This window comes from Pseudophryne corroboree, chromosome 6, assembly GCF_028390025.1.
Source record: "Pseudophryne corroboree isolate aPseCor3 chromosome 6, aPseCor3.hap2, whole genome shotgun sequence".
Classification (NCBI taxonomy): Eukaryota; Metazoa; Chordata; class Amphibia; order Anura; family Myobatrachidae; genus Pseudophryne; species Pseudophryne corroboree.
Window position 1 is genome coordinate 277,325,340 of NC_086449.1, and position 72,089 is coordinate 277,397,428.

Below are 72,089 nucleotides of genomic sequence, written 5' to 3' on the forward strand. Positions count from 1 at the left end.
CACTAGCCATGAACATAGGCCAGGGCCTCAGCCGTTCCTTGCCACTCCGTGTGGTAAATGGCATATTGGCAAGTTTACGCTTCTCCTCCGACAATTTTATTTTAGGTTTTGGAGTCCTTTTTTTACTGATATTTGGTGTTTTGGATTTGACATGCTCTGTACTATGACATTGGGCATCGGCCTTGGCAGACGACGTTGCTGGCATTTCATCGTCTCGGCCATGACTAGTGGCAGCAGCTTCAGCACGAGGTGGAAGTGGATCTTGATCTTTCCCTAATTTTGGAACCACAACATCTTTGTTCTCCATATTTTAATAGGCACAACTAAAAGGCACCTCAGGTAAACAATGGAGATGGATGGATACTAGTATACAATTATGGATGGACTGCCGAGTGCCGACACAGAGGTAGCTACAGCCGTGGACTATTGTACTGTACTGTGTCTGCTGCTAATATAGACTGGATGATAATGAGATGTAGTATGTATGTATAAAGAAGAAAGAAAAAAAAACCACGGGTAGGTGGTATACAATTATGGATGGACTGCCGAGTGCCGACACAGAGGTAGCTACAGCCGTGGACTACCGTACTGTGTCTGCTGCTAATATAGACTGGTTGATAATGAGATGTAGTATGTATAAAGAAGAAAGAAAAAAAAAACCACGGGTAGGTGGTATACAATTATGGACGGACTGCCGAGTGCCGACACAGAGGTAGCTACAGCCGTGGACTACCGTACTGTGTCTGCTGCTAATATAGACTGGTTGATAATGAGATGTAGTATGTATAAAGAAGAAAGAAAAAAAAAACCACGGGTAGGTGGTATACAATTATGGACGGACTGCCGAGTGCCGACACAGAGGTAGCTACAGCCGTGGACTACCGTACTGTACTGTGTCTGCTGCTAATATAGACTGGATGATAATGAGATGTAGTATGTATAAAGAAGAAAGAAAAAAAAAACCACGGGTAGGTGGTATACAATTATGGACGGACTGCCGAGTGCCGACACAGAGGTAGCTACAGCCGTGGACTACCGTACTGTACTGTGTCTGCTGCTAATATAGACTGGTTGATAAAGAGATGTAGTATGTATGTATAAAGAAGAAAGAAAAAAAAACCACGGGTAGGTGGTATACAATTTTGGATGGACTGCCGAGTGCCGACACAGAGGTAGCTACAGCCGTGGACTACTGTACTGTGTCTGCTGCTAATGTAGACTGGTTGATAAAGAGATGTAGTATGTATGTATAAAGAAGAAAGAAAAAAAAAACACGGGTAGGTGGTATACAATTATGGACGGACTGCCGAGTGCCGACACAGAGGTAGCTACAGCCGTGGACTACCGTACTGTACTGTGTCTGCTGCTAATATAGACTGGTTGATAAAGAGATGTAGTATGTATGTATAAAGAAGAAAGAAAAAAAAACCACGGGTAGGTGGTATACAATTATGGATGGACTGCCGAGTGCCGACACAGAGGTAGCTACAGCCGTGAACTACCGTACTGTGTCTGCTGCGACTGGATGATAAATAATGATATAAAAAATATATATATATCACTACTGCAGCCGGACAGGTATATATTATATAATGACGGACCTGCTGGACACTGTCTGTCAGCAGAATGAGTTTTTTATAGAATAAAAAAAAAAACACCACACAAGTCACACGACGAGTCTTTAACTTTTTCAGGCAATCACAATATAGTATACTACTAACTATACTGGTGGTCAGTGTGGTCAGGTCACTGGTCAGTCACACTGGCAGTGGCACTCCTGCAGCAAAAGTGTGCACTGTTTAATTTTAATAATATGTACTCCTGGCTCCTGCTATAACCTATAACTGGCACTGCTCCCCAGTCTCCCCCACAATTATAAGCTGTGTGAGCACAGTCAGATATATACATAGATGATGCAGCACACTGGGCTGAGCAGTGCACACAGATATGGTATGTGACTGAGTCACTGTGTATCGTTTTTTTCAGGCAGAGAACGGATTATATTAAATAAAACTGCACTGTCTGGTGGTCACTGTGGTCAGTCACTACTAAACTCTGCACTCTCTACAGTACTCCTAAGCTCCAGTAAATCAAGTGTCTCTGTCTCAAATCAATCTCACTCTCTCTCTTCTAATCTAAATGGAGAGGACGCCAGCCACGTCCTCTCCCTATCAATCTCAATGCACGTGTGAAAATGGCGGCGACGCGCGGCTCCTTATATAGAATCCGAGTCTCGCGAGAATCCGACAGCGTCATGATGACGTTCGGGCGCGCTCGGGTTAACCGAGCAAGGCGGGAAGATCCGAGTCGCTCGGACCCGTGAAAAAAAACATGAAGTTCGGGCGGGTTCGGATTCCGAGGAACTGAACCCGCTCATCTCTAATGTAAACACGACTGAAAAAAGCAGGTCTATTTTTTTGCCGCTTTTTTTTACGAATCACAAAAAAATACGACCGCATTTGAGCCCTCAGAGACTAACACCCAAATACGAATGAATAGAGAATTCCCGTATTCTATGAAATAACAGCCGCGTTTGACCGATGGTCTATTCATTCGTATTTTGGGACGTTGTCATTCAAACCATTACGAATAGACCAGACACTGCCAAGATTGGTGCTTAGTGAATTGCCGGATTGGGACTTAGAAAAAAAAACACAAATCGACCAAACTCGGATTTTTAGTAAATACTGGCCCAATTCGCTTCTGTTATTTAAAGGCTAGAGAAATGTCAGTTAGAAGCTGATTGATTGGTACTTTCTCTCTCTCTCTCTCTACTTTCTCCAATTTATCATAACTCTCCCCTATTTGAGGTGTAATCCTCATCAAGAAAGGTTGTATAACTGAAATGAAGTGTAAAACCTCAAAAATTGATCATGTACCCAAACATGGGCAATTCATTCTGATGTTTTCCAGGTAGGAATATCAGTGTATTTTGGAACGTTTTCCATGTGCATATGCTGCAAACTGCTTTCATTATGTTTGCCTGCTTTGTAGACTTTGTTTGTTTTTAAACCCACTAAGCTAATTATTTATGATATAATTTCTCAGTATAATTACATATAATTAGCATGTTTTGAAAATAAAGTGAAAAGTTATACATTTGCTTTAAGTATAGCAATAATTAATGGAAGGCTTAATTTCGATATGGTTGGTATTGCATAACCGCATGGAATCATAAATATTCTAATGCTGCAGGAGGCCCGAAAAAGAATCCTCCTGCCAGCATCTGCGATCCGAATCACCATCTCAATCGGTCACGATGGTCTCAGCCCTCGGCCAGTATGTGTAAGCTGAAGCAATCAGGCAGTGCATCAGATTTGTACGTAAACCATCGGGTTGGCTTACACATCTGAATTGCTTAAAAATATGAAGTGTGGTGTCTGCAAATATAGTAATGGTTTATAAAGATGTCTTATCTTTCGCCCTTGGTTTTTGGACCTTGAATATTGGTAAATATGGCATTCCAGCACTTTGATTGGCTGTTACTAAAGTTTATCTCAGTGGTATACTAATCCAAGGTTTACCATCCATGGAAAGGAGTACAAGAAGGACCTCTTTCAGCAATGACAGGCAAAGGTAAGTGTTGTTTGTCAAAATGCTGACAATGAGGTTACGGTCCGGTTAGGAAAGTAGGGTTGATACAGTGCATCCCAAACAGCAGTGCACCACTTATTTCCTTTATTGCTGCATATATCTCTTTTACCCCGCTGATTTATCTGCAAGGTGGCAAATCTGCATATATCATATAATGAAATCCCAGATCTAGTACATATATATTTTGTATCTTCTTTATTAGTATCTGTGTATAATAATATCCTCAGTAGTGTTTGTGGTATTTCATCTTGATAAAAAGCTTTATGGATGTCAGGGCTACCAAAGCAGGCACAGGTGATGTAAGCAGCACAGTGTAACATGTTTAGTTTTCTAAGCATAGGGATGCACATGCCACACAGATGAACATTACACAAAATATGTAAGATCACATTAGGTGTACGGTATATTAAGTCGACAGTGACCATGTCAACAATCGTAAGACTGACATGAGAATGTCGACTTGGTGCATATGTCAACAAGGTCACAATGTCAACAATGTATTCTTCAAGTAGGTCTAACCGTAAAGCTAACTGTAAATTCGACATTTTCACTATGTCGACAAGTCATATGACATCATTTTGTCCATCTCAACATAATAAAGACATGAACATGTCACATGCCAACTATTCAACCATGTCACATTATAACATTCTGATGTTGACATTAGCATTATCAACATAGTGGATGTCACACAATAGACATAGTATTTCCTACTTTATGGCAAGCATGTTTTTGTGCCTGCTATTAAATTACTAGGAGATTCATTGCGCCCTACGGGCGCACTTCACACCGTCGTAAGGGGCTACACCCCCTTAACCTTTGCACGCCCTTGTGGCGTGCAATATTTGTATTATATGGAGTATTACCTCCAATCATAATTGTGTGAGTGGTTAAATATTGCATGGACAAAGGGTGTGCAATGGTTAAGGGGTCATAGCCCCTTGCAACGGCATGAACAGTGCATGTTGGGGAAGTGGTGGGTGCGGGGAGACGTGGATGGGGAGGTGGTCCGGGGGTGCCGTGGGTTGGGGAGGGGCGGGTGCGGGGGTGCTATAGGTGCGGGAGGGGGTCCGGAGCCACTGCGGGTGGTGGAAAGGGGTGTGTGTGGGGGTGCCGTGGATGGGGCCCGGATGTACTGCGAGTGGGGGAGGAGTGGGTAATGCTTCTCCTGCTTCTCCTCCAGGAAGCATCTAAGCTGCTGTCCTCCCTTTGGCAGTGGCTCTCCCGGAAACTCACACAGCAGCCAAGCAGCCAGTCACTATTGTTAGCGCCGGTGTCTCAACGCGCCGCATTACAGGGAAGAAGATGCACTCAATAAACTACAGCTCCCAGCAGCTCTTAGCGCCGGAATGCTTCGGCGCTAAGGGATGCAGGGAGCTGTAGTTTATTTAGTGCATCTACTTTCCTGTAATGCGTCGCGTTGTAACACCGGCGCTATCAATAGTGACTGGCTGGCAGAACTGACTGACTCGCTGGATCAATGTAAAAGGTGAGAGTGCTGTGCAGTGTCAGTGACACTGCACACCCACTGCACTGCACAGCACTGCCACCTTTTACATTGATTCAGTGTCCAGACATTACCATCTGCAATATCACCCACTCTATACATTACATTAGCCATCTCGGGGCTTCCGGGCCAGCAGCCCAGGTGCTATGTTGCGGAGACAGGGCCTCTGGGGATCTGGGCGCGGATGTGGCGGGGAGACACTTCTGTGACATCACGCACAGAGGAGGCTCCGGGGCTCAGTGAGTATGCGACGCAGGGAGGGCTATGAAAGCCTTCCGCTGCGCCGCTTTCATACACATCTATGCCGGTGGCCGCAGCAGCTTTTGTTCCACCTGCGCCGCAGCTAGAGAGTGGGGAGTGTTGATGTCGGAGGGGTCAGGCAGACTGGCAGCAGGACATAGGACGCTGCAGTAAAAGGATTTTTTCCCCCTATCTACAGCGCAGAGACTTGCTGCAGATGCAGTGGCATACCCTCCAGCTGTACCTTTTTGGCAGGTATAGTAACTTTTTTTATGGTCTGTACCAATTTTTGGCTCTCCAAACTCATATTGAAAGTATAGGAAAACAGGCGTGGCCATGCCATTTTACCTGTGGTCAATTTGTAGCGATTTTTATGTGTACATTGTTGGAGGGTATGTTGCTGCAGATGCAGTGGACCTATTTTGGGGTGTGGACCTGGAGCTGCAGCTCCATCAGCCCCATTGTTAATCCTGCTCTGGGAACACACAGCAGCCAATGGGCAGAGCCTCCCATTGGATGTAACCTGTGTAGGAGGCGTTTCTCGCCCAATCAGTTGTGGACTGGGTGTGGTAGACCTACTGCTAACCCAATGAGAGCTCCTAGCCATGCCCAGCATTATCCACACAGTCACAGAGTCACAGATCTGGGCTATTATATAGGAGATTATAAAATACACATAGCACTCACAAAATGCATAATAGTAAAGTTAAAGACAGTGGGAAAAAAGGATTCCTGGTAGTAGACTTAAATCATAATATATTGCAAACATTTTGTTTAATTTAACATATAAATTGATTCATGATCCATCATTTAATATAAGTACTCCCCAACAGAGTATTTAATGTTGTGTAATATAATTTATAATTATACTTTGTGATTGATCTCATTTGAATATAAACATGGATTTTCTTGTTTGGTTATTCTTCTTCTTTTGTATTGTTTTGTTTCAATGGACTTGATTGTTATGAAGGAGCCTGTAAGCACACAAGCTTTGGTACATTAAAGTCTACACTCAGGTAAGCATCCTCATATTTGTTATAACTGAAATGCGTTGAGATGGGACTGCCTCTCCCTCTGTCTGTGGCCACCAGCTTCATCTGGCAACTTCACATACTGGTGATTACCATGATGTGCTGATGGTCAGTGTGATGTCTGATCTTGCCTGAAATGCGCTACTGCACATGCATGATTTTGCTGTGCGTCTGCTCTTCTCCATCCTTCATTGCAAAGGACGAATCCCTGAGCATGTCATACAAGGAGACTGTGTATTACAGTTAGAAGTCCTGATTTTGCTACTGTGTCACCACCAAGGTTTATATTATATGGGCCACTCCCACCACTGACCACTGGCTGTACTGTATATACAGATGTGTGCTACACTACACCACCCACCACCTGCATTGATCCCATATGTTCTCAGATGGATCTGTTGTAGTTATTGCATGCCTACATTGTGTACTAACTGTTTTCCTGCATTAACCCTGGGATTCCCTGCATCCTGTTTTCTATGCATTGGGTATGGGATATCGGCTGCTGGGATCCCAGCGGTTAGCATACCGTCGCCGCGCTCCCAGCCGCTAGAATACTGGCAGGGGGGTGAGTGCAACTAAGCCCCTTGCGTGCTCACTGCACTTGCCACACAGTGCTCAACACAGCTTCTATTCCCACTCTATGGGTGTCGTGGACACCCACGAGTGGGAATAGCCCCTGTTAGCTGGGATTCCAGTGACGGCATTGTCAGTGGTCAGGATTTCTGTGTCGGCATCCTGATTGACGGGATACCAACTGCAAAGTAATGTAACTACATCACGTTTTCTACCTGTTAATAAACCTGCAAGCCTTGTTATCTTCTTTAAGGGTGTCTCTCAAAGAATGAAAATATTCAATGTACTCTGATAGGACTAGAGATGTGCACCGGACATTTTTCGGGTTTTGTGTTTTGGTTTTGGATTCGGTTCCGCGGCCGTGTTTTGGATTCGGACGCGTTTTGGCAAAACCTCTCTGAAAATTTTTTGTTGGATTCGGGTGTGTTTTGGATTCGGGTGTTTTTTTTTCAAAAAACCCTCAAAAACAGCTTAAATCATAGAATTTAGGGGTCATTTTGATCCTATAGTATTATTAACCTCAATAACCACAATTTCCACTCATTTCCAGTCTATTCTGAAGACCTCACTCCTCACAATATTTTTAGTCCTAAAATTTGCACCGAGGTCACTGGATGACTAAGCAAAGCGACCCAAGAGGGCGGCACAAACACCTGGCCCATCTAGGAGTGGCACTGCAGTGTCAGACAGGATGGCACTTAAAAAAATTGGCCCCAAACAGCACATGATGCAAAGAAAAGAGAAAAAGAGGTGCACTGTGGTCGCTGGACAGCTAAGCTAAGCGACACAAACACCTCAATATCACAGGAATTATTCGTTCTAATCAATGGTATTATTGGTCCAAATTACTGGAAGAAAATGACAAAATCACTGGAATTATTCGTTCTAATCAATGGTATTATTGGTCCAAATCACTGGAAGAAAATGACAAAATCACTGGAATTATTCGTACTAATCAATGGTATTATTGGTCCAAATCACTGGAAGAAAATGACAAAATCACTGGAATTATTCGTTCTAATCAATGGTATTATTGGTCCAAATCACTGGAAGAAAATGGAATGGATGGATACTTGCAGTGACACAGAGCTGCAAGATACAGCAATGGCCTACTGTACAACGATATACTGTTAGTCACCAAAATGCTGCACTGTAATACTAGAAGCTATAGAAAAGTATATATATTATTGTATATATCAGTACAGAAAGAGCGGTGTAACTGGGACACATGTGTCCTGACAAGCAGTATAGAAGCTATAGAAAATAAGAAAAGTATATATATTATTGTATATATCAGTACAGACAGAGCGGTGTAACTGTGTCACATGTGTCCTGACAAGCAGTATAGAAGCTATAGAAAAGTATATATAATATTACTGTATAACAGTACAGAGTGGTGTAACTGTGACACATGTGTCCTGACAAGCAGTATAGAAGCTATAGAAAAGTCTATATAATATTACTGTATATCAGTACAGAGCGGTGTAACTGTGACCCATGTGTCCTGACAAGCAGTATAGAAGCTATAGAAAAGTATATATAATATTACTGTATATCAGTACAGAGCGGTGTAACTGTGACCCATGTGTCCTGACAAGCAGTATAGAAGCTATAGAAAAGTATATATATTACTGTATATCAGTAGTAGTACAGAGCGGTGTAACTGTGACACATGTGTCCTGACAAGCAGTATAGAAGCTATAGAAAAGTATATATATTACTGTATATCAGTAGTAGTACAGAGCGGTGTAACTGTGACACATGTGTCCTGACAAGCAGTATAGAAGCTATAGAAAAGTATATATAATATTACTGTATATCAGTACAGAGCGGTGTAACTGTGACACATGTGTCTTGACAAGCAGTATAGAAGCTATAGAAAAGTATATATATTACTTTATATCAGTACAGAGCGGTGTAACTGTGACCCATGTGTCCTGACAAGCAGTAACGAAGCTATAGAAAAGTATATATATTACTGTATATATATCAGTACAGAGCAGTGTAACTGTGACACATGTTTCCTGACAAGCAGTATAGAAGCTATAGAAAAGTATATATATTACTGTATATCAGTACAGAGCGGTATAACTGTGACACATGTGTCCTGACAAGCAGTATAGAAGCTATAGAAAAGTATATATATTACTGTATATCAGTACAGAGCGGTGTAACTGTGACACATGTGTGTCCTGACAAGCAGTATAGAAGCTATAGAAAAGTATACATAATATTACTGTATATCAGTACAGAGCAGTGTAACTGTGACCCATGTGTCCTGACAAGCAGTATATAAGCTATAGAAAAGTATATATAATATTACTGTATATCAGTACAGAGTGATGTAACTGTGACCCATGTGTCCTGACAAGCAGTATAGAAGCTATAGAAAAGTATATATAATATTACTGTATATCAGTACAGAGCGGTGTAACTGTGACCCATGTGTCCTGACAAGCAGTATAGAAGCTATAGAAAAGTATATATAATATTACTGTATATCAGTACAGAGCGGTGTAACTGTGACACATGTGTCCTGACAAGCAGTATAGAAGCTATAGAAAAGTATATATAATATTACTGTATATCAGTACAGAGCGGTGTAACTGTGACACATGTGTCCTGACAAGCAGTATAGAAGCTATAGAAAAGTATATATATTACTGTATATCAGTAGTAGTACAGAGCGGTGTAACTGTGACACATGTGTGTCCTGACAAGCAGTATAGAAGCTATAGAAAAGTATATATAATATTACTGTATATCAGTACAGAGCGGTGTAACTGTGACCCATGTGTCCTGACAAGCAGTATAGAAGCTATAGAAAATAAGAAAAGTATATATATTATTGTATATATCAGTACAGAGCGGTGTAACTGTGACACATGCGTCCTGACAAGCAGTATAGAAGCTATAGAACAGTATATATAATATTACTGTATATCAGTACAGAGCGGTGTAACTGTGACACATGTGTCCTGACAAGCAGTATAGAAGCTATAGAAAAGTATATATAATATTACTGTATATCAGTACAGAGCAGTGTAACTGTGACACATGTGTCCTGACAAGCAGTATAGAAGCTATAGAAAAGTATATATAATATTACTGTATATCAGTACAGAGCGGTGTAACTGTGACACATGTGTCCTGACAAGCAGTATAGAAGCTATAGAAAAGTATATATAATTTTACTGTATATCAGTACAGAGCAGTGTAACTGTGACCCATGTGTCCTGACAAGCAGTATAGAAGCTATAGAAAAGTATATATAATATTACTGTATATCAGTACAGAGTGGTGTAACTGTGACCCATGTATCCTGACAAGCAGTATAGAAGCTATAGAAAAGTATATATAATATTACTGTATATCAGTACAGAGCAGTGTAACTGTGACACATGTGTCCTGAAAAGCAGTATAGAAGCTATAGAAAAGTATATATAATATTACAGTATATATCAGTACAGAGCAGTGTAACTGTGACACATGTGTCCTGGCAAGCAGTATAGAAGCTATAGAAAAGTATATATATTATTGTATATATCAGTACAGAGCTGTGTAACTGTGACCCATGTGTGTCCTGACAAGCAGTATAGAAGCTATAGAAAAGTATATATTATATACTGGTGGTCCCCAGTCCCCACAATGCAGCACACTGATTAGATATTTTCAGCACACTGAGCACAGATATGGAGCGTTTTCAGGCACAGATCGTAGATATTTTCAGCACACTGAGCACAGATTATTTGCAGCACACTGAGCACAGATATTTTCAGCACACTGAGCACAGATATGGAGCATTTTCAGGCACAGAACGTAGATATTTTCAGCACACTGAGCACAGATTATTTGCAGCACACAGAGCACAGATATTTGCAGCACACTAAGCACAGATTACGGAGCTTTTCAGGGAGAGTACGCTGCCACGTCCTCTCTGTTCAATCTCCAAAGCAAGAGTGAAAATGGCGGCAATGCGCGGCTCCTTATATAGAATACGAATCTTGCGAGAATCCGACAGCGGGATGATGACGTTCGGGGGCGTTCTGGTTAACCGAGCAAGGCGGGAAGATCCGAGGCTGCCTCGGAACCATGTAAAATGGGTGAAGTTCGGGGGGGTTCGGATCCCGAGGAACCGAACCCGCTCATCTCTAGATAGGACCAGAAGTTCTTGGTTTTTTCAGATGCAATAACACCAAATCTACCACCTGCAGTTTTGTGGCTAACAGGACCAAATGTGTGACATCAACAATAACAAAGAAGGAGTATGCTTTGAAATCCTTCATTAATTGTAGCACCAAATATGTAGTGTACCTTTTGAAATGTACTTGTCAGCTTTATTATGTGGGTTGCACCATACGTCCATTGAAAGTGCGCTTTCTGGAACATCGTAGGAACATCCTAAATAGATGCACCAACCATAGCATACCTCGTCATTTCATGGATCATCACAGCAGCAACCCTGTGGGACCCGAACTGGTGGGACTGGAACATGTCTCAGCCACTAGTTGAGGGGGGGATCGGTTCATAACCCTTTGCAGGCAGGAGACCGCTTGGATTCTGAGACTTCAGTCCCTGAAACCACGTGGCCTATATGAAACCATTGATTTGGAATTCATTTAGGGTGTGCTGTTAGGCCATCTATTATTAATTTCTTTCATTGCGATCTCCATTCATCATTCTCTTTAATCCCCCTCCTCCTACCCTTAATCCCTTCAAAATATCTTTCCTACTCTCCCTATTTTTTGCGCTAACTCTCTGGTTCCTCATTCAACTAATATAGGTTTGACAATTTAATATACCTTATAGGCCCTCATTCCGAGTTGATCGCTCGCTAGTTGCTTTTAGCAGCAGTGCAAACGCTAAGCCGCCGACCTCTGGGAGTGTATCTTAGCTTAGCAGAAGTGTGAACGAAAGATTAGCAGAACTGCACAGGAAAAATGTCATGCCGTTTCTGAGTAGCTCCAGACCTACTCCTATCTTGCGATGACTGCAGTCTGTTTAGTTCCTGGTTTGACGTCACAAACACCCCCTGCGTTCGGCCAGCCACTCCTCCGTTTCTCCAGCCACTCCTGCATTTTTGCCAGGCACGCCTGCGTTTTTTAGCACACTCCCAGAAAACGCCGAGTTGCCACCCAGAAACACCCACTTCCTGTCAATCATACTACGAACACTCGAGCGACTGAAAAACGTTGCTCGAGCCTCTGTAAAATTACAAAGTTTTGTGTGAAAGTACTTAGCGCATGCGCTCTGCGTGCCATGCGCATGCGCATAAATGCCGATTTTTCACCTGATCGCTGCGTTGTGAAAAACGGCAGCGAGCGATCAACTCAGAATAAGGGCCATAGTAAGGTTCATTCTCACTCTGTGAGATTTTTATGTAACATTATCCCATTTGTTGTTCCCTTGTAAACTTTCTTAGATCCCTTATATACCATCAGATTATTTAGGGTTAAATATGTGGTACATATAAAGTAACTAGCTATTAGTGATCAACATAATGTGTTGACTGTCATGGGATGACTGTTAGTTGTGTGGATATATATGTGTATGTATATATGCATACATGTGTGTATATATATATACTGTATATGTGCATATGTGTATGTATATAATAATTTCATCATATGGACAATATGACTGTTTCTTTTATTCTAATTCAAATTGACTGTACTTTTCTGCTTTTACCTTTATATTTATTTTTACTCTTATTTTTATATTTATATTTGTGCTAGCATTTCTTTTTTTCCATTTTTCTGCCAACTCTCTATATATGCAGTTATAGATCTCTTTTATGGATAACATGATTTATGAGATCTCCTTTGTGTAGCTCTTCACATTTTTATATAAATATAAATTCAAATAATATGATTAAGTGATTTATTAACTACTGATACATTTATGTTTTTAAACCTATATGTAACCAATCCAATGCACTGGGGTGTGTGTGGCTCTATTTTGAGAGACTATATACTACTAATTGTTAGCTTTAAATCAAGCTGAAAACACACACACACACCTGTGGTGCATTAAATCTTGTGATTGTAAGGTGATTACACCTGGTATCCAGGCATAAAACCCTGTGGATGCGTGCATTCTGGACACCTTGCTTCCTGAAAAAGCCGCCTTGCAGTGTGTCGAAATGCATTGAAGATAGAAGAGTCTGCTCTATCTCCTCCTGCATCTCACAACTGCTTGTATCTGCACCTACAAATAACCCCTAAACCAGGAACATTCAAGGGAGATCCCGGCACGGGCGAAGTGCGCACACATCAGTTATAGCTACAGTTCCGTCAGCGCTCTCAGGCTGATTCTACCTGTCTTGGTCAACGCCGAGCGGCACTGTGCACACATCGGTGTGGACTTCAACGTTGCTGGCTGACTGGTCACAGACCGGCACACTGCTACTGCTGAAAGCTCTCCCACACCACAGCCGTGTGCTGCTCTGATCGATCCACTGTGACGGGCGGCTCCTGTTCACCTTTGAGCCTTTACCATCTTCACCGGTAAGCCATGGTCTAGCTCTCCACCGTGTGCGGATCCCGGCAGTTTGGACATCCCCATATGCAGCACTGAACACACGGCTGCTTACGCCTTTGCTCACACCCTACAGCTCTCAGCATGCACCGGTAAGCCACCGCCGCAAATTCCTAGCCATGTGCGGATTCCGGTGGTCTGGATATTTCCCCATACAGGAAAATACACCATTGAGCACAAGGTAAGACACGCTCTGGTTGCTTAACACACAGTGTGCCAGAACTCAGCGGGCCATAAACTCACTTACAGTGTGGGGTTCCCTGCTTTGTCATCTACTTACCAAGACTCTCCATCAGTGTCTAGACAGGCTTCACAAACACTGACAGTCTCCGCTGCTTGGTTAAATATCCAGCTGGTAATATAATATTCATTACAAACTATTATTTGGGTCATGCACATGCAATATAATTAGAGATGAGCGGGTTCGGTTCGTCGAGATCCGAACCCCCCCGAACTTCACGTGGTTTACACGGGTCCGAGGCAGCCTCGGTTCTTCCCACCTTACACGCAAAACATGAACGGGGAAAAACGTCATCATCTCGCTGTCGGATTCTCATGAGATTCGGATTCCATAAAAAGAGCCGCGCGTCGCCGCCATTTTCACTCGTGCATTGTCGAGATAGCGAGAGGACGTGGTTAAGTTCTTTGCCTGAATAGCCCAATATCAGCTAAATCTCAGCTCAATATCTGTGCTCAGTATTAGTGCTGCATTGTGGTGACCATTATATATATATATAGTAGTAAAGTACAGTAGTCCATTGCTGTATTTTGCTGCCCAGTGTCAGTTCTATTATCCTGAACAGTGCTCAGTATCTGTGCTCATTATTATCATTGCTGCATTGTGGTGACCACTGACCAGTATATAGTAGTACAGTACAGTAGTCCATTGCTGTATTTTGCTGCCCAGTGTCAGTTCTATTATCCTGAACAGTGCTCAGTATCTGTGCTCATTATTATCATTGCTGCATTGTGGTGACCACTGACCAGTATATAGTAGTACAGTACAGTAGTCCATTGCTGTATTTTGCTGCCCAGTGTCAGTTCTATTATCCTGAACAGTGCTCAGTATCTGTGCTCATTATTATCATTGTTGCATTGTGGTGACCACTGACCAGTATATAGTAGTACAGTACAATAGTCCATTGCTGTATTTTGCTGCCCAGTGTCAGCTCTGTTATCCTGAACAGTGCTCAGTATCTGTGCTCATTTGTATCATTGCTGCATTGTGGTGACCACTGTCAGTATATAGTAGTATAGTACAGTAGTCCAGTGCTGTTCTCGCTGCCCAGTGTCAGTTCTATTATCCTGAACAGTGCTCAATATCTGTGCTCAGTATCAGTGCTGCATTGTGGTGACTAAAAGTCCAGTGTCTTGTGCTGCATCTTGCTGCTGTAGGGTGCTGTGGTAGTGTACTGTCACTGTGCATAGGTCATCATCGTTCCAGTCACAGTGGTATTCTATCTAGTGGTATCTAATTCCAGAAATTACTGCCGTCTAATTCCAGATATATTACTGGCATATAATTCCACACTTTAAAAAATGGAGAACAAAAATGTGGAGGGTAAAATAGGGAAAGATCAAGATCCACTTCCACCTACTGCTGAAGCTGTTGCCACTAGTCATGGCAGAGACGATAAAATGCCATCAACGTCGTCTGCCAAGGCCGATGCCCAATGTCATAGTAGAGAGCATGTAAAATCCAAAAAACAAAAGTTCAGAAAAATGACCCAAAAAATCTAAATTAAAAGCGTCTGAGGAGAAGCGTAAACTTGCCAATATGCCATTTACGACACGGAGTGGCAAGGAACGGCTGAGACCCTGGCCTATGTTCATGGCTAGTGGTTCAGATTCACATGAGGATGGAAGCACTTATCCTCTCGCTAGGAAAATGAAAAGACTTAAGCTGGCAAAAGCACAGCAAAGAACTGTGCGTTCTTCTAAATCACAAATCCCCAATGACAGTCCAATTGTGTCGGTTGAGATGCCTGACCTTCCCAACACTGGACGGGAAGAGGTGGCTCCTTCCACTTGCACGCCCCCTGCAAGTGCTGGAAGGAGCACCCACAGTCCAGTTCCTGATAGTCAAATTGAAGATGTCACTGTTGAAGTACACCAGGATGAGGATATGGGTGTTGCTGGCGCTGAGGAGTAAATTGACAAGGAGGATTCTGATGGAGAGGTGGTTTGTTTAAGTCAGGCACTCGGGGAGACACCTGTTGTCTGTGGGATGAATAAGGCCATTAACATGCCTGGTCAAAATACTAAAAAAATCACCTCTTTGGTGTGGAATTATTTCAACAGAAATGCGGACAACTGGTGTCAAGCTGTGTGTTGCCTTTGTCAAGCTGTAATAAGTAGGGGTAAGGACGTTAACCACCTAGGAACATCCTCCCTTATATGTCACTTGGAGCGCATTCATCAGAAGTCATTGACAAGTTCTAAAACTTTGGGTGACAGCGGAAGCAGTCCACTGACAACTAAATCCCTTCTTACTCTTGTACCCAAGCTCCTGTAAACCACACCACCAACTCCCTCAGTGTCAATTTCCTCCTTACCCAGGAAAGCCAATAGTCCTGCAGGCCATGTCACTGGCAAGTCTGACGAGTCCTCTCCTAACTGGGATTCCTCCGATGGATCCTTGATTGTAACGCCTACTGCTGCTGGCGCTGCTGTTGTTGCTGCTGCTGGGAGTCGATCGTCATCCGAGAGTGAAGTCGGAAGACCACTTTTACTACTTCCAGTAAGCAATTGACTGTCCAACAGTCCTTTGTGAGGAAGATGAGATATCACAGCAGTCATCCTGTTGCAAAGCGGATAACTCAGGCCTTGACAACTATGTTGGTGTTAGACATGCGTCCTGTATCCACCGTTAGTTCACAGGGACTTAGAGAATTGCTTGAGGTAGTGTGTCCCCGGTACCAAATACCATCTAGGTTCCACTTCTCTAGGCAGGCGATAACAAGAATGTACACAGACATCAGAAAAAGAGTCACCAGTGTCCTAAAAAATGCAGTTGTACCCAATGTCCACTTAACTACGAACATGTGGACAAGTAGAGCAGGGCAGACTAAGGACTATATGACTATGACAGCCCATTGGGTAGATGTATTGCCTCCCACAGCAAAAACAGCAGCGGTGGTACCAGTAGCAGCACCTCGCAAATGACAACTCGTTCCTAAGCAGGCTACGCTTTGTATCACCGCTTTCCATAAGAGGCACACAGCTGACAACCTCTTACGGAAACTGAGGAACATCATCGCAGATTGGCTTACCCAAATTGGACTCTCCTGGGGATTTGTGACATCAGACAACGCCACCAGTATTGTGCGTACATTACATGTGGGCAAATTCCAGCACGTCCCATGTTTTGCACATACAATGAATTTGGTGGTGCATATTTTTTTTTAAAATGACAGGGGCGTGCAAGAGATGCTGTCGGTGGCCCGAAGAATTGCAGGCCAATTTCAGCATTCAGCCACCGCGTGCCGAAGACTGGAGCACCAGCAAACACTCCTGAACATGCCCTGCCATCAGCTGTAGCAAGAGGTGGTAACGAGTTGGAATTCAACCCTCTATATGCTTTAGAGGATGGAGGAGCAGCAAAAGGCCATTCAAGCCTATACATCTGCCCACAATATAGGCAAAGGAGGGGGAATGCACCTGACTCAAACGCAGTGGAGAATGATTTCAATGTTGTGCAAGGTTCTGCAACCCTTTGAACTTGCCACACGTGAAGTCAGTTTAGACACTGCCAGCCTGAGTCAGGTCATTCCCCTCATCAGGATTTTGCAGAAGCAGCTGGAGAGATTGAAGGAGGAGCTAAAACAGAGCGATTCCGCATTGCATGTGGGACTTGTGGATGGAGCCCTTCATTCGCTTCACCAGGATTCACGGGTGGTCAATCTGTTGAAATCAGAGCACTACATTTTGGCCACTGTGCTCGATCCTAGGTTTAAAGCCTACGTTATATATCTCTTTATGGCAGACACAAGTCTGCAGATGTTCAAAGACCTGCTGGTGAGACAATTGTCAAGTCAAGCGAAACGTGACCCGCCAACAGCTCCTCCTTCATTTTCTCACGCCACTAGAGCTGCCAGGAAAGGATAAACTTTCCAAAACCACCCGCTGGCGGTGATGCAGGGCAGTCAAGAGCGATAGCTGACATCTGGTCCGGACTGAAGGACCTGCCAACGATTACTGACATGTCGTCTACTGTCACTGCATATGATTCTGTCACCATTGAAAGAATGGTGGAGGATTATATGAGTGACAGCATCCAAGTAGGCATGTCAGACAGTACGTACGTATACTGGCAGGAAAAAGAGGCAATTTGGAGGCCCTTGCACAAACTGGCTTTAATTTACCGAAGTTGCCCCCCCCCCCTCCAGTGTGTACTCCAAAAGAGTGTTTAGTGCAGCCAGTAACCTTGTCAGCGATCGGCGTACAAGGTTACTTCAACAAAATGTGGAGAAGATGATGTTCATCAAAATTAATTATAATCAATTCCTCCGTGGAGACATTTACCAGCAATTGCCTCCAGAAAGTACACAGGGACCTGTGATGGTGGATTCCTGTGGGGACGAATTAATACTTTGTGAGGAAGTGGATGTACACAGTGAAAGGGGTGAGGAATCAGACGATGAGGAGGAGGTGGACATCTTGCCTCTATAGAGCAAGTTTGTGCAAGTAGAGATTGATTGCTTCTTTTTTGGTGGGGGCCCAAACCAACTAGTCATTTCAGCCACAGTCGTGTGGCAGACCCTTTCGCTGAAATTATGGATTTGTTAAAGGGCTATCCTGTCTGACACTGCAGTGCCACTCATAGATGGGCCAGGTGTTTGTGCCGGCCACTTGGGTCGCTTAGCTTAGTCATCCAGCGACCTTGGTGCAAACTTTAGGACTAAAAATAATATTGTGAGGTGTGAGGTGTTCAGAATAGACTGGAAATGAGTGGAAATTATGGCTTTTGGGGTTAATAATACTATAGGATCAAAATTACCCCCAAATTCTATGATTTAAGCTGTTTTTGAGGGGTTTTTGAAAGAAAAAAACCTGAATCCAAAACACACCCGAATCCGACAAAAATTCTTAAGGGAGGTTTTGCCAAAACGCGTCTGAATCCAAAACATGGCCGCGGAACCAAATCCAAAACCAAAACACAAAACCCGAAAAATGTCCGGTGCACATCTCTAAATATAATACAGGTTTCTTGTGAGTATATGAATCAACACCAGTCAAACCTTATATATGATCTACTAAACTTACAGTTTACTGGTGCTCTTTCATATTGGCCCTCATTCCGAGTTGTTCGCTCGCAAGGCGATTTTAGCAGAGTTACACACGCTAAGCCGCCGCCTACTGGGAGTGAATCTTAGCTTCTTAAAATTGCGAACGATGTATTCGCAATATTGCGATTACAAACTACTTAGCAGTTTCTGAGTAGCTTCAACCTTACTCGGCATCTGCGATCAGTTCAGTGCTTGTCGTTCCTGGTTTGACGTCACAAACACACCCAGCGTTCGCCCAGACACTCCTCCGTTTCTCCAGCCACTCCCGCGTTTTTTCCGGAAACGGTAGCGTTTTTATCCACACGCCCATAAAACGCCGTGTTTCCGCCCAGTAACACCCATTTCCTGTCAATCACACTACGATCGCCGGAGCGAAGAAAAAGCCGTGAGTAAAAATACTATCTTCATAGCAAAATTACTTGGCGCAGTCGCAGTGCGAACATTGCGCATGCGTACTAAGCAGAAAAACGCTGCGATGCGAAGAAAAATACCGAGCGAACGACTCGGAATGAGGGCCATTGTGTATAATTTTATACTGAATCCATTGTTGTATTAACTGTATACATAAACCCCCGGGAGGTTGTTTTAATTATTTTATTTGAATAAAATTGTGGTTTTTAATTTACTATTGGTTGCATATATGTATTACTAAGCACCAATTGGGAGTATTTGTTATTTCTATTTTGTTTTAAGAGGCAAATCTTCCCAATCGGCTGCTGATATACACTAATCAAGAGCTATATTCAGTACAGCGCCCTAAAGCTATTTTCTTGTTGCTAGTTATCTATTTTGTCGACTGACAGCTAAACCAACATCTATGGCATAGGTTCTGCCAATAAAATGTTTCTCGCCTCAATTTTTTTTTTGAGAAATAAAAAAAAGTTTGATACATTCTCTATTCTTGAATTGCTGTCTATCAGTGACCTCCAACCCTAGGCAAAGGCCCAGTATGCGTAATGCTAAATTCAGCTCTGACTGCTACTGCTACAAATCTAAAAATGTTTACTGAATATTCCATAGTAAAATGCTAAAGAAGAGTAGTGTTACAGCAGCACTATATGTATCAGTAATTAAGGCTCAAATGATCAGTTTCATATCCTGTAAAATTATCAATTTTATATCCTGTAGAAATAATTCAAATGACATACAATTTTACACAGCTTATTAAAACAAATATACTTTGTTTCCCCCCCCCACCATTTTATACATATATAAATTAGGGGTGCGTTTTTCAGGTTTTGTGTTTTGGTTTTGGATCTGTATCTCCTTCATGTTTTCGATCTGTATTGGTTTTGCCAAAACTGCCCTTGCAGGTTTTGGTTTTGTTTTTGGTAGATATGTGCGGCGGACACTTTTCGAGTTTTGTGTTTTGATTTTGGTTCTAATTCCACTTTCGTGTTTTGGTTTTGGCTTGGTTTTGCCAAAACCACCATTTTGTGTTTTGGTTAAGGATCTGGATGATTTTTTTTAAAAACCCCTACAAACAGCTAAAATTACAGAATTTGGGGGTAATTTTGCTCCTACGGTATTATTAACCTCAATAACAATCATTTCCACTCATTTCCAGTCTATTCTGAACACCTCACACCTCACAATATTGTTTTTAGGCCAAAAGGTTGCACCAAGGTTGCTGGATGACTAAGCTAAGCGACACAAGTGAACAACACAAACACTTCTCCCAACTAGGAGTGGCACTGCAGTGTCAGACAGGAGGGCAGATATAAAAAAAGGCCGCAAACAGCACATCATGCAAAGAAAAAGAACTGCAATGAGGTAGTTGTATGACTAAACCAAGTGACACAAACAATTGGCCCATCTAGGCGTGGCACTGCAGTGGCAGACAGGAGGGCAGATATAAAAAAAAAGACCCCAAACAGCACATCATGCAAAGAAGAAAAAGAATTGCAATGAGGTAGTTGTATGACTAAGCCAAGCGACACAAATAACTGGCCCATCTAAGCGTGGCACTGCAGTGGCAGACAGGAGGGTAGATATCAAAAAAGGCCCCTAACAGCACATGATGCAAAGAAGAAAAAAAGGTGCACCAAGGTTGCTGTAGGACTAAGCTAAGCGAAACACCACCTGGCCCATCTAGTAGTGTCACGCAGTGGGTGAATGTCGAGAGTGGGCCGCAATTGTTCGGTCCACTGACAACATCTCCAGCACGCTCCTGTCACTTTTTTAAAAATTCTGCAATTGGTGGACTTATACGGCAGTACCCCAGGACTAATACAGCAGTACCCCTGGACTCATACGGCATTGTCACACAGGATGGCACTTTTCAAAATCTAGGCCCCAAACAGCACCTCGTGCAAAGATGTCGAAGAGGTGCAATGAGGTAGCTGTATGACTAAGCCAAGCAACACAAACAATAACAACTGGAATTATACGTCCAAATCAATGGAATTAATTGGCAAGATCACTGTAATTAATAATTATAAATCACTGAAATTAATTGGCATAATCACTATAATTATACATCCAAATCACTGGAATTAAATGGCAAAATCTCGCTATCGCCTGCCTAGTGAAGTGGAATCTAGATGGGATTTGGTACCGGGGACACAATACCTGCATCAATTGTCTAAATCCCACTGAACTAATGGCAGATACCGGGCACATGTCTAACAACAACATAAGTGTGAAGACCTCAGTTATAAGGGCTTACATCGTCATGTGAAGCTGAACCACTAGTCATGAACATAGGCCAGGGCATTAGCCGTTCCTTGCCACTCCGTGTCGTAAATGGCATATTGGCAAGTTTATGTTTCTCCTCAGACCATTTAAATTTCTTTTTTTGGGTCTTTTTGCTGAACTTTGGCTTTTTGGATTTTACATGCCCTCTACTATCACATTGGGCATTGGCCTTGGCAGACAACGTTGATGGCATTTCATCGTCTATGTCATGGCTAGTGGCAGCAGCTTCAGCACTAGGAGGAAGTGGTTCTTGATCTTTGCCTATTTTATCCTCCAAATTTTTGTTCTCCATTATTTTTCTGGAGTTATATAACACAATATGCGGCACAGGAATGACTGATGCTGATGGCCAAGACACAACCACTGGTCTGATGCAGAACAACAGAACAACACTGTAAGAGACTTGTGGTTGTTGTCATAATTATTATAATACTGTAGCAGTGGACATATAGTAGCAGCGTATACCACTGTCACTGCCTCGTCACTGGAATGACTGATGAGACAGGACACTACCACTGGTCTGATGCAGCACAACACAACAACACTGTAAGGGACTTGTGGTTGTTGTTATTATTATTATTATACATCAGCAGTGGACATATAGCAGCAGCGTATACCACTGTGACTGCCTCGTCACTGGAATGACTGATGAGACAGGACACTACCACTGGTCTGATGCAGTACAACACAACAACACTGTAAGGTACTTGTGGTAGTTGTATTATTATTATTATTATTATAATTATTATTATATGGCAGCAGTGGACATATAGCAGCAGTGTATACCACTGTGACTGCCTCGTCACTGGAATGACTGATGAGACAGGACACTACCACTGGTCTGATACAGCACAACAGGTTGTTGTTATAATTATTATACTGCAGCAGTGGACATATAGCAGCAGCGTATATCGTCACTGGAATGACTGATGAGACAGGACACTACCACTGGTCAGATGCAGAACAACAGGTTGTTGTTATAATTATTATACTGCAGCAGTGGACATATAGCAGCAGCGTATATCGTCACTGGAATGACTGATGAGACAGGACACTACCACTGGTCTGCACAACACAGCACCACATTATACAGCTACACTGGATATATGGCAGCAGAGAACACCAACACTGTGACTGGCTGGACTGATCCAGCACAATACACTGACTACACTGGACTGGTCTGCTTAACACATCACAAGACTCGCCACCCCACTTTCCCGCCCCCACAGAGACACTGAACACTGAGGACACATCCTCTCAATACACTCTCTGAGACTGGAGGGAAAATGGCCACGACGCGCGGTTCCTTATATGGAATCTAAATCCCACGAGAATCTGACAGCGGGATGAAGATGTTTTGCTGTGTTCAGGTTTCCAAGTCAGACGGGAAAACCCGAGCCTAGCTCGGATCCGGACTTGGAAGGCAAAGTCCGGTAGGGTTCGGTTCTCTGAGAACCGAACCTGCTCATCTCTAGTTTTTGGATCTGTATTTTTTGGGAAAAAATCATAAAAACAGCTAAAACTACAGAATTTGGGGATGTTTTTGTTCCTAAAGTATTATTAATCTCAATATCATTCATTTCCACTCATTTCCAATCAATTTTTAACACCTTTACAGCTCACAATATTGTTTTCATCCAGTTTAGGCCAAAAGGTTGCACCGAGGTAGTTGGATGACATGACTAAGCTAAGCGACAGAAGTGGACGGCACAAACATGTGGTTCATCTAGGAGTGGCACTGAAGTGACAGACAGGATATCAGTTTTACAAACTATGCCCAAAAAATGCCCCAAAGAGCACATAATGCAAAGAAAAGAGGTGGAAGATGGACTTATCCTTGGGCCCTCCCACCCACCCTTATGTTGTATATATATTAAACAAGACATGCACAGTTTAACAACAAGTCATTGCAGCATCAAGGACTGTCACTTGTGGATGTAATGATTGGTTTGTTTGGGCCTGTACAAAAGTTTTTTTAGAAGGACTTCCTCCATTAAGAAATTACTCTGAGGATGTTGATGATGAGGTGTTAATTAATTTATAATCTTGTACAATAAATTTCATTTTTTTGCCGCAAATGATGTAACATGGAGGAGATGCCTAGATGGCTAAGGTTCCTACCTCTACTAAATTTGGCCTCACAAATGGAGCAGATGCTTTTATAAACATTGTCAGGATTGGGGTAAAAATAATCCCACACACAAGAGGTATCGCAATGGCTTTCTTTTTATCATGGTCAACAACTGCAGCCTCCAGTGGCTGACTTACACAAACAACACCATCATCAACATCCTCACTGTCAGATAGTACACACATATCCCCCTCATTCTGTCCCATTTACACACACGAATCCTCAATTAGGAGTATTATTAACCTCAATAACCATAATTTCCACTAATTTTCAGTCTATTCTGAACACCTCACACCTCACAATATTATTTTTAGTCCTAAAATTTGCACAGAGGTCGCTGGATGACTAAGCTAAGCGACCCAAGTGGCCGACACAAACACCTGGCCCATCTAGGAGTGGCACTGCAGTGTCACGCAGGATGGCCCTTCAAAAAAATACTCCCCAAACAGCACATGACGCAAAGAAAAAAAGAGGCGCAATGAGGTAGCTGTGTGACTAAGCTAAGCGACCCTAGTGGCCGACACAAACACCTGGCCCATCTAGGAGTGGCACTGCACCCACCCTTATGTTGTAAAAACAGGACAGCACACTTTAACGAACCCATCATTTCAGCGAAAGGGTCTGCCACACGACTGTGACTGAAATGGCTGGTTGGTTTGGGCCCCCACCAAAAAAGAAGCAATCAATCTCTCCTTGCACAAACTGGGTCTACGGAGGCAAGATGTCCACCTCATCATCATCGTCCGATTCATCACCCCTTTCACTGTGTACATCCCCCTCCTCACAGATTATTAATTCGTCCCCACTGGAATCCACCATCTCAGGTCCTCGTGTACTTTCTGGAGGCAATTGCTGCTGGTGAATGTCTCCATGGAGGAATTGATTATAATTCATTTTAATGAACATCATCTTCTCCACATTTTCTGGAAGTAACCTTGTACGCCGATTGCTGACAAGGTGAGCGGCGGCACTAAACACTCTTTCAGAGTACACACTGGAGGGAGGGCAACTTAGGTAGAATAAAGCCAGTGTGTGCAAGGGCCTCCAAATTGCCTCTTTTTCCTGCCAGTATACGTACGGACTGTCTGACGTGCCTACTTGGATGCGGTCACTCATATAATCCTCCACCATTCTTTCAATGGTGAGAGAATCATATGCAGTGACAGTAGACGACTTGTCAGTAATCGTTGGCAGGTCCTTCAGTCCGGACCAGATGTCAGCATCAGCAGTCGCTCCAGACTGCCCTGCATCACCGCCAGCGGGTGGGCTCGGAATTCGTAGCCTTTTCCTCGCACCCCCAGTTGCGGGAGAATGTGAAGGAGGAGATGTTGACGGGTCGCGTTCCGCTTGACTTGACAATTTTGTCACCAGCAGGTCTTTGAACCTCTGCAGACTTGTGTCTGCCGTAAAGAGAGATCCAAGGTAGGTTTTAAATCTAGGATCGAGCACGGTGGCCAAAATGTAGTGCTCTGATTTCAACAGATTGACCACACGTGAATCCTGGTTAAGCGAATGAAGGGCTCCATCCACAAGTCCCACATGCCTAGCGGAATCGCTCTGTTTTAGCTCCTCCTTCAATGCCTCCAGCTTCTTCTGCAAAAGCCTGATGAGGGGAATGACCTGACTCAGGCTGGCAGTGTCTGAACTGACTTCACGTGTGGCAAGTTCAAAAGGTTGCAGAACCTTGCACAACGTTGAAATCATTCTCCACTGCGCTTGAGACAGGTGCATTCCACCTCCTTTGCCAATATCATGGCCAGATGTATAGGCTTGAATGGCCTTTTGCTGCTCCTCCATCCTCTGAAGCATATAGAGGGTTGAATTCCACCTCGTTACCACCTCTTGCTTCAGATGATGGCAGGGCAGGTTCAGGTGTTTTTGGTGGTGCTCCAGTCTTCTGTACGCGGTGCCTGTATGCCGAAAGTGGCCCGCAATTCTTCTGGCCACCGACAGCATCTCTTGCACGCCCCTGTCGTTTTTTAAATAATTCTGCACCATCAAATTCAAGGTATGTGCAAAACATGGGACGTGCTGGAATTTGCCCAGATGTAATGCACTCACAATATTGCTGGCATTGTCCGATGTCACAAATCCCCAGGAGAGTCCAATTGGGGTAAGCCATTCTGCGATGATCTTCCTCAGTTGCCGTAAGAGGTTTTCAGCTGTGTGCCTATTCTGGAAAGCGGTGATACAAAGCGTAGCCTGCCTAGGAACGAGTTGGCATTTGCGAGATGCTGCTACTGGTGCCGCCGCTGCTGTTCTTGCAGCGGGAGGCAATACATCTACCCAGTGGGCTGTCACAGTCATGTAGTCCTGAGTCTGCCCTGCTCCACTTGTCCACATGTCCGTGGTTAAGTAGACATTGGGTACAACTGCATTTTTTAGGACACTGGTGAGTCTTTTTCTGACGTCCGTGTACATTCTCGGTATCGCCTGCCTAGAGAAGTGGAACCTAGATGGTATTTGGTAACGGGGGCACACTACCTCAAGAAATTGTCTAGTTCCCTGTGAACTAACGGCGGATACCGGACGCACGTCTAACACCAACATAGTTGTCAAGGCCTCAGTTATCCGCTTTGCAACAGGATGACTGCTGTGATATTTCATCTTCCTCGCAAAGGACTGTTGGACAGTCAATTGCTTACTGGAAGTAGTACAAGTGGTCTTCCGACTTCCCCTCTGGGATGACGATCGACTCCCAGCAGCAACAACAGCAGCGCCAGCAGCAGTAGGCGTTACACTCAAGGATGCATCGGAGCAATCCCAGGCAGGAGAGGACTCGTCAGACTTGCCAGTGACATGGCCTGCAGGACTATTGGCTTTCCTGGGTAAGGAGGAAATTGACACTGAGGGAGTTGGTGGTGTGGTTTGCGCGAGCTTGGTTACAAGAGGAAGGGATTTACTGGTCAGTGGACTGCTTCCGCTGTCGCCCAAAGTTTTTGAACTTGTCACTGACTTATTATGAATGCGCTGCAGGTGACGTTAAGGGAGGATGTTCCGAGGTGGTTAACGTCCTTACCCCTACTTATTACAGCTTGACAAAGGCAACACACGGCTTGACACCTGTTGTCCGCATTTCTGTTGAAATACTTCCACACTGAAGAGCTGATTTTTTTGGTATTTTCACCAGGCATGTCAATGGCCATATTCCTCCCACGGACAACAGGTGTCTCCCCTGGTCCCTGACTTAAACAAACCACCTCACCATCAGAATCCTCCTTGTCAATTTCCTCCCCAGCGCCAGCAACACCCATATCCTCATCCTGGTGTACTTCAACACTGACATCTTCAATTTCACTATCAGGAACTGGACTGCGGGTGCTCCTTTCAACACTTGCAGGGGGCGTGCAAATGGTGGAAGACGCAAGCTCTTCCCGTCCAGTGTTGGGAAGGTGAGGCATCGCAACCGACACAATTGGACTCTCCTTTGGGATTTGGGATTTCGAAGAACGCACAGTTCTTTGCTGTGCTTTTGCCGCAAGTCTTTTCTTTTTTCTAGCGAGAGGATGAGTGCTTCCATCCTCATGTGAAGCTGAACCACTAGCCATGAACATAGGCCAGGGCCCCAGCCGTTCCTTGCCACTCCGTGTCGTAAATGGCATATTGGCAAGTTTACGCTTCTCCTCAGACGCTTTTAATTTTGATTTTTGGGTAATTTTTTTACTGATCTTTTGTGTTTTGGATTTTACATGCTCTGTACTATGACATTGGGCATCGGCCTTGGCAGACGATGTTGATGGCATTTCATCGTCTCGGCCATGACTAGTGGCAGCAGCTTCAGCACGAGGTGGAAGTGGATCTTGATCTTTCCCTATTTTTTTAACCTCCACATTTTTGTTCTCCATATTTTGCGCACAACTAAAAGCCACCACAGGTATACAATGTAGATGGATGGATAGTATTACTTATACTTATGGACGACGAGTGACGAGTCGACACAGAGGTAGGTACAGCCGTGGCCTACCGTACTGCTGCTTAGTGCTTATATATAAATATAATATACTGTATAACGGACCTGGTGGACAGTGTCAGCAGCAGACTGCTAAACTAGTATAAAGAAAGAAAACAAAAACACCACAGGTATACAATGTAGATGGATGGATAGTATAGTATTACTTATACTTATGGACGACGAGTGACGACACAGAGGTAGGTACAGCCGTGGCCTACCTTACTGCTTCTTAGTGCTTATATATAAATATAATATACTGTATAACGGACCTGGTGGACAGTGTCAGCAGCAGACTGCTAAACTAGTATGAAGAAAGAAAAAAAACTACCACAGGTATACAATGTAGATGGATGGATAGTATAGTATTACTTATACTTATGGACGACGAATGACGACACAGAGGTAGGTACAGCCGTGGCCTACCGTACTGCTGCTTAGTGCTTATATATAAATATAATATACTGTATAACGGACCTGGTGGACAGTGTCAGCAGCAGACTGCTAAACTAGTATGAAGAAAGAAAAAAAAAAACACCACAGGTATACAATGTAGATGGATGGATAGTATAGTATTACTTATACTTATGGACGACGAGTGACGACACAGAGGTAGGTACAGCCGTGGCCTACCGTACTGCTGCTTAATGCTTATATATAAATATAATATACTGTATAACGGACCTGGTGGACAGTGTCAGCAGCAGACTGCTAAACTAGTATGAAGAAAGAAAAAAAAAACACCATAGGTATACAATGTAGATGGATGGATAGTATAGTATTACTTATACTTATGGACGACGAGTGACGACACAGAGGTAGGTACAGCCGTGGCCTACCTTACTGCTGCTTAGTGCTTATATATAAATATAATATACTGTATAACGGACCTGGTGGACAGTGTCAGCAGCAGACTGCTAAACTAGTATGAAGAAAGAAAAAAAAAACACCACAGGTATACAATGTAGATGGATGGATAGTATAGTATTACTTATACTTATGGACGACGAGTGACGACACAGAGGTAGGTACAGCCGTGGCCTACCGTACTGCTGCTTAATGCTTATATATAAATATAATATACTGTATAACGGACCTGGTGGACAGTGTCAGCAGCAGACTGCTAAACTAGTATGAAGAAAGAAAAAAAAAACACCACAGGTATACAATGTAGATGGATGGATAGTATTACTTATACTTATGGACGACGAGTGACGAGTCGACACAGAGGTAGGTACAGCCGTGGCCTACCGTACTGCTGCTTAGTGCTTAATTATATATATAATATACTGTATAACGGACCTGGTGGACACTGCAGTGTCAGCAGACTGCTAAACAAACTAGCATGAAGAAAGAAAAAAAAAAAGTAAGTCTTCATGGAGCAAGTGCGTAAGTAGGGCAGACGTTTTAGTAGTCCCCTCAGGATTTTTACATCTGGTAAGGCTAACACTGAGATTGCAGCACCTTCTGGCCACCTTTCTCCGGTTAATAAACAAATTAATAAAAGCTGTGACCTTTTAGCCAAGCTGTTTTGGTGACTGTTGCCAGGATGTAATGATGTCCGAGTTTGGTGGCCGTACAGGATGCCGGCTGAACTCAGACTCTTTTTTAAAAGGGTAATCATTTACACAGTGTGGTTAAGCCTTGCAAGTGATTGCCCCTTTATAAAAAGGTTCGAGTCCCGCTGGTACCCCGCACAGCCACCGAACTCGGAAGTCATTACATCCCACCCAATGTCTTTATTTTTTTCAATTAAGTTAAGGATGAGTTGATTTAAGTAATTAGGATGTTTAATATGGGTACTTATTAATAAACAAATGGAGCTCTTATGATCAAAGTTCTAAACATTTTATTAAACAAATAAATATAAGTCAAAGCCTATTATACAGTTTGTCATACTGTATTAGCAATGTTTTTTTTTTTTTTTTTAGATTATGTAACGTTTCCTCCTTTCTTCTAATGGTACAGTACGTTTGTCACAAGGGTGTTTAAATTGCAGCGCACATCTGAAACCTAATTATTATTACCTGTCAGTCACTTGTTGGGAGCCATGATTGTTGTAAGCACAACATCTTTATTCTACAACAGAGAATCATACCATTTAAATTATTACTTTCGTGTCTGCACTTGAGAAGGATAATTATGATTCGTTTCAAGCTCCTCTGATGTGCTGTAAAGGTAATTGAGAATATGTATGACAGGAGACAGACTTGAGATGTGGAGCCGTCTGCCAGCCTAGTACAATGCAGTATTTGAGCACACATACATCTGGTAAAGATGCAGCGTTCTATTACAGGATAAGCACAACTGTGCTCTTCCTGATTCATTAACAGTGTTTTAACCAAATGAAGCTACATGAAACATTGGCCCTCATTCCGAGTTGTTCGCTCGGTATTTTTCATCGCATCGCAATGAAAATCCGCTTAGTACGCATGCGCAATGTTCGCACTGCGACTGCGCCAAGTAACTTTGCTATGTAGAAAGTAATTTTACTCACGGCTTTTTCATCGCTCCGGCGATCGTAATGTGATTGACAGGAAATGGGTGTTACTGGGCGGAAACACAGCGTTTCAGGGGCGTGTGGCTGAAAACGCTACCGTTTCCGGAAAAAACGCGGGAGTGGCTGGAGAAACGGAGGAGTGTCTGGGCGAACGCTGGGTGTGTTTGTGACGTCAAACAGGAACGACAAGCACTGAACTGATCGCACAGGCAGAGTAAGTCTGAAGCTACTCTGAAACTGCTAAGTAGTTAGTAATCGCAATATTGCGAATACATCGGTCGCAATTTTAAGAAGCTAAGATTCACTCCCAGTAGGCGGCGGCTTAGCGTGTGTAACTCTGCTAAATTCGCCTTGCGACCGATCAACTCGGAATGAGGGCCATAATACTTTACAGGCACAGAATAGTATCATGTTTATTACAGGTTGAGTATCCCTTATCCAAAATTCAAAATCACACATTTTTGTTTCCCCTACTGAGATAATGACACATATATATGTATATTATATTATATATCTATGTAATATATCTATATATACACATAATATATAATATATAAGTCATTATCTCAGTATGGGACCCAAAAATTTGGGATTTTTAATTTTGCATAAGGGATACTCAACCTGTATTACTTATATGTTTGCTTTTTTTATTGTGTAAAATAAATATACTTTCATTTAATGGTAAACTGAAATTGTCTAGATTGTTATCTATTAATTACTAAGGCACTCATTTAGCATCAGTTGAAAATGCAAATAATCGCGCAATGAGTGATTATTGGCACACTTGGTGCGTGCGCACTGTCTTCTGTTTGGTTGTGTACACATACAACCAAACAGAAGACAGTGCGCACGCACCAAGTCTGTATTTTGTGATCGTACTGTACCTAGTTACTGGAAGTACTGATGGCAGCAGGAAATGTTCAGATGGTCAAGCTAATAATTGCAAAATCGCAGGCAGCTAATGGTGGTTACGGTGATGCATGGGGATGCGGTTATGACGCCGGTCACCAGTGCTTAAAGTGGTCCTGGAGAGGTGGTGGAACTCACTTTCCCACTGGTCTAAAGTCATTGTGCGTGGCATAGACACGCAGCAAAAAGGGGTGTGGCCTCAAAACAGAAAGGGTCTTGGTCACCCAACATGATTACAGCAGTAGCACCCCTTATGCAATGCCCTCAGTAGTAGTGCCCCTTATGCAATGCACACTGTTGTTATAGTGCCCACAGTTGTAGTGACCCTTATGTAAAGCCCATAGTATTGGTGTCCCTTATACAGTGCCCCCAGTAGTAGTGCCCCTTATGTCCCCAGGAGTGATGCACCTTATTAAGTGCCCCCTATGCAATGCCCTCAGTAGATATGCCCCCAGTAGATATGCCCCAGTGGTAATGCCCCATGTAGTATTGCCCCCAGTAATAATGCCCCCGTAGTAATGCCCCCTGTAGAGATGCCCCCTGTAGTTATGCCCCAATAGAGATGCCCCCTGTAGTTATGACACCAGTACAGATGCCCCCTATAGGTATGCCCCCGGTAGAGCTGCCCCCAGTAGTTATACCCCCTGTAAAGCTGCCCCCAGTAGAGCTGCCACTTGTAGATTTGCCCTCAGTACAGATGCCCCCTATAGTTATGCACCCAGTACAGATGCCCCTGTAATTATGCCTTCTTTAGTTATGCCCCCAGTACAGATGCCTCCTGTAGATATGGCTCCAGTAGAGATGCCCCCTGTAGTTATGCCCTCAGTACAGATGCCCCCTGTAGTTATGCCCCCAGTACAGATGCCCCCAGCAGAAGCTGTCCCCAGTAGAAGCTGCCCCCTGTAGGTATGCCCCAGTACAGATGCCCCCAGTACAGATGACCCCTGTAGTTATTCCCTCTGTACTTATGCCCACAGTAGAAACTGCCCCAGTACAGTTGCCACCTGTAATTATGCCCCAGTACAGTTGCCCCCTGTAGTTATGCCCAAGAATTGATGCCCCCAGTACAGATGCCCCCAGTAGAAGGTGCACCCAATACAGTTCCCCCCTGTAGTTATGCCCCCAGTAGTTATGCCCCAGTATAGATGCCCCCAGTACAGATGCCCTCAGTAGCAGTTGCTCCCAGTACAGTTGCCACCTGTAGTTATGCCCCAGTATAGATGCCGCTAGTAGAAGCTGCCCCCAGTACAGTTGCCCCCTGTAGTTATGCCCCAGTATAGATGCCCCCAGTAGAAGATGCCCCCTAGTAGCACCACTTCACACACAAAAAACCCCCCCACAATACTCACCAGCCTCGCTCCTGCTTCCGGACCGCTGCCCTCTGTCTGACGCCCACTCCACAAATCTATGGGAGAGACGTCACAACGTCTCTCACATAGCACCGCACAGCCGCACACTGCCGGATGCTGGAGCTCAGGAGTGAACTTCGGCTGCTGCTTAGGGGAAGGTGCCGGTGCCCGCTGGTAACAGTACCTCAGCGGGCGCCCGGCATCCCCATGTGGCTCCATACTCACATTCTGTAGTAGGTGGGCCGGAGGAGGCAGAACCACGTTCCATCTCCAATTTGAACTGACGGAATGCAGGTCTGCCCTGTTTCAGCTCACTTTAACATCTAGCAGTCACAATGCTGGGATCCCGAATGCTGAATAGTCCACCAGTCGGCATGCCTACCAACAGGAATTATTCCCACTCGTGGTTGTCCACAACACCCATAGAGTGGGAATAGAACCTGTGGCGAGCACAGCGAGCCTGCATGGAGATTCGTTGCGCTTGCCCTCCCCCGCCGGCCATCTAACAGCCAGGATCCTGGCGTCAGTATGATCTCCCAACTGCCTGTCACCCAAACCCAACCCGATGCATGGAATGCTGATTAGTGTAATACATTCTTAATTAAATAAAATAGTTTTTTTAAATCTAGAAAATTACACTTTTCTTTAGGTATACGTATGTTATCATGTGTATGCTCATTTTAGCACAGTAGGGTTATTACTATTGTAAGAAACTTAACAATTTACATGTATGTACTGTATTTACACTATGACCCTTAATGCCTGCCTAACATAATTCTGACAGAATATAACAAGAAACAAACCATCCCAGTTTTGTGCCGACACAGGGGGTAATTCCGAGTTGATCGCTAGCTGCCGTTGTTCGCAGTGCAGCGATCAGGCTAAAAATCTGCATTTCTGCGCATGCGTATTAGTGATGAGCGGGTTCGGTTCCTCGGAATCCGAACCCCCCCGAACTTCAGCCTTTTTACACGGGTCCGAGGCAGACTCGGATCTTCCCGCCCTGCTCGGTTAACCCGAGCGCGCCTGAACCTCATCATCCCGCTGTCGGATTCTCGCGAGGCTCGGATTCTATCGCGATACTCGGATTCTATATAAGGAGCCGCGCGTCGCCGCCATTTTCACACGTGCATTGAGATTGATAGGGAGAGGACGTGGCTGGCGTCCTCTCCGTTTAGAATAGAAATAGATAGTGAGAGTGAGACACTTGATTTACTGGAGCTTAGGAGTACTCAGAGAGTGCAGAGTTTACTAGTGACTGACCAGTGACCACCAGTGCAGTTTTATTATTATTTAATATAATCCGTTCTCTTCCTGAAAAAAAAACGATACACAGTGACACAGTATACCATATCTGTGCTCAGCCTCAGTGTGCTGCATCATCTATGTATATCTGACTGTGCTGAGTGCTCACTGCTCACACAGCTTAATTGTGGGGGAGACTGGGGAGCAGTTATAGCAGGAGTACATTAACAGTGCACACTTTTGCTGCCAGAGTGCCACTGCCAGTGTGACTGACCAGTGACCACTGACCACCAGTATATTGTGATTGTCTGCCTGAAAAAGTTAAACACTCGTCGTGTGGTGTTTTTATTCTATAAACGCATTCTGCTGACAGTGTCCAGCAGGTCCGTCATTATATAATATATACCTGTCCTGCAGTAGTGATATATATATATTTTTTATATCATTATCATCCAGTCTATATTAGCAGCAGACGCAGTACGGTAGTCCACGGCTGTAGCTACCTCTGTGTCGGCAGTCGCTCGTCCATCCATAATTGTATACCACCTACCTGTGGTGTTTTTTTTTCTTTCTATCTTCTTGATACTAGTAGCTTACTTTAGGAGTCTGCAGTGCTGACAGTGTCCAGCAGGTCCGTCATTATATAATATATACCTGTCCGGCTGCAGTAGTGATATATATATATTTTTTTATATCATTATCATCCAGTCTATATTAGCAGCAGACGCAGTACGGTAGTCCACGGCTGTAGCTACCTCTGTGTCGGCAGTCGCTCGTCCATCCATAATTGTATACCACCTACCTGTGGTGTTTTTTTTTTCTATCTTCTTGATACTAGTAGATACTTTAGGAGTCTGCAGTGCTGACAGTGTCCAGCAGGTCCGTCATTATATAATATATACCTGTCCGGCTGCAGTAGTGATATATATATATTTTTTATATCATTATCATCCAGTCTATATTAACAGCAGACGCAGTACGGTAGTCCACGGCTGTAGCTACCTCTGTGTCGGCAGTCGCTCGGTCATCCATAATTGTATACCACCTACCTGTTGTGGTTTTTTTTTCTATCTTCTTGATACTAGTAGCTTACTTTTGGAGTCTGCAGTGCTGACAGTGTCCAGCAGGTCCGTCATTATATAATATATACCTGTCCGGCTGCAGTAGTGATATATATATATATTTTTTATTTCATTATCATCCAGTCTATATTAGCAGCAGACGCAGTACGGTAGTCCACGGCTGTAGCTACCTCTGTGTCGGCAGTCGCTCGTCCATCCATAATTGTATACCACCTACCTGTGGTGTTTTTTTTTTTTTCTATCTTCTTGATACTAGTAGCTTACTTTAGGAGTCTGCAGTGCTGACAGTGTCCAGCAGGTCCGTCATTATATAATATATACCTGTCCTGCAGTAGTGATATATATATATTTTTTATATCATTATCATCCAGTCTATATTAGCAGCAGACGCAGTATGGTAGTCCACGGCTGTAGCTACCTCTGTGTCGGCAGTCGCTCGTCCATCCATAATTGTATACCACCTACCTGTTGTGTTTTTTTTCTTTCTATCTTCTTGATACTAATAGCTTACTTTAAGAGTCTGCAGTGCTGACAGTGTCCAGCAGGTCCGTCATTATATAATATATACCTGTCCGGCTGCAGTAGTGATATATATATATTTTTATATCATTATCATCCAGTCTATATTAGCAGCAGACGCAGTACGGTAGTCCACGGCTGTAGCTACCTCTGTGTCGGCAGTCGCTCGGTCATCCATAATTGTATACCACCTACCTGTTGTGTTTTTTTTTTCTATCTTCTTGATACTAGTAGCTTACTTTTGGAGTCTGCAGTGCTGACAGTGTCCAGCAGGTCCATCATTATATAATATATACCTGTCCGGCGGCAGTAGTGATATATATATATATATATATTTTATTTCATTATCATCCAGTCTATATTAGCAGCAGACGCAGTACGGTAGTCCACGGCAGTAGCTACCTCTGTGTCGGCAGTCGCTCGTCCATCCATAATTGTATACCACCTACCTGTGGTGTTTTTTTTTTTTTCTATCTTCTTGATACTAGTAGCTTACTTTAGGAGTCTGCAGTGTTGACAGTGTCCAGCAGGTCCGTCATTATATAATATATACCTGTCCTGCAGTAGTGATATATATATTTTTTTTTATATCATTATCATCCAGTCTATATTAGCAGCAGACGCAGTATGGTAGTCCACGGCTGTAGCTACCTCTATGTCGGCAGTCGCTCATCCATCCATAATTGTATACCACCTACCTGTTGTGTTTTTTTTCTTTCTATCTTCTTGATACTAATAGCTTACTTTAGGAGTCTGCAGTGCTGACAGTGTCCAGCAGGTCCGTCATTATATAATATATACCTGTCCGGCTGCAGTAGTGATATATATATATTTTTATATCATTATCATCCAGTCTATATTAGCAGCAGACGCAGTACGGTAGTCCACGGCTGTAGCTACCTCTGTGTCGGCAGTCGCTCGTCCATCCATAATTGTATACCACCTACCTGTTGTGTTTTTTTTCTTTCTATCTTCTTGATACTAATAGCTTACTTTAGGAGTCTGCAGTGCTGACAGTGTCCAGCAGGTCCGTCATTATATAATATATACCTGTCCGGCTGCAGTAGTGATATATATATATTTTTATATCATTATCATCCAGTCTATATTAGCAGCAGACGCAGTACGGTAGTCCACGGCTGTAGCTACCTCTGTGTCGGCAGTCGCTCGTCCATCCATAATTGTATACCACCTACCTGTGGTGTTTTTTTTTTCTATCTTCTTGATACTAGTAGCTTACTTTAGGAGTCTGCAGTGCTGACAGTGTCCAGCAGGTCCGTCATTATATAATATATACCTGTCCGGCTGCAGTAGTGATATATATATATATTTTTTATATCATTATCATCCAGTCTATATTAGCAGCAGACGCAGTACGGTAGTCCACGGCTGTAGCTACCTCTGTGTCGGCAGTCGCTCGTCCATCCATAATTGTATACCACCTACCTGTGGTGTTTTTTTTTTCTATCTTCTTGATACTAGTAGCTTACTTTAGGAGTCTGCAGTGCTGACAGTGTCCAGCAGGTCCGTCATTATATAATATATACCTGTCCGGCTGCAGTAGTGATATATATATATTTTTTATATCATTATCATCCAGTCTATATTAGCAGTAGACACAGTACGGTAGTCCACGGCTGTAGCTACCTCTGTGTCGGCAGTCGCTTGTCCATCCATAAGTATACTAGTATCCATCCATCTCCATTGTTTACCTGAGGTGCCTTTTAGTTGTGCCTATTAAAATATGGAGAACAAAAATGTTGAGGTTCCAAAAATAGGGAAAGATCAAGATCGACTTCCACCTCGTGCTGAAGCTGCTGCCACTAGTCATGGCCGAGACGATGAAATGCCATCAACGTCGTCTGCCAAGGCCGATGCCCAATGTCATAGTACAGAGCATGTAAAATCCAAAACACCAAATATGAGTAAAAAAAGGACTCAAAAATCTAAAATAAAATTGTCGGAAGAGAAGCGTAAACTTGCCAATATGCCATTTACCACACGGAGTGGCAAGGAACGGCTGAGGCCCTGGCCTATGTTCATGGCTAGTGGTTCAGCTTCACATGAGGATGGAAGCACTCAGCCTCTCGCTAGAAAAATGAAAAGACTCAAGCTGGCAAAAGCACAGCAAAGAACTGTGCGTTCTTCGAAATCACAAATCCACAAGGAGAGTCCAATTGTGTCGTTTGCGATGCCTGACCTTCCCAACACTGGACGTGAAGAGCATGCGCCTTCCACCATTTGCACGCCCCCTGCAAGTGCTGGAAGGAGCACCCGCAGTCCAGTTCCTGATAGTCAGATTGAAGATGTCAGTGTTCAAGTACACCAGGATGAGGAGGATATGGGTGTTGCTGGCGCTGGGGAGGAAATTGACCAGGAGGATTCTGATGGTGAGGTGGTTTGTTTAAGTCAGGCACCCGGGGAGACACCTGTTGTCCGTGGGAGGAATAGGGCCATTGACATGCCTGGTGAAAATACCAAAAAAATCAGCTCTTCGGTGTGGAAGTATTTCAACAGAAATGCGGACAACAGGTGTCAAGCCGTGTGTTGCCTTTGTCAAGCTGTAATAAGTAGGGGTAAGGACGTTAACCACCTCGGAACATCCTCCCTTATACGTCACCTGCAGCGCATTCATCATAAGTCAGTGACAAGTTCAAAAACTTTAGGCGACAGCGGAAGCAGTCCACTGACCAGTAAATCCCTTCCTCTTGTAACCAAGCTCACGCAAACCACCCCACCAACTCCCTCAGTGTCAATTTCCTCCTTCCCCAGGAATGCCAATAGTCCTGCAGGCCATGTCACTGGCGATTCTGACGAGTCCTCTCCTGCCTGGGATTCCTCCGATGCATCCTTGCGTGTAACGCCTACTGCTGCTGGCGCTGCTGTTGTTGCTGCTGGGAGTCGATGGTCATCCCAGAGGGGAAGTCGTAAGACCACTTTTACTACTTCCAACAAGCAATTGACTGTCCAACAGTCCTTTGCGAGGAAGATGAAATATCACAGCAGTCATCCTGCTGCAAAGCGGATAACTGAGGCCTTGGCATCCTGGGCGGTGAGAAACGTGGTTCCGGTATCCATCATTACTGCAGAGCCAACTAGAGACTTGTTGGAGGTACTGTGTCCCTGGTACCAAATACCATCTAGGTTCCATTTCTCTAGGCAGGCGATACCGAAAATGTACACAGACCTCAGAAAAAGACTCACCAGTGTCCTAAAAAATGCAGTTGTACCCAATGTCCACTTAACCACGGACATGTGGACAAGTGGAGCAGGGCAGGCTCAGTACTATATGACTGTGACAGCCCACTGGGTAGATGTATGGACTCCCGCCGCAAGAACAGCAGCGGCGGCACCAGTAGCAGCATCTCGCAAACTCCAACTCTTTCCTAGGCAGGCTACGCTTTGTATCACCGCTTTCCAGAATACGCACACAGCTGAAAACCTCTTACGGCAACTGAGGAAGATCATCACGGAATTGCTTACCCCAATTGGACTCTCCTGTGGATTTGTGGCATCGGACAACGCCAGCAATATTGTGTGTGCATTAAATATGGGCAAATTCCAGCACGTCCCATGTTTTGCACATACCTTGAATTTGGTGGTGCAGAATTATTTAAGAAACGAGAGAGGCGTGCAAGAGATGCTGTCGGTGGCCAGAAGAATTGCGGGACACTTTCGGCGTACAGGCACCACGTACAGAAGACTGGAGCAACACCAAAAACGCCTGAACCTGCCCTGCCATCATCTGAAGCAAGAAGTGGTAACGAGGTGGAATTCAACCCTCTATATGCTTCAGAGGTTGGAGGAGCAGCAAAAGGCCATTCACGCCTATACAACTGACCACGATATAGGAGGTGGAATGCACCTGACTCAAGCGCAGTGGAGAATGATTTCAACGTTGTGCAAGGTTCTGCAACCTTTTGAACTTGCCACACATGAAGTCAGTTCAGACACTGCCAGCCTGAGTCAGGTCATTCCCCTCATCAGGCTTTTGCAGAGGAAGCTGGAGACATTGAAGGAGGAGCTAACACAGAGCGATTCCGCTAGACATGTGAGACTTGTGGATGGAGCCCTTAATTCGCTTAACAAGGATTCACGGGTGGTCAATCTGTTGAAATCAGAGCACTACATTTTGTCCACCGTGCTCGATCCTAGATTTAAAACCTACCTTGGATCTCTCTTTCCGGCAGACACAAGTCTGCTGGGGTTCAAAGAACTGCTGGTGACAAAATTGTCAAGTCAAGCGGAACGCGACCTGTCAACATCTCCTCCTTCACATTCTCCCGCAACTGGGGGTGCGAGGAAAAGGCTCAGAATTCTGAGCCCACCCGCTGGCGGTGGTGCAGGGCAGTCTGGAGCGACTGCTGATGCTGACATCTGGTCCGGACTGAAGGACCTGACAACGATTACGGACATGTCGTCTACTGTCACTACATATGATTCTCTCCCCATTGAAAGAATGGTGGAGGATTATATGAGTGACCGCATCCAAGTAGGCAGGTCAGACAGTCCGTACTTATACTGGCAGGAAAAAGAGGCAATTTGGAGGCCCTTGCACAAACTGGCTTTATTCTACCTAAGTTGCCCTCCCTCCAGTGTGTACTCCGAAAGAGTGTTTAGTGCCGCCGCTCACCTTGTCAGCAATCGGCGTACGAGGTTACATCCAGAAAATGTGGAGAAGATGATGTTCATTAAAATGAATTATAATCAATTCCTCCGTGGAGACATTCACCAGCAGCAATTGCCTCCACAAAGTACACAGGGAGCTGAGATGGTGGATTCCAGTGGGGACGAATTGATAATCTGTGAGGAGGGGGATGTACACGGTGATATATCAGAGGATGATGATGAAGTGGACATCTTGCCTCTGTAGAGCCAGTTTGTGCAAGGAGATATTAATTGCTTCTTTTTTGGTGGGGGTCCAAACCAACCCGTCATTTCAGTCACAGTCGTGTGGCAGACACTGTCACTGAAATGATGGGTTGGTTAAAGTGTGCATGTCCTGTTTATACTACATAAGGGTGGGTGGGAGGGCCCAAGGACAATTCCATCTTGCACCTCTTTTTTCTTTCATTTTTCTTTGCGTCATGTGCTGTTTGGGGAGTAGTTTTTGGAAGGGCCATCCTGCGTGACACTGCAGTGCCACTCCTAGATGGGCCAGGTGTTTGTGTCGGCCACTTGGGTCGCTTATCTTAGTCACACAGCTACCTCATTGCGCATCTTTTTTTTCTTCTTTGCGTCATGTGCTGTTTGGGGAGTAGTTTTTTGAAGGGCCATCCTGCGTGACACTGCAGTGCCACTCCTAGATGGGCCAGGTGTTTGTGTCGGCCACTAGGGTCGCTTAGCTTAGTCACACAGCTACCTCATTGCGCCTCTTTTTTTCTTTGCGTCATGTGCTGTTTGGGGGGTGTTTTTTGGAAGGGCCATCCTGCGTGACACTGCAGTGCCACTCCTAGATGGGCCAGGTGTTTGTGTCGGCCACTAGGGTCGCTTAGCTTACTCACACAGCTACCTCATTGCGCCTCTTTTTTTTCTTCTTTGCGTCATGTGCTGTTTGGGGAGTAGTTTTTTGAAGGGCCATCCTGCGTGACACTGCAGTGCCACTCCTAGATGGGCCAGGTGTTTGTGTCGGCCACTTGGGTCGCTGAGCTTAGTCATCCAGCGACCTCGGTGCAAATTTTAGGACTAAAAATAATATTGTGAGGTGTGAGGTGTTCAGAATAGACTGAAAATGAGTGGAAATTATGGTTATTGAGGTTAATAATACTTTGGGATCAAAATTACCCCCAAATTCTATGATTTAAGCTGTTTTTTAGGGTTTTTTGAAAAAAACACCCGAATCCAAAACACACCCGAATCCGACAAAAAAAATTCGGTGAGGTTTTGCCAAAACGCGTTCGAACCCAAAACACGGCCGCGGAACCGAACCCAAAACCAAAACACAAAACCCGAAAAATTTCCGGTGCTCATCACTAATGCGTATGCACCGCAATGCGCAAGCACGTCATATGGGTACAATGAGCATCGTGGGTTTGCATAGAGTTTAACGAAGATTCCAGTCTCACAGCCGAACGCAGGAAGATTGACATGAAGTGGGTGCTTCTGGGTGTCAACTGACCGTTTTCAGGGAGTGCTTAGAAAAACGCAGGCGTGGCTGGGCGAACGCTGGGTGGGTGTGTGACGTCAAAAGCTGTCCCTTCATCGTTAGAATCAACGCACACGAAGAGTAACTACAGGGCTAGTCTTGTTTTGCATAAAATGATTTTGCAGGCGCTCTGCTGCACAAGCGTTCGCACTTCTGCAAAGCAAAAATACACTCCCCAGTGGGCGGCGACAATGCGTTTGCACGGCTGCTAAAAATAGCCAGCGAGCGATCAACTCGGAATGACCGCCATAGGTGTAAGAGAGCCGCGTTTTTTCTCATAATTTTGAGTGAATATACAAAATGTTGCATTTGTAGCAATGCATGAAATGGGAGTGGGCTATATTTGCGGGGGTTTGTATAATGTCAGATAAGATTCTGGGTTTGGCTAGAGGCCTACACAGATTTGCGACTGCGGTTCCAACCAGTATGCGTTCAGTTACAATTGCAATCCGTGCTGAATGAAGCCCTAAGTTTTAGAGTTTTCATTGTTTGTGTGCACTGCAAACAACTGTACTAAACAGAGAAAAAAAGTTTCAATATTTTATTCTGCAGATTTAAGATTTATTTAGTAGTGGGTAATTATCCAGTAGTACCCACCTAGGGATGCAGTATGTTATGCCGGCGGGTGGGCTCCCGGCAGCCAGCATACTGGCGCCGGCATACCGACAGCTGGGCGAGCGCAAATGAGCATCCTTGCAGGTTCGCTGCGCTCGCCAAGCTGCGGGTACCGTGGTACGCTACGTGCACCACGCTATCTATTCTCCCTCCAGGGGGGTCGTGGACCCCGTAGAGGGAGAAAAGCTGTTGGTATGCCGGTGGACGGGATTCCGGCGCCGGTATACTGGCAGTCGGGAGCCCGGCCACCGGCAAACTGAAGACCACTCCCCACCTAGAACTGGAGCTGGTATGACTACATTTCCATAGTTGGGAAGTATGAAATTGCACAGTATACCGGCGCCGGAATCCCGACAGCCAGCATACCGGCAATTTTTCTCCTTCTTGGGGGTCCACGACCCCCCTGGAGGGAGAATAGATAGCATGGCGTGCGTAGCAAGGGGCTCATTTGCGCTCACCACGCTGTCGGTATGCCAGCGGTCGGGCTTCAAGCGCCGGTATGCTGGTTGACCAGAAGCCCGGCCACTGGCATACCCTACTACATCCTATCCAGTAAACCGAATAACTGCAACTCATAGCCTTAATAACTTATACCAGAGGTTCCCAAACGCGGTCCTCAAGGCACCCCAACGGTCCTGGTTTTAAATGTATCTATGCTTGGCCACAGGTGACTTAATTAGCACCTTCGTCAATTTAATTTAACAATCTATGCTGAGCCATGGATATACCTAAATCCTGGACTGTTGGGGTGCCTTGGGGACTGCGTTTGGGAACCTCTGACTTATACAATCACCCCTGACCCACATATCCGTTATCCATATCTCAATTTACTGTAGTTCCACAAACCACTTTCATGCATGGATCTCTTATTTATTGACTAATGTAGGTGCTCACTTAGGGAAGCCAATCCCCATTTTTGCAATTCCGGGATTTAGGATTGACTCTTGGAACACTGGAAAGCAGAGACCATCAAACAGATGATTGTCTTTGGCTCTGTGTCCTACAGACAGTAGAGGTAATCTGCAAGGATGGACTGGTGCTGTGAAACAGCCCTGGCAGATCATCTTCCTGCACGAAAAGGGTGGGGCGTGGTCACAGAAAATTAATGTTGCCATTGGATGAGGCTGAAGGTGACGAGCCATGAGGGGGGGCAGGCCTAGTGGCACGCCCCTATCTACCTGTATGCTGGGTAGCCGAGCAGAGCCCCAGAGGCTGCACTGCTCGGCCATCCCCACTCTCTGTTTGTCTGGACCAGCCCATCAAGCCATTGTCCCTTCTGGCATTTGTCAGAAGTGACAGATGGCCAGTTCAGACCTGATAGTTTGGGATGCAGCTGTTCTCAGTCACTGATTGGCTGGTAAGACACTGCACTGTGATGACTGTGCAGTCATTGCACAGTGCACTCCCAGCCTATCAATGACTGTAAACAACTGCATCATGGAACTCCATCTATTCTATGGGCAGCTGGGAGAAGACCAGAACTGAGAAGATAAATATTATCCAGGATTATTCAGAATCTCAAGATTCACTTCTTATGCTTGTTCATCATTTTAATAGCTATTTACTTTACATAAACTACATTGAAAAACTTCAAGCATATGGGGACAAACACTTATCCACTTAAGTGTTTAACATTTGGCTAGTATGACCATAAGCAGGATTGTACCCCCCAATAATCATGGAAATTACCAATGGGCTCTTATACTATGATGTTATGTTGAGTTGCAGTATTTTCAGATATGTGCATAGTACTGTATCATATGTTAGAATGTGGCTGCATCAAAATACATTTAAAGCATGTCAAGATTCACTTTAGGCATATCATGCAGCCACTTACTGTATATTTCAGTCATCATCCATTTGATGATGATGAGTTCTGTTTTAATTGTATCATCTATAAATTGAAGATGACTATAAACAATACATAATAAAATAACAAATAATCATAATAAAGCACCAACACTGGTAGTCTGGTCTTGTTACCATTGTTAACTAGGAGACAAGCAGCATGGAGTCAACCCCCAAAATAGACAATCAGCACCAGGCAATGACAAGCTGGGTTGGTCACACTATAGCAGTGAAACTCAACATTGGTGTTCAGTTTTGGAGTGTGACCCTTTACCAAATAGCTATATTTTTTTTTAATTAAATGATATACTTCACTATTTGTCCGTCAGTCCATTACCATTATTTCTACCTACAAATGAGAAAAGTTTTAGGTGGCTAAGCAAACATGAGAAATAAAGGGAATGGATTTTTAAACACTCATTATTGTGGCATATTATAACATGTAGAAATAAAGAAAATGCAGTGAGAAAGAAGTGCACACTCTGGTCACGAAGAATACTGATAGGTAAAATAATTCTAAAAAATATGCCAATCAACATAGAAGTATAATCAAGGTTCGTAGCACGTGCTTGGCCAAAATTGGGGGCCCATCCACTACGTCAAGGTGAACCCCATCAGATAGGACCTTGCATCCCTAAAACTAATAGATTAAATCAATTTACTGTATTAAGGACATACCTATAATAGGGTCTATTTCAATATGTAGACAGCAACGCAGGACCATCTTACTGATTAAATACACCTAAGTGCATAGGCATACACACAGGGGGTGTCCGGCACTGCCCTCACACATGCCTGCAGCAGTGCTGCTGAAGTTATAGCTGATAGTGCTGCTCATTACTGTGTACCGCCTGCTGCCATATATATTACTTTACTGGCCACCAGCTGGACACCCAGGATGGGTTAATCATTGGGTACACTGAAGACATTATGTAACCCTCCTCCTGGCTTTGTTCCTAACGTGATGTGACATGATGATGTAATGCAGCGTGCCCACGCTCTCTCTCCTCATGTTCCAGCCAACACCACAGCGGTACTATCACCTCAATCAGTGACTAATGTAAGCAAACTGCTGCAACTTAGCCTATTAATGTAGGGGAAAGAGAGGGGGCCAGCAAGGGGGAATATACTGAGGCAAATAGTGAAGGGTGGGAGGCTTAGAGGCACCAAGTAAAGGGTATGAGGCACAGAGGTGGGAAGCTGAGAGACACAGAGTGAAGGGGAAGGCTGGGAGGCATGGAGCGAAGGGGGGAGGCTGATTGACAAAGGTAGGAGACTGAAGTGCACAGAGTGAAAGGGGGAGGATGAGAGACACGGATTTGGGAGGCTGAGGGGCACAGAGTAAAGGGGAAGGCTGAGAGACACAGAGTTGGGAGGCTGAGGGGCACAGAGTGAAGGGGAAGGCTGAGAAACACAATGTGAAGAATAAGAGGCTGAGAGGCACATAGTGAAGGGGAAGGCTGAAAGACACAGAGGTGGGAGGCAGAGAGACACAGATTGAAGGGTGGGTGGCTGAGAAACATGGAGTGAAGGGGGAGGTTGAGGAACAATGAGTAAAGGGAGGCAGGCTGAGAGACACAAAGGTGGGAGGCTGAGAGGTACAGATTGAATGGTGGAAGGCTGAGAGGCACAGAGTGAAATGGGAAGCCTGAAAGACACAGAGGTGGGAGTTTGAGAGGCACAAACTAAAGGGTGGAAGGATGAGAGGCACAGAGTGATGGGGGAAGGCTGAAAGACACAGAGTGAAGGGTAAGAGGCTGAGAGACAGAATGACGAAGGAAGGCTGAGAGGAATGGAGTGAAGGGAGGAGGCTAAGAGTCAAAGAGGTGGGAGGCTGAGAGGCACAGCGTGAATGGGTAAGTCTGAGAGACACGGAGTGAAGGGTAAGAGGTTGAGAGGAACAGAGTGAAGGGAGCAGGCTTAAAGACACAGATGGGAGGCTGAGAGACACAGAGTGAAGGGTGGGTGGATGAGAGACATGGAGTGAAGGGAGGAGGCTAAGCCAAAGAGTGAAGGGGGAAGGCTGAGATACACAAAGGTGGGAGCCTGAAAGACACAGAGTGAAGGGTTGGAGACTGAGAGGCACAGAGTGAAGAGGAAAGGCTAAGAGACACAGAGGGAAGGGTGAGAGGCTGAGAGGAACAGAGTGAAGGGGAAGGCTAAAAGACACAGAGGTGGGAAGCTGAGAAACACAGAGTGAAGGGTGGGTGGCTAAGAGACATGGAGTGAAGGGAGGAGGCTAAAAAGCAAAGAGTGAAGGGTGCAGGCTGAGAGACACAGAGATGGGAGTCTGGGAGGCACAAAGTGAAGGGGGCAGGCTGAAAGACACAGAGATGGGAGGCTTAGAGGCACAAGGTGAAAGGGGGGGGGGTGAGAGGCACAGAGTGAAGGGTCGGAACCAGAGAGGAATAGAGTGAAGGGGGAAGGCTGAAATACACAAAATGAGGGGGGTGGTAAGAGATGCAGATGGGCGATGATGGCATGCCAGAGACACGCAGGCGGGAGATGATGGTGTGGATGAGAAATTATGCAAGGGGAAATGGTGTGGCTGAGAGACGCAGGGAGGAGATGGTGTGGCTGAGAGATGCAGGGGGAAGATGATGGTGTTGCTGTTAGATGCAGGGGAGAGATGATGGTGTGGCTGAGAAAATACGAGGGGAGGAGATGATAGTGTGGCTGAGGGATACAGCGAGGAGATGGTGTGGCTGAGAGATGACGCTGGTAAGAGATGATGGTGTGACTGGGAGATGATGATATGCTGAGAGATGACTCAGGGAGGAGATGATGGTGTGGCTGAGAAATGATGCAGCAAGATTATGGTGTGGCTGAAAGATGACTCGGAAGAGATGATGGTATGCTAATTGACGTCACAGGGAAAGGAGGAGATGGTGTGGCTGAGAGAAGAAGGCAGGAGATAATGGTGTGGCTGAGAGAAGCAGAGGGCAGGAGGTGACGCAAGTCTGATTGAACCTCTGTTGTATGATGATGACATTGGTTATATTCCTGCACAAACAGGCATCTTCCAGACCATGTAATATCCTACATGAATAGTGATCACCGACTGAAGATGCTGTCTGCCCAGGAAGGATACTGTATATTTCTTCAGAGGTTTCCCATTGTGAGAAACCACCATAAGGTAAGGTCAGGGCCGGTTCTAGACCTAGTGGCGCCCATGGGGAAAGTTTCCTTTGGCGCCCTAACCCTAACCCTCCCCGACAGGTAAAACTGGGTTAGTGTGCAACATAGGTGCGCATCAAAAAATAGGGGTGTGGCTTCATAGGGAAGGGTCATGGTCACAGTTATGCCCCCAGTAGTTTTGCCCCCAGTAGCTGTGCCCCCTGTAGCTGTGCCCCCTGTAGTTTTGCCCCAGTAGTTGTGCCCCCCAGTATTAATGCCCCCTGTAGCTGTGCCCCCAGTAGTTTTTCCCCAAAGTACTGTGCCCCCTGTAGCTGTACCCCCAGTAGTTTTGCCCCCAGTACTGTGCTTCAAGTTTTAATGCCCCCAGAACTGTGCTCCCTGTAGCTGTGCCCCCATTATTAATGCCCCCTGTAGCTGTGCCCCCAGTACTGTGTCCCCTGTAGCTGTGCCCCCATTATTAATGCCCCCTGTAGCTGTGCCCCCAGTACTGTGTCTCCTGTAGCTATGTCCCCAGTACTATGCCCCCTGTAGCTGTGTCCCCAGTATTAATGCCCCCTGTAGCGTCGCTTAAACAAAAAATAAATAAATAAATACTCACCACCCCTGCTCCTGCTTCCTGACTGCTGCTGTCCCCTGTCTCAGACTGCCAGCACTGCTCCTCGGATCTTTGGCAGAGACTTCATGACGTCTCTTCTATAGAACCGCACAGACACTAGAGGTCAATTGTTACCTCTAGTGTCTACGGCTGCTCCCACAATGCCGTGTGGTGCGAAATGACGTCAGGCGCACGGCATGGCACCAGTAGCGGCTCCTGCCACGGCAGTGCCGGCGCCCTCGGGACAGAGGCACCCCAGGCAAAAAGCCTGCTTGCCCATGGCAAGAGCCGCCACTGGGTAAGGTGCATATGGAATGGAGTTTTAATTCATGGTGCTAGACATGCCAGATAAGCGGTGCTAGAAACACCAAATAAGTGGTGCTAGACATGCACACCCTAATAAAATGTGCTGCGCATGCCTATGCCTAAGTGCAGATGGAGGGGTGCTAATACCAAGCTGAAGGAGTCTCAGCCTTCACGCGTACAATATATGCACAATATAAAGGGGGAAAAATGGATGTGGGGCTTGGACTGCAAACCCTAATCTTAAACATAATAAGAGGTGCTGCCATGCTGAGATTGGTAGTATCAAGCAGGAAAAATAAATTGCAGGAGAGCACTTAAGGACTAAGTGGTATATATACTAAATTATGGTTTTATAAAAGTGGAGATCTTACCCATAGCAACCAATCATATTCTACTTATCATTTTTCTAGCAACTTCTAGAAGATAATAGTTAGAATCTGATTAGTTGCTATGGGCAACATTTCTGCTTCTGTAAACCCACGCTTTAGTAAATATACCCCTAAAAATATCGATAGTCAAAATAATTATAATAAACTTTTCAAATTAACATAGAGTATAATTAAGATTCTTAGCACATGTTTGGCTAAAATTGGCATATCGTATCTGGTGGCAAAAAGCATTAAAACCTTGGGTTTGACTGAAATATTCTTTAAGCCTTGCAAATTGCTAAACTATACAAAGTGAGTCTGTGTTTGCTGTATGCCTGCTAAATACTTTCAGCAATATCTAGCAAATCAATAGAATTATCCTGCTTATAAAACAGCACTATAAAAAAGGGCCATTGGGACATACTGTAGATTAGCACTGGAGGGAGAGAAAATGGTGGTACAATGCTAGCTTTGATGTCTCACAGTACTAGGATCAGATCCCTGGTTTGATTCCAACCAGGGCATGCATGGAGTTTGTATGTTCTTACCATGTTTGCATGGGTTTCCTCTTGGTAGTACAGTTTTCTCCCGTAATCAAAAAACATACTGGTAAGTTAATTGGCATCTGAAACAAATAGTCCTAAGGTTTATGTATGTGGGCATGGATTTATGAGAATGACTAAATATTTTCTATAAACTAAGTAATATGTGTGTGCTACATAAATAACTGTTAACAGGTAATAAATATTGCTACAACAAGAAGTAAAGGCTGATCATTTTTTCCAGTTGAATCTAGCTGCAAGATGGCGATAGCGTACAGTAAACCAATACAGTGTAACAATAAAACTGCAATTTGTAGAGAGAATGTGAATGATATACATACTAATATACATATTGAACAGAATATTTTGTGGCGTTAATTACAAGAGCACCAGCTATTAACTACTGTGTTATCTGTATGAATGTGTCTGCAAAAAGTCCATTGAGACAGAGAGACTGCAATGATTCAGCTCCTTGATAAAAGCGTAATTACCTGTGTGGAAAATAAGACACAGCTAATGAACTCAAAATGAATGTGTGACCTGAGAGCATAAATACATTCAATTGGTATTTTTTTTTTATATATCTGGGATCTACGATAACATTGTGAAATGCTGTACACTTTGTCATCCCCACAATAGCCTCATAATTTTGATGGTAATGGTTAGGAAGGGTGTGGTATGCATGACCGGCGGTTAGGAGACTGTTGGTCAGTATACCAATGCCAGGATATGGGCAGCGGAATACACAAGTGGAAGTAGTCCCTGTTGGTCGGCATGCCGACCATCGGGTTTGTTAGGGGGCAGGATGTAGGGGGAGGTTATGTGACTGTCGGTCTCCTGAAAGATGGTCACATAAATACATCCCATTAGTAATAACCACACTTTCCCCATATATAGTGTATGCATCCAACCAGGGGTCAAAGTGAGCCGGAACAGGGCGGAACTGCGTACCGTCAGTTCCACTTGGAGACAGAACGCAGTTCCGCCTCCTCCAGCTCACCTAACCCGATGTGTGCCCGTCGCCACACAGGGAGATTCTGGGCACCCGCTGAGATTGTGTTACCAGCGGGCGCTGGATCTCTTTCCATAGCAGAAGCCGGTGGCAGGAGCTCACTACTGAGCTCCGGCTTCCGGCTCCCGACTCTATCAGTGTGCACTATGGGAGAGACGTCATGACATCTCTTCCATAGTGCAGAGGAGTGGACGCCAGGAAGACTGCTGCTGTCGGATGCTGGAGGGAGCGGGGCTTGGTGAGTATGGTGTGGGTTTTTTTTGTTTTTTTTATGAGTGAGTGCTTCTACTGGGGGCAAGCTACTGGGGGCAAACTACAAGGGATCAAACTACTGGGGGCATAACTACAGGGGCTAAACTACTGGGGGCATTACTACTTGGGGCATTACTACTTGGGGGCTAAACTACAGGGGGCTAAACTACATGGGGGCAAACTATATGGGGGTATTACTAATGGGGCATTACTACAAGGGGGCAAACTACAGTACAAGGGGCTAAACTACCGGGGGCATAACTACAGGGGCTAAACTACTAGGGGCATAACTACAGGGGCTAAACTACTGGGGGCATTACTACTTGGGCGCTAAACTTCAAGGGGACAAACTACATGGGGGGCATTACTACTGGAGGTATTACTACAAGGGGCAAACTACAAGGTGGCTAAACTACTGGGGGTATAACTACAGGGGCAAAACTACTGGGGGCATTACTACTTGGGTGCTAAACTACAAAGGGGAAAACTACAGGGGGGCATTACTACTGGGAGTATTACTACATGAGGCTAAACTACAAGGCATCAAACTACAAGGGGGCAAACTACAGGGGGGCTAAACTACTGGGGGCATAACTACAGTGGCTAAACTACTGGGGGCATTACTAATGGGGCTAACTACTGGGGGCAAACTACATGGGGGCTAAACTACTGGGGCATTACTATTGGGGGGCTAAACTACTGGGGGCATAACTGCATGGGCTAAACTACAGGGGGCATTACCACTGGGGGCTAAACTACATGCTGCAAACTACATGAGGGCTAAACTATAGGGGCTAAACTACTGGGGGCATTACCACTGGGAGGCTAAAATAAAGAGGGGTAAACTACTGGGGTCATAACTGCAGAGGCATTACCACTGGGGGCTAAACTACTGGGGGCATAACTACTGGGGCTAAATGACTCGGGGCATTACTACAGGCGACATTACTACTGGGGGCAATACTACACAGGGGCATTACCATTAAGGGCATTACTAATGCGGGCACTACTAATAAGGGCATTGTAAAGGGGGCACTTCATAAGAGGCATCACTACTGGGGACATAAGGGGCACTACTACTGGGGGCATTGCATAAGAGGCACCACTACTATGGTCTCTATATAAGGGGCACTACCACTGTGGGAACTACCAGTACAGTGGACATTGCATAAGTAGCACTACTACTGTGGGCATTGTATAAGGGGCGCTACTGCTGTGGGCATTATGTGTATGACGGGGTGCTACTACTGTGGGCATTATGTGTATTAGGGGTGCTACTACTGTGAGCATTATTACTATTCTGTGACCACACCCCTTTCTTGAGACCATGCCCCCTTTTGGGGGGCTCACCTACGATGCGCGCAATTCATTTATTGCATGGGCGCCGGGGGGGGGGGGGGGGGGGGGGCAGGGGGATTGAGTTCCACCACCTCTCTAGGACCACTTTAAGCACTGCATCCAACAAATTATTGTTATCCTAGAGTAAAAAAAAAAGTAAAATTATGATGTGAAACATTGGAAAATAAATATACAGTATGCTGTGCTGCAATAATGAGCACAAATAGAGGCTGGACATTGAAATATAACTTTGCTAATAGGATACATTTGAACATAATAAAGATCAGCAGTGATGCACAGCACACATGGTAAAACTTTTTTTTAGCATTGTTTTACTTATCAGAACTGTCTAATCTTGTTGTATATTAATACATTTCCATGATAAAATAGCGTAATAAGAAAAAGTTAAATAATATATACACCTGTGAGATAGCGGGATAAACTGTCCCATGTGTAGAGGAAAGACAAATGTTAACCCACATGGGTCCCTCAGTCCAGGGGGGCCCACACTGTACACCCTACACCCATACATTTTCATACCTCCCAACATGACCCTCTCCAGAAGGAACTTGCTCCACTATATAAGATACTGTTAAACAAACAAATAAATAAATTTATGATTGCCATCACCTGTGCTGAAACATGTCTGGGACTCAGGGTCAACACCAATTAGGTCGACACCACTTAGGTCAACACCAATTGGTCAACACACCTTAGGTCAACTCCTGAAATAGGTCGACATGGACAGAAGGTCGACATGAACAGGGACATGGAAAAAGGTTGACATGATTTTGAGAGGGAAGTCCAGGAGCAGAGCAGGTTGTACCTGATGGAAGGGGTCATGTTGCAGAGTCTGCAATTACACGCAGCGTGAAACAAGGGAGAAACATAGGGGAAGGCTGTCACATACAGAGGGGAAATGGAGGGAAACACAGGAGGGTGTCAAATGCAGAGGGGAATTAAGGAGAGACAAAGGGGGAAACATTCCCATGTGGAAGAGGGTACTGAAGACAGAGGGAGAAAAAAAAGCCACACATGGAGGTCAGGCAATTATATGCAGGGACACAGGGAATACAGGAAGATGCTGTCACATAGGAGGGGCAGGGCCACCGAGGGAGTCTATCACATGTGGAGGAAAGGGATTGGGGAGACAGAAAGAGGTTGTCAAACAATGAGGGAAGGGAGAGGAACACAGAGGGACAGGCTGTCACATGTGGATAGGAGGGATGAATAAACAGGGACAGAGAAGAAGACAATTCTCAATCTTATTACTAAATATAATGTTTTGAAAGGAGCACTATAGTGTATTTATTCATGCTAGATGGAGAACGAATTGACAGAATAGGAGAGGAGTGGGTTAAACCTCAGTTAGTCTGGGGGCAGGACGGTAAGGCATTATGGGAGTTTCTTGTAGTCTATGGGAATGAATGTTGGGGGTGGGTAGAAAGGGTTTTTAAGCCTGGTAAAGGGGCTGGGTCAGCCTATTTTGCTGTAATCGTTGTAAGGGTGAGTGCTCTCCCCCCCTTTTTCTCCTGTGCTGTGGTGCTTGCCCCTACTTTTGATTTACCTGATGTGCTGCTTCTGGACAGTTGTGCATCTTGTACTGTGCCGCCTGGGTTTACCCTTCTTTTCCCCATTTACCCCAGGGATCGCTGTGTGGCCGCCATGCCCCGTCCCTGCCGCTCCTCTGGTGCCCATGCGCGTTATAAAGATGCTGCCCCCTCTCCATCCGGTGCCCCAGGCCGGAGCACTGTGCTCCCGGCCGAGGCTGCATCTCCTGGCACTGCTGCGGGTGTCCGTCCCCGGGTGCGTGCAGCGGCGGGTGTGTGCGCTCCTTTGTTGGCTGTGCCGCAGTCATCGGGGGATTCCTCCGGCGCAGCGGTGGCCAGTGAGGGGAATAGTGACGGCCGGCAGTGGACCAGATCGGGCGGTCGGCAGGGGGAGCCATCAGGGGTGCCCGCTGGCTGGAATCCCCCTTTGGCTGCTGAGGCGCGGGGACCGCTGGCGGCTCCCCGGATAATGAGGTGATCCTGTTTCACGGGCGCGTGCGCGTGCTCGTTTGGCTGTTGTGCTCCCTGGGAGCTCTCCCCGCTCCAGCGGGAGGGTCTCCCGGATTCATCGGCTGTTCAATTGCGACCCCAGAGGAGGGGGGATCGGTCTGGAAGTGGGAGTCATCCAGTTCTCCAGGGGGGCGGGGCCAGTGGGGGCAGCGGTGGAGCTGGGGCAGGTGGTTCACCGCGGGAGAGAACGGGTGTGCTGAGGGCGGCAAGCGCTGGTCCCAGTCGGGGACGGCCGGGACGGCGTGGCTGCGCTGTGGAGGCCGTCCTTGCTTTGTACCCGGGGGACCATTGGTGCTGCGGATGCGGCTCCGGATCCCTCTGCCATGGTGGCGGCGATGTCGGCCATGACGGCAGCGTTTGTTTTTGTCGGCTTTGTCCCCTGGTGGCGTTTCCATGGTTCCCGCTTCGGTCGATGTGGCGGTTCTCTCAGGAGCTTCTGGCCCCGCCATGGCGCAGTTTCTCCATGTGTCGCAGTCTGGGCTCCGCCGCTGCATTGCTGGGTGGCGCTGCCCTATCACCCGCAGGGACGTCTGTTTTCATCCCCGCCGGGGGTGCTTCGGCTCCCATGGCGGCTTTACCTTCTTTTTCAGATTCTGAGGCGGGTGAAGATCGGGAGGAGGAGCCGGTGGTGACGGACGTTTCGCCTTTGGGAAGCGGGCCCACAGGTGAGTGGGTTGACGATGCGGTTGATGTGTCATGTGGGTCTTCTTCTTCCTCTTCCGGCAGAAGGTCCAGTAGGTCTTCTTCCTCTTCTTCTTCGTTGCAGTCGGCAGCTAGTAGCGCCACGAAGGCTAAAACTAGGGCTTGCAAATACACGTGGCGTGAGGCGCGGCACCGGGATTAGCGGTATAGGAAAAGTAGTAGTGGTTCCCGTAGGGACAGGAGACGGATTAATTTGCCGGACGTGGTTCGCTGCGATTACACAGCAGTGTTGCTGGGTCTGCGAGAGAGTTGCAGGAAAAAGATTCGGCGAGGGGAATATGTCGACCTTTTCACTTTGACGGAGGATTCCAAGAGGGAAGGGAAGGTAAGGAAGCGCTTGTGAAGGGCGGTATTGGGGCGGAGGCCTTTTGCTCATATGACAATTGGTTGGTGGGTTTTTGCGTGTTCGCGGCGTGCTACTTGGAGGATCGCCCTGATGAGCACATCAACATCATCAGGTACATATACCTCGTGCATGACATGCAGCGCCAGTCTAAGGACGATACGTGGCTGCATTATGATAAACAGTTCCGTCAGAAGCACGATTGCCTGCACATCATTGACTTCGGGTGCACGGTTGTGGAGGTATGGCTTCAGGTCACACGGGCGCAGGATATGAGGCAGGTTGCTAAAGGGGGGTCTGTTGCTCAGACCGTGGTGGCGAATCAGTCACGGCCGGCGTTTGAGGCTGCGCGGCCCATTCTGCACAGCAGACGTTGGCGAAGGGGAAGTGCTTCGCGTTCAACAATTCTGCGTGCCCCCTTGGTCAACGTTGTCGTTTTCGACACCTTTGCTTGAGATGTAATGGATCCCACCCCGCTTCCAATTGCTTTCAGGCTGGGCGACAAGGAGCTAGGGCGGCTGGGGGTGCGGCCGGCAAGACAGCAGGGGGGTTGCCGCTAGTTAGGGCGCCGACCCTGGTTTATTTGGAGGCCATGCTCAAATGGTTGGGGTGATATCCAAACAGAGACAAAGCTAAATTTTAGCTTGATGGTTTTGCGTCGGGTTTTCGATTGTCAGTGGAGGGGGAGGTTTTAGTTCGGGCCGCCAGGAACCTGCAGTCTGCTCGGGATTTCCCCGAGGTACTTTGGGAAAAGGTCGAGCAGGAGGTTCACCTGGGTAGGATGGTGGGCCCCTTTGCGCTGCTGCCTGTGGAGGATTTGATCATTTCCCCGGTTGGGGTCGTGCCCAAAAGGCCCCGGGGAATTTCCGGCTCATTCATCATTTGTCTTATCCATTAGGGTCCTCGGTTAACGATGTGATTCCACCGGAGTGTTGTTCGGTGGTTTATCAGTCTTTCGAGGAGGCAATGGGCATGGTACGGGGCTGCGGCCCTGGGGCCCTCATGGCTAAGCTTGATGTTGAATCGGCCTTTCACTTGCTTCCATTGCACCCGGAGTCGTTTCTTTTCATGGGTTTCCGCGTCGGCGAGGAATACTTCGTGGACAAGTGTCTGCCTATGGGGTGTTCCGTTTCGTGTGCCTTTTTTGAGAAATTCAGCACCTTTTTACATTGGTGTGTGGGGTTTTCTTGCAGAGGTGGCTGGATCGCGCATTACCTTGACGACTTTTTGTGTATGGGGCCCTTGCATTCTCCTCGCATTGTTTTCATGTTGTTTTCGCTGCGTGCCTTGTTGAGGCATTTTGGCATACCTGTGGCCAAGGACAAGACGGAGGGGCCTCTCTCCTGTTTGTCCTTTTTGGGTATCAAGATCGATACTATCGCAGGTGCTTGCCGGCTGCCTCAGGACAAGGTTGCTAAGCTTTGGGAGTCCATAGCGCAGTGCTTGGAGTGGCATAAGGTGACATTGTGGGAGGCTCAATCCCTCCTGGGGCTGTTGAACTTTGCATGTAGGGTGATTCCCATGGGTAGGGTTTTTTGTCGGAAGTTGGAGCGATCCACGGCTGGGGTGTCCAGGTTGCACCATATTGTCTGTTTGTTGGCTGAGATTAGGAGAGACCTCTCTGTGTGGGTTTCGTTCCTGGCGGACTTCAATGATGTGCTGATCTGGATGGCCCCGCTCATTTACAATTTCGACCTACAGTTGTTCACGGACGCGGCGGGCTCGTCAGGGTTCGGTTGTTATCTGGACGGGGCTTGGTGCGCGGCTTCGTGGCCTGAGGCTTGGTCGCGGGAGGGGCTGACCAGCGACCTGTTGTTGCTGGAGCTCTTCCCCATCATGGTTGCCTTGGAAGTTTGGGGGGAGCGTCTTCGCAATCACAGTATTCTTTTTAGCTGCGATAATCTAGGGTTCTTGCATGCTGTTAACAACCAAAGAGCTAAAGCCCTGGAAGTCCTGTGGGTATTGTCGCGGCTCGTGCTGACTTGCATGCGCTGTAATATTCTGTTTCGGGCTCAGCACGTCCCCGGGGTTGATAATGGGATCGCCGATGCATTGTTCAGGGAGCAGTGGGATAGGTTTCGTTTATTGGCCCCGGAGGCTGATTCAGCGGGTTTGCCCTGCCCTTCATATGTTTGGCAGGTCATCAAGGCGGATTGGAAGGGCTAGCCGAGCTATCTTTGGCTCCATCCACTCTCACGGGATACCGTCAGGCCTGGAAGGAATGGGAAGACTTTTCCCGTGACCAAGAGCCTAGAGGTAAGAGGGGTCAGAGGTTTTTTCTGGACTTCGTTTGGCAGCTCTTTGTAACGGGTAGATCGAGAGCCGTGGTTTCTCGGTACCTCGCTGGGATATCCTTTTTTTCGAAGTTGAAGGGTGTTTCGGATTTTATGAAGAGTTTCCTGCTGACGAAGGCGCTTAAAGGTTGGGCGCGCTCGGCGCCGGTGCCTCCTGATCGTCGGCGCCCTATTGATGCATCCCTGCTTCCTTCCCTCATTGAGACAGTGGCGTCAGTGGCGGACACCCGTTTTGAAGCACTTTTATTTCAGTTGGCTTTTTCCATGGCTTTCCATGGAGTGTTTAGGGTCTCTGAGTTGGTTGCGGCTTCTAAAAAGTAGGATGCCATTATGCGGCGCGCGGATGTTGGGTCCGTTCTGTGCATGCTGCGCAGCTCCAAAACTGATCAGATGGGTAAAGGTCATTGGATCACTTTGGCACCATCATGTAATGGGGACTGTTGTCCGGTGGCATTGGCTAATCGGTATGCGGAGGTCAGGCCCTTGTTAGAGGGGTCTTGGCTTCTGCACTATGATGGGTTGCCATTGACAAGATACCAATTTACTTGGATGATGCGGTGCTGCCTGTCCAGTTTGGGCCTCTCCCCTCAGGACTTTGGTTCGCATTCATTTAGAATCGGGGCCGCCACTTCCGCAGCATCTGCAGGGCGTGCCGTGGACGGAATTAAGGCTTTGGGCCGCTGGAAGTCGTCGGCTTATAAGCGTTACATTCGGCCCGTTGTTGCTTAAGCGAGTTGTTGTTTCTACTAACATTTTATCGTTTGCTGTTTATACGTTTCAGTTCAGTTAGTTTGTTCTAGCAGAAACAAGGAAAAATAGCGCTGAAATGGTCACAAATGCAAAGGTGGATCACAAGTAAATTCGCAATTTAATAGGAATTATATCTGGATATAAAACATCAAAATGCAATGCATGTAAGTGTTCGATACCACATAAAAACTCTGTATAAAAACAATTAAAGAATGATGTATAGTGTAACTCCCAATGCCGGATGTTAATAATGAAAATGCCTGGAGTAATGAACCTGTTCCTATAACAGTCCCCTTTGATTTATAAGACCCAATGTCCTATCCGTGGAATATAGTTACCACCAAGATCTTTAGAGGTATTTAAGATAATCTGCGTCCGCAAAGGCTGTTCCTAGTCGTATGGTGGAGATTGGCTTCCCACGATGAGATAGGAATGTCCATGTATAATCCAATGGAAATTTCCAACGGGGACTTGGTCCAGGTCCAGAGTGTCCACAAGAAGGGAGTTAACACAGTCAGGCAGGTCTCACCAACGCGTTTCGTTGCATATGAGCAACTTTTTCAAGGTTGCTCATATGCAACGAAATGCGTTTGTGAGACCTGCCTGACTGTGTTAACTCCCTTCTTGTGGACACTCTGGACCTGGACCAAGTCCCCGTTGGAAATTTCCATTGGATTATACATGGACATTCCTATCTCATCGTGGGAAGCCAATCTCCACCATACGACGAGGAACAGCCTTTGCGGACGCAGATTCGCTTAAATACCTCTAAAGATCTTGGTGGTAACTATATTCCACGGATCGGACATTGGGTCTTATAAATCAAAGGGGACTGTTATAGGAACAGGTTCATTACTCCAGGCATTTTCATTATTAACATCCGGCATTGGGAGTTACACTATCCATCATTCTTTAATTGTTTTTATACAGAGTTTTTATGTGGCATCGACCACTTACATGCATTGCATTTTGATGTTTTATATCCAGATATAATTCCTATTAAATTGTGAATTTACTTGTGATCCACCTTTGCATTTGTGACCATTTCAGCGCTATTTTTCCTTGTTTCTGCTATTGTATTCAGGGGTCTGACCAGCCCCGGTTTTTATAGCTTCTGTGGTGAACCTCACATCCAGCGCCTGAGTAGTTATACCTTAGGGCAGAGGTTCCCAAACTGTGTGCCGTGGCTCCCTGGGGTGCCTCGGAACACTTGCAGGGGTGCCCTGGGTTGGTGGTCCAGGACCAATTCAAATTATTCATGGTCAATATAATAGGCAAAACTAATGCTGGTGGCTGCCAGTCATAAAATATGGGGCCAAACAGAAGCAAATCTTGTCCCGCACCACACAACTGACCCTAAGGATGACATATAAACGCGATCTACTTAATGTAATATTTCTTTCTAAATTTCTCAATAAGAAATTTTTGGCCTAGGGGTGCCGTGAAAAAAATTCTGATATTCTAGGGCGCCGTGATTCAAAAAAGTTTGGAAACCACTGCCTTAGGGTATTTCCTTTATTTTCTTGCTATACAGTTTGTTTGTTTGTTCTGTCTTGTTTGTCTCCCCTGTCCTCCCTACTCGGATGGCTAGCTACTCGCCACTGCTGGCAGTGGGGGTCTGGAGTGCTTTGCAATTTTTTGCCTGACCTGACAAACTGATTTGGCTTAATTCATTCAATTCGGCTAATTGACATCTAATTAAAAGTTCCTCAGCAGGTTTTTACGTTCCACCTCCAGCCGAGTTATTTTGTGTGATCCCAAACCCCCCTCCCTCCATTCCCTAACACCCCCCCATTCCCCTTTTATTGTTTTGACTTTTCCTACTGTTTCTTTCTGTTGCTTCGATTGACCTGAAGCTTGTCCGAGAGGAAATTCATAGTCCTCTATTTAATTTTTCTTTTTGCCAGATCCTCGTTCTAGTAGTTGGTTCCTGTTCTGGTCTGGGTTTTTGGTTTTACTTTGCATATTCACATTTGTTTGTTTGTCTTTCCTTTATAGGTTGGCGAGAGGATGAGTTTGGTGTTTGGGTGATTGGTCACTCCTATGTTTTTTGGGCAGCCGAGTTGGTGGCTTCGGAGGCGTCTCCTTGCTTTGTAGGGTTGGATAACATGCGGTGGATAGGAGTTAGGGGGATGCTGTGGCAAGATCTGAAAGCTAACCTTTTGGAGCAGGTTAGGAGTTTTGGGCTGCCCAAACTGTTGGTGATTCACTTAGGTGGGAACGACCTGGGTAAGAGGAAGGCAGTGATTCTTAAATTGCCCATTATTCATGACTTATAGGTGATTGCGGGAGCTTGGCCAGGCTGTAGACTTATCTGGTCCTGTATGGTGCCGCGGTTATGTTGGCGTGGAGTGGCGGATTGTCGGGCGATCGATGCCTCTTGTTGGAAGGTCAATTCCGTGGTTGCTAAGTCTGTGGTGGCTCATGGAGGTGCTGTAGTGTGACACCAGCGGATCAAGTTCAGGTGCTTCTACTTGTTTAGACCGGATGGGGTTCATTTGACTAGACAGGGACTATGTATTTTCCTTGAGGATCTGTTTTCTGTGGTTGGTTCTTTGGGTTAGGGGTATGGTGGCGGAGCATAGTTGCTGTTGAGCAGAACTTCGCTGTTGGTGGGAAAGAACGGCAAGTTAACTTTTGTTGTATTAAAGAAGTTGATAGGAGGTCGTTTGGTGGTTGGTTTTTAGGTGCGCTCACCTTCGTTGACTGGTATATAAGGTAGGGTTTTTGTTCATGGGATAGGGTTGTTTTAGCCGTTCTTTCTGGCCACCATACTTTAGTTTAATTATTCATCAGTTAATGGTTCATTTAAATAAATAGCTAACATTTTCTGCCAAATTCAAGTCTCTGTGTCTTTATTTATTATAGTTAAGTGTTAAGATGTTATGGTTTTAGGTTACGGACAATCCTCAGACTATATGAGGTTTAGGAGAACGAATTGATAGAATAGGAGAGGAGTGGGTTAAACCTCAGCTAGTCTGGGGGCAGGACGGTAGGCATTATGGGAGTTTCTTGTAGCCTATGGGAATGAACGTTGGGGGTGGGTAGAAAGGGTTTTTAAGCCTGGTAAAGGGGCTGGGTCAGCCTCTTTTGCTGTAATCGTCCCACCCTCCCTCCTTGCTGGTGGTGTTTGTTTTCTTGTGCAGTTTGCGTTGGCTATTTCCGTGGTGTGGGTTGTCACGGTTTTTGTTGTGGCGGGAAAGAACGGCAAGTTAACTTTTGTTGTATTAAAGAAGTTGATTGGAGGTTGTTTGTTGGTTGGTTTTTAGGTGCACTCACCTTCGTTGACTGGTATACATCTGCTGGACCACCTTCACAGGGGCAGCCTCATCACCTTCACGGGTGGGTGGTCAAGATGGAGGTTGAGCGAATACCTATTGTTTGTTGGAAGGTTTACTTCAGTTTTTATAAGGTAGGTTTTTTGTTCATGGATAGGGTTGTTTTATCTGTTCTTTCTGGCCACCATACTTTAGTTTAATTATTCATCAGTTAATGGTTCATTTAAATAAATAGCTAACATTTTCTGCCAAATTCAAGTCTCCGTGTCTTTATTTATTATAGTTAAGTGTTAAGATGTTATGGTTTAAGGTTACGGACAATCCTCAGACTACATGAGGTTTATGAGACAGCAATAACTTCAAATAAACATTTCATTTATACAATGATACCAAAATCTGACACAGACATTCTTTGCGCAATTTATTGTAAAAACTGAATTCTATGTACAACACAGCACAGCAGACCGGCCCAAATCTCCTTTATATTCTTTAAAGGTTGGTACTGGTATCAGACTTTTATGTGTTTATTTGAAAAATGTGGTTTGTAAAGTACAAATACAGTGAATCAGAATACAATAATGTGAGACATTGTAGGGGAGGATTATGTGTATTATGCCTTTACTGGAATGTCATAGCAGCTCTGGTTAATCGGAAAAATAATCAGTTGCTCACTGCCTGTTGCTGGAGGTGACATATTTCTTTGAAAAATCTGTCTCATGTCATTACTCACCGACTTTAATCAATCGATAAACAGTCCTGTTTGTAACGCTGCATGTTGTAGAAGATCGTTTTTATTTCTTACCGGCTATAACCACTCATTTACAAACAGACAATTTAGATCATTTGTGGAAATACAAAACATACCATCTCTCAGGCCTTTACTATTTGCCCAATTGTTCCTATTTTACCATTTAGCACATTTATAGGTAAACACTCCAGGACATCCTTGTTTTGGAAACTAAGGGATGGGTGTACTTACTGAAAAAGCACATGGTAAAAGTATCAAATTGCTGTTTGTGTCCAGATTGCCACATCTACTTGCTCTATATTGTTCAATATTATCCTGTGAAGACACCTGGTAAAGCTATATTTTATTCCTGGTGTGTTACCCTGAATTATAGTACCATTATTTAATACCATCTGAGAGGCATCTGATTGACTCCAAATTTATTCTGCAGCAGGATAAACATACAATGTGATTAAGGGGTGTGGTATAAGTTGCCAGCGGCCGGGTCCCCGGCGGCCAGCATACCGGTGCCGGGATCCCGACCGCCGGCTTGCCGACAGCGGGGCGAGCGCAAATGAGCCCCTCGCTGCGTGCATGGTGGCGCACTACATGCACCACGTTATCTATTCTCTCTCCAGGGGGGGTCGTGGACCCCCAAGAGGGAGAAAAGGTGTCGGTATGCCGGTTGTTGGGATTCCGGTCCCGGTATATTGTGCGCCGGGATCCCAACAACCGGTATACTGAATACCACCCGTCATTAAGAACTATCTTCAGTGTAAAGAAGAACAAGGTGTCCATAAAGTGATGATATGGCCCCCACAGAGCCCTCAACATCATCTAGTCTAGAGTCGGACTGGCACACAGGGGTACAGGGGAAACTCCAGGTGGGCCCCACTGCCAGCTCCCTACCCCCTTCTCCTCCAGGGATCAGGTTCCAGACTGTGCACTTGATTTATACATTAAACATATGTTACCTTATACTGCACAGGACTATGGTGTATTTTCTACAGTGCACTGCTGTTATTAATCTGTTATATTATCATGCATGCACTTGCAGTAATTACTAAATATATTTCTCAAGGGGCCCAGAACATGCACTTTCTAAAGGTTAGGAAAAGCAATGTGGTAGGCCACACCCCTTTGAAGACTGGCCACTCCCTTAAAACTAGGCCACTACCACGGCATTCCCCGGTGGGCTCTTAATGCACCAGTCTGACACTGATCTAGTCTGTCTGGGATTATATGAAGAGACAGAAGGATATGAGCAAGCCTACATCCTCAGAAGATCTGCAGTTAGTTTGCCAAAATGATTGGAACAACCTCCCTGCCGAGTTACTTCAATAACTGTGTGCAAGTGTACCTGTGTGCAAGGTAAGAAATGATGCTGTTTTGTAGGCAAAGGGCGGTCACACCAAATATTGATGTATGTATGTATATATATATATATATATATATATATACATGCATAATTTCCCATGACTTTCACTGCCTCCCACATTGTTCAGCAGGTCTTACATTTTGCTGAAGGTGGGCTCGTATTTTTATAAATGGTGGAACACATTGCACACACTAATACCACTACTACATACATTACTAACCAAAGTACACCAATAATAACTTCAATACATAATTCCCCTTTTACACACAATAAACACCTTAACAGCAGTGTCAATCTTCTTACTTAGTCCACCCCACTGTATAATACCTTATCATGGGCCTTATTCAGGTTTGTTAGCAAACCAAAACCAAAACAAAGTTGGTAGGACAGATGTAACATATGCAGAGAAATTTCAATTTGTGTGGGGTGTGTTCAAATTGAAATCTAAATTGCAGTGTATAAATTAAGCAGCCAGTATTTACCATGCACAGAAACAACATAACCCACCCAAATCTAAATCTGTCTGCACATGTTACATCTGCTCCACCTGCAATGCAACATGGGTTTTGCCCAATTGCCCAATTGCTAACTTTTTTTGTTTGCTTACAAACCTGAATAACCCCTCTAATCCCTTCATCATTTATATATAACAGAGGAGGTAGAAAGGTGAAAAGATGGCAGAATAGAGGGGGCAAGCAGAGCTGCATCAAATCACTCAGGCACTGCATCATTGCAGAAACCTTTCTCAGTGTTACAGCTCTGAACCCCACCATGGCAGGGAGCATTGTTCTTCTCAAGAAGCACAGTTTAAATAGTTTCATATCATGCCTAAAATAATTGCTGACCCCCTACAGGGGAATTTAGCAAAGCCCATTGAGGAATGCATACCGGCTATGCACCACTAATCTGCTGATCTACTTTCCTTTACCACCACAGCAAGGCTTCCTCACGGGTAACAGTCTCACCACCACAAACTAACTAAACTACAGCCTTAGATAAAATCCTAAAGCTATCTATACAGATGGGACCACCGTTATCTTGACTAGTTTTCTGTGCCTAGTCAAAACATGATTTATTAGCATAAACCCTTCATCTATTGTTCTCAGCTGCAATACAATAGAGAGAACAATACAGCAGGGGATTAAGTCATTAAAGGAGGGGATTAAGTCTGACTGGCCAGTCTCAATTAATCCTATTAAAGGTCAAGATAAATGTGGACCCATCTGTATGTTCTCATTGCTCTTATTGACTCTGTCCAATGTCTTTGGACATAATGGCAATAGTAGAAGAAGTATACTGTACACTATACTGTATGCGAGTTTCCTTCCTACTAAAATCTTTACCTAGTGAGAATATTATAAAATGGCATTATTACTACAAGTTAGATTTTGGACTGAAATCTGCATCATTTGTGTGATGGTACACTACAGGTTAATTGCGGACTGTTCTTAAAGTGAATATCTGTTCGGGAAGCAGACTGCATACACTTGTGTGCAACCTGTTGGTAACTAAATGCTACAAGCTTTTATACTATGTAACATTTATTTGTATTTTTTTGTATACTGTAGATGAAATGTGATTATGTTTGACACCTTAACTATAACTTCACCTTTTTTCTTACAATAATACCATATTGGATGAGCTTTACTTTGAGTAGTAGGTAATGCAGCTCATGGATTGTTCCAATATAATTTCAATGATAACCACCATTTGTTATTGTTTGTTTGTTTAATTGTGAGTCCCATATAACTAAAAGTTACGTTTTAACATTTGTAAGGAGTGCCCCAGCAAACAGAATATTTATTAACACTTCACTACTCTTGGGAGCACCCTCGGTCCTGATATGAGAAATAACTTGTAATGCTGGTAAATTTTGGATGTTACCACATTGGTGGAAATCAGTCACCTATCTTCCTCTACTGCCTATTCTAAAAATCCTAAAACTGCCACCTAAAAAACAGGGATAAATTGTCATTTGTGAAATGGACATTGTTAGTACTGTAAAGATATGCATCACAGAAATACATCAAGACTTGATAGAACACCAGATAAACTAAGGAACTGTGTGTCGGCCATTGGCATGTTGACCAAGTGAACCTGTCAACCTTTTGTACCTGTCGACCACAAGCACTGTTGACCTTTCAGAGGTCGACCTAATGACTATGTTGACAAACTGCTTTTGACCATTTGGTGTCATCCTAATAACTGTCTAACTAGACACTGTAGATCTATAGACAGCATACTGTACCCTTGAACAGACCACCCTGTATCAGCCACACACATAGCAGTAGCAATGCGGAATAAGTGGCTACTACATAATTAGTTAATGGCCACCATAAAGGTACAACAAAACGTCACCAATAACAGCAGGATGCTGTACTAAACAATCCAAAGTCAACAACACTGGGCAGATCCAACAGTAGTGACATGTCAAATGAAAACCCAGCATGCCCTTCCCAATGGGACAATGAAAGAATGCTGCAACTTAATCAATATGGCATCAACACCCAACATAACATTCTGAAAAGCTATGGCCAACACCATATCCTTAAATGGGGCCACTAATTCAGATATCTAAAAATCACCATGAAAATGCAAGGAAGAGGAGCTTATAGAAAAAGTGGTGCATACAGAAAGAAATCCAAATCTCTACTGGTGTTCTTTCAATCAAAAGAAATCAACAGTGATGAAGAAAGTATGGATGAGTGTCTGTAGTCCTAGAAAGTGCCTGAACTGCATATTGCTTATCCGAGGAATACCAAGCCAGGGAATGAATGTTCATGTTAAATTTGGAACCCAAAATGATAAAACTCATAATAATATTCTCATTATTCCTAGATCTCGCAGGTTCCAATCAATGAGTGTGTCAGCTCTCGACAGAATGTACATGATATGCCTCAACTGTGTTTTATGCAACCAAGAACTGTGCAGGAGAGAATAGCTGTAGTACAATACACTGTCAGGGCAACTGTCCTGTAACTATACACTGTATTCCTGGAAGAATTGGACTGAGCTTCAGTACAGTATGACCTAGTGGCAAGAGAAAGAAAATTTCCAGAGGTAGGTGCCTGAGTTTATGGACATAAACCGACCCACAATCACACAGCGACATACAACTGATTTTTCAATGGACACTGAATTATTTAAAAAACTACTGAGGCTTGTCCTTACTCGCAAATACTTTCTATTTGACAACAAGTTCTATCAACAACTATCAGGTTGTGCTATGGGGTCCGCAGTGGCCCCTGCATATGCGAACATCTTCATGTTTAAACAGGAGGAGAATATGTCTTTTGCAAGTAATTACAGCCAATATATCAAGTGTTATTGTAGATATATTGATGATCTGTTCATGTTCTGGGAGAGAGGAGTCCTGGCATTTGAACAGATGATGTAGACCATCAACAATATGGACAGTCCCATTAAATTTACAAAAGCATTCTTGGATGTAAATGTCCAATTCGTTAATAAGAAGATTGTGACATCTGTCTATTACAAAGGGACTGATTGTAATACCTTATTAAGAGCGAATAGTCATCATCCTCCACCTCTTAAAAAAGGACTTCCATATTTCCAGATGCTGAGAGTGGCAAGGATTTGCAGCAATTGGGAAGAACTTCCCTCCAAATTGGAAGTACTGCTGTTGAAATTCTTGGAGAGAGGATATGATTTGAATAAATTGTGTCAAACAAAAGAACGGGTAATAGCATTGGATAGAGTACAGCTGCTTAGGCCCTCTTCAAAAAAATCACATGCTGATACCTTTCCTTGGATTACAACATATGATGTAGGCAGTGGAGTGATTCTTCGTGCAAGTAGGGCTCTTTGGCCAATCATTTCCACCGACAAATCTCTAACCTGTTTTCATCATACGAGACCAATGACATGTTTTATAAAATATCAGCAATAAAATATCAGCAATAATACAATGTCAAACTTGCCCAGCTTAGTTCCCCTCAGTCATACCGTCAGATGCCGCAGAGCTCCAGAATCCACTGACCGGAAGTCTCACATTGTGACGCACCTCTGGAGGAAGCCCACAGCATTGCTCCGGTGACCACAAGCATGCATTCCTCCTGGGTGCTGGTGCATTCCAGCTCTGTCCACTCCCCTGTCAGCAGCTCCAGCAGTCCCAGCAAGAAACTTGTATGTTCTTTGATAAGCTTGTGAGCAGGGCCTTCCTACCTCTATGTCTGTCTGTTTTTACCCAGTTTTGTTCTAATACTGTTGTTCTAATTTTAAAGCACAACGGAATATGCTGCGCTATATAAGAAACTGTTAATAAATAATAAATAAATATTGTCCCTATTGTTTGCTCAGATAGGGAATTGCCCATGTTCAGTAAACTCAGACCTGTGGCAGCGTTTAGACATGGCACTAACTTGCGGGACAGACTAGTGCATTCGGATATCTCTGGGTGTAATGAGCCAGTAGTGCCTAATGTGTATAGAAAACCACCCGGTTGTTATAGTTGTAATGGTTGCACTACAACTGCAAGTTCATAGAGCCATGTAAGAAATGTAAACATCCCCATTCCGACAAGGTCTTTGATATTAGACATGTCTTAACATGCAATATGTCATTTGTGGTTTACGTGGTGGTCTGTCCCTGTGGTTTACACTATGTGGGGCAGACCACACGTAAATTTAAAGAGCGTATGAATGCGCATAGATCTGCACTAAGGTTGATCTTTAACGGTAGGGACGTGGACCAACCAGTGGCACACCATTTTTTGGAATATAAGTACCCCCAAGATTCGATCATATATTTTATGATCGACCGTGTGCCTGCATCTCTCAGGGGAGGAGACAGAGCTAAGGAATTAGAACTTTCTAAGGACTATACTTACTTTGCTGCATTGCTGTCTCCGAGTGCCTAGCTCTTTGGGGCGTTTATATATATATATATATATATATATATATATATATATATACTACATATTACAACCTGCCCCTGTTAATCATTCATGTCATCCACAAAGTGCCAAAACAAACTCAAATAAGAATGATTAAAGTATACAGGTCTAACATGGCATATTTCTTTTATCTGACTGACCTTTTTACACGAAATATATTATAATTATATAAAATATAACTATTCTTTAGAAGCTATTACAATATCTAGAAAACACAGTAATTCCATTTTTTAAGGACAAAGTTTAAATATGATAAATGTGAAGGACTGTGAAATGTTCTTTGGCAGTATTTCTGAGCTTGCTAAATGGATGCAGGATATGCCTTATTCTCAAAAACTGTTCTTCAATAAGTTGCTTGGGAAATGTAATAGAATGACATAGTCTAGTGGACCAGAATGCAACCAAAGTTCTGCTAATATTAGACTTGGAATTAATCATGAAGCAAATTTTCTTGTCACTGTTGGAAACTTTGTGAAGCAGATTTGTCAGTGAGTTTGGATATGTGTAGGTGGATGATTTTCCAAATGTCACTGTGTTCTTTGACGGTCTGAATGGAATAATTAATGTTAGTTAATGTCTTGTCTTGCTCTTTTATCCATGTATCCATCAAAAAAACAATATATTAGCATTCTGATGTTGCTGGAATGGTGTGACTGTAAGATAAATACCGTAGATACTATGATGATTTTATAGAATTTTACTTCAAATAATACTTTAAGTAGCAGAAGCAAAATGTACAATATATGTTTACCGTAACAATGGGGCGTGCAAGCCCCAAAACATTGACTTCATTAAGTGATATTTCATTACACTAACTTTTTGCTCTTACTAAAATTCAGGTTTATAAAAGCGGAGATGATGCCCATAGCAACCAATCAGATTCTATCAATTATTTTCTAGAAGGTGATAGATAAATGATAAGCAGAATCTGATTGGCTGCTATAGGCAGCATCTCCACTTCTACAATTATTCCTCCAAACTGTCCTGATTTTAGCAGGGCGGTCTCTTTTCTTGGACTGTCCCGCTGTACCACCGGTGGGCCCCAGTGTCCTGCGGTGATGGGGTGGGCATTTGGGAGGCTCCTGTCAGTCATTGCTCTGCCTAGCAGAGCAGCAGTGAATAGACGCTGTGAGCATGCACACAGCGTCTATTCACTAGAGACGGAGGGACAGGGGTATGCCAGCAGCTCACAGAGCGCTGGTCGTGCCCCTATAGTGATGAAAATGGAGGCATAGCTCACGATCGCGACACTACCGTGAAGTCACACACCCTTTTCTATAGGTCACGCCCCCTTTTCAGATGGGACCAGCCTTGTCGCGCCATAGTGTCCCTCTTGCTCTTCTCCCAATGTTGGGAGGTATGTATAAACCTGAACCTTACTAACTATACCCCTTAGAGTGCCGCTGTTTGTTGTCTTAGAAAAATACCTATACGGCACCTAATATTTATGTCATAGTAACTTAGTAACATAGTAACATAGTAACATAGTATCTAAGGTTGAAAAAAGACAATTGTCCATCGAGTTCAACCTATTTGTGGTCTCCTATGCACGATTATTTTGTAGAAAATTTTGACTGAAGTTGATGACTGCCGTTACGTTTTACCCCTCTTTTTTATAATAACCATAGTGCGTGACTATGCCCCGTAACCCTGGATATCCTTATCCATTAGGAATTTATCTAACCCATTCTTAAAGGTGTTGACTGAGTCTGCCATTACAACTCCCTCAGACAGGGAATTCCAAACACGTATCGTCCTTACCGTAAAAAAGCCTTTACACCGTATTGTGCGGAATCTCCTCTCCTCTAACCTGAGCAAGTGTCCACGAGTTCTCTGTGTTGATCTAACCAAAAACAGGTCCTGCGCAAGATCTGTATAATGTCCCCTTATATATTTGTAAATGTTGATCATGTCCCCTCTTAATCTCCTCTTTTCCAGTGTAAACATGCCTAGTCCCGCAAGCCTTTCCTCGTATTCCAGCGTCCCCATACCCTTAATTAGTTTGGTCGCCCGCCTTTGAACCTTTTCTAGCTCCAGGATATCCTTTTTGTAGTAAGGTGCCCAGAATTGTACACAGTATTCAAGGTGTGGCCTCACAAGTGATTTATATAACGGGAGTATAATACTCTCGTCCCTAGCATCAATTCCCCGTTTTATGCATGCTAATATCTTATTAGCCTTCTTTGCTGCAGTCCTACTTTGGGTACTACTGCTTAGTTTGCTATCTATGAGGACACCTAAGTCCTTTTCCAGTACAGAATCCCCTAATTTTTACCCCATTTAGTAGGTAGGTGTTATTTTTGTTCTTGTTACCACAGTGCATTACCTTACACTTGTCAGTGCAACCAATTCATTTATGCCACATTGACATAATATGCCCAGAAACTGCTGTCGCCTTTGTGTTTAGGTGGCAGGTATGTTTACTGAAACACAAGGTTGCAACCTGAAAACCCTGCTTTCTTCAATATAATGTACTGTAGGTCCCCAATGTCGGTATGAGGTAGGCAAGATGTCACTATGAGCTTGTATACCTTAAATCAGAGGTTCTCAAACTCGGTCCTCGGGGGCTCACACAGTGCATGTTTTGAAGGTCTCCTCACAGAATCGCAAGTGAAATAATTAGCTCCACCTGTGGACCTTTTAAAATGTGTCAGTGAGTAATTAATACACCTGTGCACCTGCTGGGTTACCTGCAAAACATGCACTGTGTGGGCTCCCGAGGACCGAGTTTGAGAACCTTTGCCTTAAGTAGTAGTTGTTATTCTCATTTCATGAAGTAATTGGAAAAATACAAGTGTATTTTTAGAGAGAGCAATATTTTCTTGTTGCAGTAATGGTGTGTGCATACTTTAATGATTAGTTAAACCTCTATACAATTATCATCATTATAGCTTGACTGGTATAATTCTGGAAAGAATACTGTGTGTGAATGTTATGGTGAAGTATCGTAATAAGGTATTTTAGCTAAAATGGTTTTCAGCAAATGATTGTGTTCAAGCAAATAAGGACTTAATGTATTTTGATGAAGGGAACAGATATACTTGATTTCTGTCACCTTGCCTTCATGGTTTATTCAGAGGTATCCAGTTATCACAGAAGTGCAGTCAATCTCTGACCCTAAAAGATTGGCTACACTAATTGGTCTGGAAACAATCATGTGGATGCAATCAAAGGGCCTGATTTATGTGTGTAAGTAAATCAAAAATAAAAAGCAAACAACTGGGCAAAACCATGTTGTACTGCAGGGGGTGGGGGAGATATAACATGTGCAGAGAGATTAAGAATTGGGTGGGGTGTGTTCAAACTGAAAACTAAATTGCAGTGTAAAAATAAAGCAGTCTAAAATTTGTGAGCTACATGCAAAAGTAGCCAGTATTTACTCTGCACAGAAAAATATAAATGTATTTGCTCATCTTGCTTGGAACATGGTGTGTTTCGGACACAAATTTACTTGCTCTTTTTTGCTTTACTTACAAATCTGAATCAGGCCCTGTATGTCTTCTATTGCTGGTCAACAACAGTCTGTATGTACTCTATTGGTGGTCTACAACAGTTTATATGTCAAAATGTCTCCTACTGCTGTGTTTCAGATTTATGTGTGTATACAGTACGTGACTCTCTGTCTGTCTGCCTGTCTGTCTGTCTGTCTGTCTATCTATATACAGCTATCTATCTATCTATCTATCTATCTATCTATCTATCTATCTATCTATTTATCTATAGTCAGGTGTGGAAAACGTGCTTCAAAGTAAGAATACCTTCAAAAACAGAAGTGTTAATAGTTTATTTGTATCGAATAACAAAATGAAAAGAGAATGAACAGAAGAAAAATCTAAATCAAATCAATATTTGGTGTGATCACCCTTTGCCTTTAAAACATCATCAATTCTTCTAGATACACTTGTACACAGTTTTTGAAGGAACTCGGCAGGAAGGTTGTTCGAAACATATTGGAGAACTAATCACAGATCTTCTGTCAAGTCAACTGTACAGTTTGTGAAGCCATAGCTAGTAGTGGTAGGTAAGTTAACCATCTAAGAACCTCTTTCCTGTATTGCCACGAGTTCATGCAAAATGTATAGGAAGGTCCTAAAAATCTGGTAAAATAATACCAAGTAGTCCAGGAACAACTAGATCCCAGCACTTGCAATCTCCACCGCCAACATCTTCATCATCATCATCATCATCATCATCATCATCAATGATTGGAGGTAGTCCTCCTGATTCTCCTGAAATATCCTTGCTGGTGATTCTTTATCCCAGAAAGAGGACCAAGAAGTCTAATGCTTTCAAACAACAATTGACATTGAAATAATATTTTGCCAAAGTAAG